The following is a 60,948-nucleotide window of genomic DNA, read 5'->3' as shown; positions in this document are numbered from 1 at the left end:
TGTCTCAATCTTAGAAGGATCCACCATCACTCCATCCTTAGAAACCACGTGCCCCAAGAAGGACACTGCATCTAGCCAAAACTCACACTTAGAGAACTTGGCATAAAGCTTTTTCTCCCTCAACCTTTCCAATACCATTCTAAAATGCTCTTCATGTTCCTACTTGCTCTTTGAGTATACCAATATATCATCAATAAATACGATCACGAAGAGGTCCAAATATGGCTTAAAAATCCCGTTCATCATGCTCATGAACGCAGCAGGGGCATTCGTAAGACCAAAAGACATCACTACAAATTCGTAATGCCCATACCTCGTTCGAAAAGCAGTCTTTGGCACATCCGTTGCCCGTATTTTCAATTGATGATAACCGGATCTCAAGTCAATCTTAGAGAAGACACAAGCACCTTGTAACTGATCGAACAAGTCATCAATGCGGGGAAAAGGATACTTGTTCTTTATGGTTACCTTGTTTAGTTGTCTGTAGTCTATACACATTCGGAAACTCCCATCCTTCTTCTTTACAAACAAAACCGGAGCACCCCAAGGAGATGCACTTGGTCTAATAAAGCCTTTGTTTAACAACTCTTGAAGTTGGGCTTTTAACTCTCTTAACTCCGCGGGAGCCATTCTATAAGGGGGTATCGAAATGGGGCGAGTACCCGGTTCAAGGTCAATACAAAAATCAATATCCCTATCTGGTGGCATACCAGGAAGATCTGCAGGGAACACATCCAGAAACTCACGGACCACCGAAACCGACTTAATCGAAGGTACTTGGGTAGTGTCATCCTTGAGATGTGCCAAGAAAGCTAAACACCCTTTACTAACCATTTTCTTAGCACGAAGAAGGGAGATGATACGCACCGGATTGGAAGTGTAGTCACCCTCCCAAACTAACGGATCTGTCCCAGGCTTGGCTAACGTCACCGTTTTAGCATTACAATCCAAAATCGCAAATTGCGGAGAAAGCCAAGTCATACCCAGAATTACATCAAAATCATCCATTTCTAAGATAACCAAATCTACATAAGTGTTGCTCCCCACAAAGTTCACCAAACAAGACCTATACACCTTTTCAACTACCACAGATTCACCCACCGGAGTAGAAACACGAATAGGCATATCAAGTAATTCACAATGTAAATTTAGACCATTAGCAAATGAGGAAGATACATAAGAAAATGTGGATCCAGGATCAAACAATACAGAAGCCATGCAATCACAAACCAGAAGATTACCTGTGATGACAGCATCAGATGCCTCCGCTTCAGACCGCCCAGGGAAAGCGTAACAATGGGCCCTATCGTTCGTCTGTCCGTTGCCCCTACCATGTTGTGATGTAGTGGCTCCAGTTTGCCCATCACCTCGGCCATTTTGGTGACCACCATTACCTCGACCACCACGTCCTCCAGAATGACGGCCTCTACCATGACCACCTCTACCTCTAGCCATTGGGGGTCTATAACTCTGTTTTGGACAATTTCTCCTAATATGCCCAGTCTCCCCACACCCATAACACTCTCTGGAGTCAAGCATAGGTCTCTCGGAGAAGTGTTGACCGGTCTGAGGTGGACCCCCAACTACAGTCTGTAGTGAAGACTGAAAGGGTCGAACTGAGTAACCTCCGGAACCTTGTCCTCTAGAGTAAGAACCATTAAAATCGCCTCCCTTTCGAAACCTTTTTGATGTCGATGTCGTGGTGAAGTCATCTGGCTTCACTCCTTCCACCTCTATCACGAAGTCAACCACCTCTTGGAAGGATTTTGCCGTAGCCGCTACCTGTAAGGCTGAAATCCGCAACTCTGACCTCAACCCCTTCACAAAACAGCGAATCCGCTCTTGTGGACTGAAACATAGTTGGGTGGCATACCGGGATAATGCACGAAACTTAGCCTCATATGCATTGACCGACATCCTACCTTGCTCTAGGCTCAAGAACTCATCCCTTTTCCTATCCCTCAAAGTTCGGGGGATATACTTCTCCATAAACAAGCTAGAGAATGAGGCCCAAGTCATAGGTGGTGCCTCTGTTGGTTGACACTCAATATGTGACCGCCACTACATTTTGGCGTTCCCTTGAAACTGATAAGTCACAAACTCCACACCAAACCGTTCTACTATACCCATCTTGTGTAGTAGCTCGTGACAGTCAACCAGAAAATCATAAGCATCCTCCGATTCAGCACCCTTGAAGACCAGAGGTTTCAATTTCAAGAACTTACTGAAAAGTTCATGCTGATTATTTGTCATTATAGGCCCAGAAGTCAGACGTGGAAATGTGCCTATGTCCAATGAGACATCCATACGAGGAGCCATAGTGGCTGCATGTTGTACTTCTGAAATCGGAGGTGTTGGCGCAGAAAACACTGGAGGTGCCTGACCTTGATCAGACAACCCACTGAGATAGGCGAGAACCTGATTGATCATCTCTGGGGTAGGTTGGGGTGGCAATCCCTCATTCTGCACTTGTTCATTCTCCCCATCATCCCCTTCTCTTACTACTTCTTCAGTCGGTGGAGGAGTCACCGCCCTAGTATCAGATGGGTTAGGTGCTCGTCCTCTTCCTCTAGAGGACGTCCTCCCACGACCCCTACCACGGCCTCTTGCCGTTGCTCTTCCTCGAGCCACAGCCCCAGTGGCTGGCTCAGACGCACCCTGTCCTGCTGGTGCTGGTGTTGGTGTTGGCGTAGTCGTTGCTCTAGTTCTAACCATCTGCGAAAGAGAGTGACGATGGTCAGATACCAATTTGTATCACCTAGATACCAATTGGATTCAAGTAGTAGCACGAAAGAAAGAAAAAAAGAATGGAATTTTCCTTAAGTCTTATAGTCTCTCAAAGAAAACTAAAGGCGTCCCCCTACCGTTCCTTAAGACTCTACTAGACTCGTTCTTGTGTGATGAGACCAACGAACCTAATGCTCTAATACCAAGTTTGTCACGACCCAAACCGGGTTGCGACTGGCACCCACACTTACCCTCCTATGTGAGCGAACCAACCAATCTAACCTTAACATTTCAATATAATATCAACAGAAAGTAATGCGGAAGACTTAAACTCATTAAATAAAGACCAATTCATTAACTTCTAAAATTCAACATCTATTATTCCCCAAAATCTGGAAGTCATCATCACAAGAACATCTACGATCAAACGACTAAACTAAGAGTATTCTAAAAGCTAAAAATACATAAGAGAGCTAGTCCATGCCGGAAGTTCAAGGCATCAAGACTTGAAGAAGAAGATCCAATCCAAGCTAGAAGCATTAGCTCACCCTGAATTTCCGATGTAGTAAGACTGGCTTGAATTACTGTTGAGTTGAAGACGATGGCACGTTTGCTGCACTCCACAAATAAACAAGAAGAGAACATAGAAGTAGGGGTCAGTACAAAACACGGGTACTGAGTAGATATCATCGGCCAACTCAAAATAGAAATCAATATATACCAAGTAATATCATAAAATCAACTATGATACTCAACATGTAGCAACAACAAAATACTATATCATTAACAATTACCGTCAAGTTCACACATGAGGACTCAAGCCTCGATACCATACTCATTTGGGAATCATGTTCATTAGATTGAGTATATTAACATCTTTCAAGATTCATTATCTTTATTTCTCTTGTGTCGGTACGTGACACTCCGCTCCCTCAATATTCATTAATCCTCTTGTGTCGGTACGTGACACTCCGATCCCCTAAATCTATGTGTCGGTTCGTGACACCCGATCCCCTAAATCTATGTGTCGGTTCATGACACCCGATCCCCTAAATCTACGTGTCGGTTCGTGACACCTGATCCCCTAATACTACGTGTCGGTTCGTGACACCCGATCCCCTAATACTACGTGTCGGTTCGTGACACCCGATCCCCTAATACTACGTGTCGGTTCGTGACACCCGATCCCCTAATACTACGTGTCGGTTCGTGACACCCGATCCCCTAATTCTACGTGTCGGTTCGTGACACCCGATCCCCTAATACTACGTGTCGGTTCGTGACACCCGATCCCCTAATCTCCTTCCATCAATTCATCAAGCCTTCTCCCTTACCAAGGCATCATCATTAAAAAGAGATTAGGTTTTTATCAAGATTTGGGATTCAATAACTTCATCATGCTTAATATAATCACATTTATATAATCACGTTCATGCATGCATACAATTAAGCACATAGCAGGGTTTACAATACTACCAATACATATCATTCTCTATTAAGAGTTTACTATGAAAGCATGAAAACCATAACCTACCTCCACCGAAGAATTGCGATCAACAAGCTATCTTCTCAAAATCCTTGCTATCCTCTTCGTTTCTCTCTCTCTCTACTTGTTCTCTTTCTTTTTCTGTTTTCTCTTTGTTCTTTCTATTTTTCTTATTCAAACCCTCTTTCTTTTACCCTAATTAACATATAATCAAGTGTAAAAGATGGCAATAATAACCCACTAATTAACTTAAGGTTACCTCTTTTAACCCCCAAGTAATTAGACTTATTAACATTAACCCACTAATCTTATAATTAAAGCAGGAATAGTCAAAAACGTCCCTTAAAAGGTATAAAGAAATCCGACCCGGACTGGGATTGCGCAACCTGTGACGGGCCGTCGTGCCTGCGACGGTCCGTCCTGCAGGTCGTCGCAAAGTTCAGAGACCCAAATTTCCACCAAGGGTCTGTGACGGTCCGTCACACCTGTGACGGTCCGTCCTGCCATTTCGTTACGAAGTTCAGAGAGTCGATTTTCAGTACCCAATTTTCAGTTTTTCTAAGTGTTTTGAAACAAGACCCTGCGACGGTCCGTCTTGCCCATGACGGTCCGTCGTGGGGTCCGTCGCCTCAGCCTGTTTTTCCAGAAATAAAATCTGCTGCTCAAAACGACTAAACAGGTCATTACACACCACCTCCTCCACGTACCCCTCCTCCTCTCCGAAAAAAATCACCCACTCAACCCCCTCGAAAGAAATTGATATTGTTTTATTTTTTTAAAAAAAAATTACCCCATCCTATTTAATCCTCCACTCCTAATTTTTATTTTTAAATATTTTTTTCATTTTGTATTAAATATGCACGTATTTTAGAAAAAAATTTCTACTAGTGTACCAAATATAACATAAATAAGTAAAAAATTAAAAAAAGTCTTCTGACGGCAAAAGTATTTTCAATATGTATATCTAAACACTGGAAAAGAAATTTGGAAGCAGAGGATTAAGGGAGATGGGTAGAATTTTTTTTTTTAAGGAAAAAATATCTAAATTAATTTTGGGGAGGGGGAGGAGATGAAATAAAAAATAAAATACTTTTATAAAAGAAATTTAAACAAAATAAAAAACTTGGGGTAAAAAAAAAATTTTACATTTTATTTTATAAATAAAAAATATATTTTTTTAATAATAGTTTCCTATTCTTTAATTTTAACTAATAGTAATAATTTATTTATTTTTTCTCAGTATTTTATCCATGTGGAATGTGATGTCAAAATTTTTTATAATAAAAGAGAGAGTGTATTACAAATACCATGATAAAGTGGTATAAAAGAAAGATATCTGTTTATCAAATTAAAAAGTGATAGTTTAAATTTGAAATTCAAACTCTTAATTAATGTTAATCAGCAAAACATGATTTTGAACCTAAGAAGCATTCAAACTGGTTTTTCGAACCCCCATAGAATTGTAAAGGAGGGCTACTGGAGGCTAATCATGATTCAAGCTTTACGGTATCCCTCCTCCCTCCCAATGTATTCGCATATCTTTTGTCAATAAATTATTTGTTTCAGTAAAAAAAAAAGATATGAATTCAAATATATAGATAAATATTTTTTTAAAATGTCCAATATCTGTTTTATATTTTCGCTATGAAAATTGAACATTTTCATAAGACTCGGGATAGATTTGTCACGACCCAAAACCGGGCCGCAACTGGCACCCACACTTACCCTCCTGTGTGAGCGAACCAACCAATCTAAACCTTAACATTTCAATATAATATCAACAGAAAGTAATGCGGAAGACTTAAACTCATTAATAAAATCAATAACTATTATTATCCCCAAAATCCGGAAGTCATCATCACAAGAACATCTATGATCAAATTACTAATCTAAGAGTATTCTAAGAAGCTAAAACAAATAAAAGCTAGTCCATGCCGGAAGTTCAAGGAATCAAGACATAAAGAAGAAGATCCAGTCCAAGCTAGAAGCTTTAGCTCACCCTGAAATCCGGAGTAATGAAGACTGGCTAGAGTTGCGGTTGAGTTGAAGACGATGGCACGTTTGCTGCACTCCACAAATAATAAAGAAGAAAACAATAAAAGTAGGGGTCAGTACAAAACACGGGTACTGAGTAGATATCATCGGCCAACTCAAAATAGAAAACAGTATATATTAAGAAATATCATAAAATCAACTAATATCCTTAGCATGCAGCATTTACAGTTACCATAACCCTTGGTTACAACACCAAGCACATCAATGAGGACTCACGCCTCCTCATCATACTCGTTTGGGAATTAGGTTCATTAGATTTGAATATATTATCATCTTTCAAGATTCATTATCTTTATTCCCCTTGTGTCGATACATGACACTCCGCTCCTCATATACTATCCTGGTGTCGGAACGTGACACTCCGATCCTCATTCTATCCTGGTGTCGGAATGTGACACCCGATCCATATTCTATCCTGGTACCAGAACGTGGCACCCGATCCATATACTATCCTGGTGTCGGAACGTGACACTCCGATACTCATATACTATCCTGGTACCGGAACGTGGCACCCGATCCATATTCTATCCTGGTGTCGGAATGTGACACTCCGATCCTCATATACTATCCTGGTACCGGAACGTGGCACCCGATCCATATTCTATACTGGTATCGGAACGTGGCACCCGATCCCCTAATCTCACTACTTTCGTTCATCAAGCCTTCTTTTATACCAAGGAATCATCATTAACAAAGTAGATTAGGGTTATCTTTTAAGATTTAGGATTCAATAGCTTCATCATGCTTATTTTATCACAATCATATAATCACATTCATGCAAACATACAATTAAGCATATAAAAGGGTTTACAATACTACCCATACATATCATTCACTATTAAGAGTTTACTACGAATAGCATAAAAATAACCATAACCTACCTCCACCGAAGATTAGTAATCAAGCAAGAAAATTCCCAAAGCTTTGTATTTTTCCTCTTCGTTCGTCTCTCTCTATCGATTCTCCTTCTCTCTCTTTCTGTTCTTTTCTTTTTCTTATTCAAACCCTCTTTCTTTTACCCTAATTAGCATATAATTAAGAATAAAAGATGGCAATAATAGTCCACTAATTAACTTAAGGTTACCTCTTTTAACCCCTAAGTAATTAGACTTATTAACATTAACCCACTAACTTTATAATTAAAGTAGGAATAGTCAAAAACGTCCCTTAAAACGTATCAAGAAATCCGACCCAGACTGGGATTAGCAGTCTGTGACGGCCCGTCGCGCCTGCGACGGTCCGTCCTGCTGCTCCGTCACAGACTTCAGAGACTCAATTTCTCTGAAGGGTCTGTGACGGTCCGTCCTGCCATTCCGTTACGAAGTTCAGAGAGTCAATTTTCAGTACCCAATTTCAGATTTTCTAAGTGTTTTGAAACGAGACCCCCTCGACGGTCCGTCGTGCCCATGACGGTCTGTCGTGGGGTTCGTCGTTTCTGTCAGTTTTTCCAGAATTGAATTCTGCTTCTCAAAACGACTAAACAGGTCATTACAAGATTTTGGAGTCTTTGTGTGAGCCGTATGCGGTGAGAGTCGCACGTACGATAACGAGGGGGTTCACGCCTATACGTGTAGTGTGGTGATGGAAAAGAAAAAATATCTTTTACATACCCGCCAAGTTTATCAACTTTTTGAAAAATGATAAAAAGAAAGATGCCCCTATTGTCACTCCAAAAGACGCTCCCTAATGAACTGGACACTCAGTGGGTTTCTACCAACAAAGGAAAAAGTAATAAGATGAAACGTATAACTTGTACAAATCTTTCCATTTTCCAAGTCGATCCGATCCATTCGTTCGTAGATCTATTTACTCGATCGCAGACATTTCTGGAACACCTCTAACAGAGGGGCAAATAGTCAATTGAAAGGCCAAGCCGACACAATAGGCATTGCGATGCGAAGAGCTTCACTTGGGGAAATAGAAGGAACATGTATCACACGTGTAAAATATGAGAAAGTACCACATGAATATTCTACCATAACGGGCACTCAAGAATCGGTACATGAAAATTTAATGAATTTGAAAGAGATTATATTGAGAAGTAATTTATATGGAACTTCTGAGGCGTCTCTCTCTCTCTCTCTCTCTCTCTCTATATATATATATATATATATATATACACACACACATATATATATATATATATATATATATTGATTCATTATAATAGTCATTACTATAGAAGATAGAGAAAAGCGATTGACCAATCAAAAAACGATGATTCAAAATTTTCCTATGTATTTATCAAAGTATAAGTGTTTAAGCTCGATGTTACACTATATATAGGAAAATTTTGAATCATCGTTTTTTGATTGGTCAATCGCTTTTCTCTATCTTTTATAGTAATGACTATTATAATGAATCAAGGTCCGAGTGAATTCAGTAATCAACTTCTAATCACCCTTTTGGTTTCAAGGAGAGCTAACGCTTTAAGATGAAGACAGATATTTATTTACTTAAAAAAATGAATTTGAATAATAACTAAACCAAGATGATTAATATACACAAGTAGCTTGCACAAGCTAGTAATTGATATTTCTAAATGTATTTGATTTAACATGCTCTACTCATATGTTATCTTTATTATATATAAAATACGGTTGTAACTATAATGGTACTATACGAATTCATAATCATTAAATTTGCCAAAAAAGCAGATGAAATAGGAAAATTAATTAAAGATTTAAAGGTAAAGAAATGAACAAAACGTGACAAGAGACCATTATATTCATAGAATTATTATTATCTTTTGGCTTAAGTCATATGCAACCCCTTAAAGTTGTCTGCATAATTCATTTAAGCACCTCAACTAAGGTTTGTACCTATTAAACACTTTAATTATTCAAAACTGTGTCTATTGAGCACAAAATACTGACGTGGCTAAATAAGTGTATCTCACAGCCTTGTAGCGCGTAGATATATTCCTAATTTTTTAAAAAATAAACTTTACTCTTTTTTTATCCTAATCAGCATTAATTAATACAACTCAAAATATTTTTTAATTTAAAATAATGTTTTTAACCAAAAAGAAAGCAACCCCACCCATTCCCACCCATGTAGGCTGTACCAATTGTCTTCTTCTTCACCCCATTTATGCACTCTGTTTTTTTTCTTTCATTTTTATTTTTCACTCTTCATAAAGTGAAATTGAATTTATTAAAAGAACTTGCAACAAGAAACAAATGGACATCAAAACTATAAAAGCAATATTTGTTCATCTTTTTTTTCGGTCACTTCGATCAACAAATATTACCAACCATTACTTAAAATGATATCAGAAAATTTGATATAATTCATTTGAATCATATTGATTTCTCTTTATTGATTTTGAAATAATTTATCAAAATAATTTATCTACGTAGATTTTTTTCCATAAAGAATCTTAATAATCACTCCATTAATATATTATACTTCATAATTTATTTCACTATTTGCATTAGACTTGATTTCTAAAAGATTAATCTTTTCAAAGGAATAGAAAATGAGAAGTAATTGTTGATGATGAAGAAGAAGATAAGGCAAATGATTAGGTTGACGAACTTGGAGGAGCGGGTGGGGGAGATTTTCTTTTTTCTTCTTTTTGTTGTTGCCGGAAGAATCGAATTTGTTGGAATCAGGATGGCTGGTGAAGGGAAGAAGAAGAAAGGTGGGTGGGTTTGTGTGGGAATGGGGGTTTTCTTTTTTCTCCTTTTTGCTAATTAATCTTTAGGATTATTAATGCTTGGAGTTTTTATTTTTATTTTTAAAAAAATAATCAAATATTCATTAGATTGGGCCCATGTGCCACATACTGCAATTTTATTGGTTTCTTTTTAAAAATAGCGTGCGTGAGTTACATACACAATATTTTAAAAGCTTATTATTATTTTGTATTTAATAGGTACGTATTCGTTAATATAAGAGTGTCTAATAGGTAGTAGCCTTAGTTGAAGTGTTTAAGTGAATTATGAGGACAACTTTAGGGGGCCGCAGATGACTTAAGTGTTATCTTTTGTTGAATGCCTTGAATTGGGCCATTAATTATTTGTCAATTATGTATTTTGGGCCCAAGCCTGTTAGGGCGTAGCTTAGCAGTATATATAAACGCTATGGCAAACCCTATTCTGTAATTCTGTTTTTGCCTCTCCATAATAAAACTGCTCCCTCTCTTCCCCGTGGACGTAGCCAATTTATTGGTGAACCACGTAAATCTGTTGTCTTGTTTTTCACGTTTATATTTTCTCGTATTATCTCAAATTCCGCACAACAAATTGGTATCAGAGCCTCTCGGTTAATCGGTGTTTTTTGGATAATTCGAGATGTCTGCTTTGAACGTGAAAATCGACAAATTCACATGGAGGAACAATTTCAGTTTATGGCAGATCAAGATGCGGGCTTTGTTGAAACAGCAAGGTTTTTGGGCGCCGTTGTCGAAAGACAAGAACGCCGTCGTTACTCCTGAGATGGCGATTCTGGAGGAAAAGGCGCACTCGACGATCATGCTGTGTCTCGCGGATGACGTCATCACGGAGGTCTCGGATGAAGAGACTGCTGCTGGTGTGTGGTTGAAGCTGGAGAGTTTGTACATGACAAAATCTCTAACCAACAAGCTGCTTCTGAAACAACGTCTATTCGGTTTACGAATGGCTGAAGGTACACAACTCAGGGAACATTTAGAGCAATTGAATACTTTGTTACTAGAATTGCGTAATATCGATGTGAAGATCGAGGATGAAGATGCTGCCTGATTCTGTTAGTATCTCTCCCAATGTCGTTTGAGAATTTTGTTCAATCGTTCATTGTTGGGAAAGATACTGTGTCGCTGGAAGAAGTCAGATCGGCCCTTCATAGCAGGGAATTACGGCATAAGGCTAACGGCACAAGTACAGAGATACAACCTTCCAGTCTGTTCACCAGCAACGAAAAGGGAAGGAAAAACGGCGGAAAGAAAAAGAAGTCGATGTCGAAGGGTGCAAAGCTGGATGATATTTGTAATTACTGCAAGGAGAAGGGACATTGGAAATTTGATTGTCCGAAGAAGAAGAAGCAATCGGAAAAACAATCAGTTTCTGCTGCTGTTGCTGAAGAAGACATCAATTCTGAAGAAGACATTGCCCTAGTTGCGGATGACCACACTCATCATTCAGATGTGTGGGTTCTCGATTCTGGGGCATCCTATCACATCTGTCCTAGGAGAGAGTGGTTCATGACTTATGAGCAGGTAGATGGAGGCAGCATCTCGATGGCCAACAGTTCTGTCTGCAAGGTGGTTGGGACAGGCTCAAATCAAGATAAGGACATATGACGGTAACTTCTGCACATTGAACGAGGTCAGGCACGTTCCATTGATGACAAAAAATATGATATCTCTCAGTCTTTTGGATAGCAAGGGATTTACCTGGTCGGGAAAAGATGGAGTCTTGCGGGTCTGGAAGGGTTCAAATCTGATTCTGAAAGGTGTCATGCGTGGTATTTTGTATTTTCTACAAGGTTCCACGGTTACAGGTTCAACCCATGTTGCATCGTCAGAAGTTCACCAGAAGGATATGACTAAGTTATGGCACATGAGACTTGGTCATATGGGTGAAAGAGGAATGCAAATTCTGTCAAAGGAGGATCTTCTTGCTGGTCATAAGGTTAAGAGCCTAGAGTTTTGTAAACATTGTGTCTTTGGAAAACTACATCGCAACAAGTTTCCAAAGGCCATTCACAGAACAAAAGGCACACTTAATTATATCCATTCTGATTGCTGGGGTCCATGCCGTGTTGAGTCTTTGGGAGGCTGTAGATTCTTTGTGTCCATTATTGATGACTACTCAAGGATGACTTGGGTGTACATGATGAAGCATAAAAGTGAAGCTTTCCAGAAGTTCAAGGAGTGGAAAATTTTGATGGAAAATCAAACAGGGAAGAAGATCAAGAGCTTGCGAACTGATAATGGGCTGGAATTCTGCTGGTCTGAATTTTATCAATTCTGTAAGGATGAAGGGATTGCTCGACATCGTACAGTCAGAAATACACCACAGCAGAACGGTGTAGCTGAGCGGATGAATCAAACACTTCTGGAGAGAGCAAGGTGCATGCTCTCTAATGCTGGGCTAGATAGAAGATTCTGGGCAGAAGCGGTTAGTACAGGTTGCTACTTGATTAACCGCGGACCACACACAGGCATACAGTGCAAGACACCTATGGAGATGTGGTCAGGAAAAGCTGCTGATTATTCAAATCTGAAAGCTTTTGGTTGTACGGCTTTCTATCATGTCAGTGAAGGTATGTTAGAACCAAGAGCTAAAAAGGGAGTATTTGTGGGCTACGGAGATGGAGTGAAAGGTTTCAGAATCTGGTCTCCAACAGAAAAGAGGGTTATTATGAGCAGGAACGTTGTCTTTGATGTAAGTTCTCTGCTTAGAACCATTGTGAAGCCTACAACTACGTCAGAAACTGGGAGTCTTGATAAACAGGTGGAGTTTCAAGTCATTCAGAACGAGAGCGATTTGAAAGAACCTGAAGAGGAGGATCAAGAGCCACAGACAGAAACTGATATTCCAGAATCTATGCCATTAGATATCCATCGGAGTATAGCTCAAGATCGGCCAAGGAGGGTTGGAGTTCGGCCTCCTACGAGGTATGGTTTTGAGGACATGGTGGGTTATGCACTGCAGGTTGCTGAAGAGGTAGATACATCTGAGCCGTCTACTTACAAAGAAGCCATTTTAAGTCCTGATTCTGAAAAATGGTTTGCTGCTATGGGAGATGAGATGGAGTCCCTACACAAGAATCACACATGGGATCTGGTCATACAGCCTTCGGGGAGAAAGATTATTACTTGCAAATGGGTTTTCAAGAAGAAGGAAGGGATATCACCGGCAGAAGGAGTCAAGTATAAAGCCAGGGTTGTTGCCAGAGGTTTCAACCAAAGAGAGGGAGTGGACTACAATGAGATCTTCTCACCAGTGGTCAGACATACTTCCATCCGAGTGTTACTAGCGATAGTTACACATCAGAATCTGGAGCTTGAACAACTTGATATGAAGACAGCGTTTCTACATGGAGAGTTGGAGGAAGAGATATACATGACTCAGCCGGATGGTTTCCAAGTTCTAGGGAAGGAAAATCACGTCTGCAAGTTGAAGAAGTCCTTATATGGACTTAAGCAGTCTACAAGGCAGTGGTACAAAAGGTTTGACAGCTACATGGTGAAGTTGGGCTATACTCGGAGCTCATATGATTGTTGTGTCTACTACAATAGGCTCAAGGATGATTCATTCATCTATCTGGTGCTTTATGTAGATGATATGCTGATAGCTGCAAAGAAGAAGTATGACATTCAGAAGCTGAAGGGTTTACTTAGTGCTGAGTTTGAGATGAAGGATCTGGGAGCCGCTCGGAAGATTCTAGGGATGGAGATCATTAGAGACAGAGAGAGAAGGAAACTTTTCTTGTCACAGAGAAGCTACATTCAGAAGGTCTTGGCGAGGTTTGGCATGTCTTCATCTAAGCCTATTGATACCCCCAGTGCTGCCAATATCCATCTCACTGCCATGTTCTCTCCACAGTCAGAAGAAGAGAAGGAGTATATGTCACGAGTCCCTTATGCCAGTGCCGTAGGAAGTTTGATGTATGCTATGGTCTGTACAAGGCCAGATTTAGCACATGCAGTCAGTGTAGTGAGCAGATTCATGGGACAACCAGGGAGAGAACATTGGCAGGCTGTGAAGAGAATTTTCCGGTACCTTAGAGGTACATCTGACGTTGGTCTCATTTACGGAGGTGATACTCAGTGCTTGGTTACTGGCTATTCTGATTCTGACTATGCTGGAGATGTTGACACAAGAAGATTGATGACTGGCTATGTGTTTACCCTTGGAGGATCTGTCGTCAGTTGGAAGGCAACTTTGCAACCTACAGTGACTTTGTCTACTATAGAAGCGGAGTACATGGCCTTGACAGAGGCTGCAAAAGAAGGGATTTGGCTGAAAGGGCTGGTTAGTGATCTTGGTCTGCATCATGATCAGGCTACGGTGTATTGTGACAGTTTGAGCGCAATTTGTCTAGCCAAGGATCAAGTCCACCATGAGAGAACCAAGCATATTGACGTGAGGTATCATTTTCTAAGAAGTGAGAAGAGAATCAAGGTGAAGAAAGTAGGAACTGCTGATAATCCTACTGATATGTTCACAAAGCCGGTTCCATAGAGCAAGTTTCAACACTGTTTGGACTTGCTCAACATCAGAAGTTGTTAATTGCCCTGCGGGGAAATTCTGAGGAAGAGGGGGAGGCCTGGCACTATCATAGTGCGTCTGAAGAATTTATTTGGAGAATTAAAGTCAAGGTGGAGATTTGTTGAATGCCTTGAATTGGGCCCTTAATTATCTGTCAATTATGTATTTTGGGCCCAAGCCTGTTAGGGCGTAGCTTAGCACTATATATAGACGCTATGGCAAACCCTATTCTGTAATTCTGTTTTTGCCTCTCCATAATAAAACTGCTCCCTCTCTTTCCCGTGGACGTAGCCAATTTATTGGTGAACCACGTAAATCTGTTGTCTTGTTTTTCGCGTTTATATTTTCTCGTATTATCTCGAATTCCGCACAACATCTTTTTATATATTGAGTGAACACATGCATGAACAATTTATATTCTTGACTTTTCAACGTAAATCCCAAAAAAAAAGTGACTCCCCCCATCGTTGGTCCCTTAATTATTACAATAAGGAATATAAACTTCGCATTATTAGCTCAATTATATATGACAGCATGGTCGATAATTTATATCACTATATACGTCACCACTTACTTAATAAAAAAAATTTAATCAAAAAAGAAAATGCCTCATATATTATATAAATTGAGATCAATGAAGTATTAAGATCTGTTTGAACATGCAGTATAAAATTATAATTAAAAATTTAATTCTAATCAATATTATGGAACTCAAAGGGTTAAGATCACAAAGCTCAAGTATGCAATGCTGTAGAAAAATAGATGGGCTACAATAAAGAACTAGAAGACTATTTATAGTGAAACTCTCGATAGCACCATCAACATATCGATCCTATGAAGATTTACATTTATTCACATATGTATTTATTGTGTAACGATTCAGAACTATCGTAAATTATTTGAAAATTGTTAAATCTTATTTTATTGAGTCTCATTTGATCTATCCTATCTTCTGCATGTTAGTTTTTTCTTTGTCCACACACGTAATTCGTTTCTTACCACGTAAAAACTGTATTTCTATTTGCAAATGGTTATTATTATAGTATTTTTATTTTGATAAGATATTAATTATAGTATCAATATAATTAGTTGTGTTTAATTATATTATGTACCTGATCTCACTGAATATAGTTGAAATAAAATATAATATGTAGAAAAGTAGATTCAATAGTTAACAGAATTGACATGCAAAATTTAATCATATTTATTATATATATTAGTTGTCCTGGCTGCTAAGGCCGTAGCAGGTATTAGTGATACAACTTGCACCTCGCAAAAATAGATATCCCCTTCACATACTGCTAAGGGCGTAGCAGTGTTTGACGATATACAAAGTTTTAACAAAAATAAAAAGTAACTTCACATACGTTATAAATTTAAGCTTAGAATAATATAAGTATAAATGAAGAAGATAAGACAAGTTATAAAATTTAAGCTCAGAATAATATCAGTACAAAGGAAGAAGATAAGACAAGTAGATGTAGGAAAAAACTTTTTTCTTATTCAAGTGTATATTTCAAATGGTGAGTGATATCTCTATTTATAATATTGAGATATCACTTCCAAAGGTCACCAAATTAATAAATATATGTTTATTAACAATGGATCATATCACCTTGGAAATATACATACATGAATTAGAGCTGGCAAGGGGACGGGGAAGGGGGCTGGGGGAAGGACGGGACGGGGAGAGGGGATTTGACACGGGACCGGGACTGGGGGGGACAAAAATAGGTCCCATCCCGTCCCACTATATATACGGGATGGGATGGGATTTGGGGGGACGAGACCAGTGGCGGATCTAGAAATTTAAGGTTGTGGATGCTCTAAAGTGAAAATATAAAAAATATGTGTTAGCAATGAGATTCGAACCTTGGTACAACAACACTAAAAAAATCTTAATTACCCATCTAGGAGCCATTGGGCCAACTAAATCATTTACTCATTGGGTGCTCTATGTTAATTTTATACAAATACCTCAATTTCTACATAGATATATATATATATATATATATTCCGTAACGAAATTAATGGGTGCTCGAGCACCCGACTGACACCATGTGGGTTCGCCTATGGACGGGACGACATGGGACGAGGATTTTCTTTTAAAATACTTATATATTTTTATTGAAATTACACATTTTTAGCTAATAAATTTTAAATTTAATTTTTTGATTTTCAAATATCAAAATAAATTTTCAAATTTAAAGTTTCAATTTTCAAATTTTAAGATTCATGTTTCAAATTTCAAGTTTCAACTTTAAAGTTTTAAATTTCAAATTTGAGAAGTTTAAATTTGTAATTTAAATATTTTAAAGTAATGTAAATTGTAAAGTTTAAATTAAGTATTTTAAAATTAGTTTAGTACTTTAGTATATACTTAATTGTATATATTAAAATTAAAATGCAAAACAATAATTGTATATAAAAAATTTGAACAAAAGTTAAAACGTTCAAATTTATTCAATAGAACTTAGAAGTTACAATTAACAAATATTAGTGGAATAACTAATCTATGCAACCACCTTCTAGAAAAAGTTCTATTTCAATAAGTTCTCATACGCAAAACTAATATTTGTTACAGATATTAGATGAGTCACTAATTTTACGCAGCCACCTTCTAGGAAGGATTCTGTTTCAATTAGTTCTTGAATGTAATCTAAAAATATCTGTTTTCTCCTTTAAAATTTAATGCTAATTGTCGCATCATATCGATGTTGATATCCGTCGGTGTTGGCAAACTTGTTAGAAATTCTTGTGCCTCTAATTCATCATCACTGCATTCAATTTGTGTTTGGGAAAAGGGTCTAATATACCTCTCAACTTTGTCATTTAGAGCTGATATACCCCTTGTTATGAAAGTGGTTCATATATACCCCTACTTGTAAACAAATGGCTCATATATACCATTTTCCTCTAACGGAAATGAAAAAAAATAATTTTAATCTAAATTTTTATTATTTTTTTCTAAAAAATATAATCTCATACGAGTAAATTTAATCCTCGTCAAACATATTTTTGTTGACCTTTTATTGTTTCAATGACTAATTTATAATCATTATTTTGATAATCAAATTTATTTATGTTTCACTAATATTCTTGTAAAACTTATTGTAGATGACCAAATTTTTTCTTTGAATATGAAATTAAATTACAATACACACAAAAAAATAGTTTAAATTTTTTTTCTTTAAACTAAGGAATGAAAGAAAAAACAAAATAAGAATAAGAAACTCAAATAATTATAATAAAAGAAGTCAAAAAATAATTTATGTATGAAAAAAATTAAAATATACCTTAAACTTTGATAGAATGAATTATATATACCACTAAATAATTTTTTTTAAAAAAATTAGAAAATAATAAATATAAATTTAAAACTAATTTCTTAACTTCCGTTAAATGAAGGGTATATGTGAGTCATTTTGTAACGGCAGGGGTATATGTAAGCCGTTTGTATAACGTTAAGGGCATATATGAGACACTTTTATAACGAGGGGTATCTCAGCTCCAAATGACAAAGTTGAGGGGTATATCAGACCTTTTTCCCTTTTTGTTTTTATCCAACTTGCTTGTTTTTTACTTAACTTTGGCAAATTGTTATTCCTCCTTTCGGTATTGGACCAGTCTCTAAATAAAACTGTTGTTTCCAAACTGTCTTCCGCCAATGAATGTCTATGATCACCAGTTTGAAGCCTTGCCGCACTAAAGCAGCCTCCGATGCAACTGATGAAGCTTGAATAGCTAGAACATCACGAACCATTTTGCTCAAAGTTGAAAATGCATCGGTTCGCCTACTCCACCATCCTAATAAATCTTCATTGCCATCTTTGATTTCCAATACTTCTAAAAATTGATTAAGATATTCTTCAAAATCATCACGGTTAATAGAATTAATACCAAGAAAACCTCGCATATAACATGAAATTGGAAGTGACAAATCAATCTCAACATTAGAAGTTTGACCAACTTCTCCTTGAAAATTTTCAATAGTTCTATATTTTTCATACAACAGTTTTGCTTCTACTTTTATGCTAGACTTACACGTTTGACAATTTAGAATTTCTTCCGGTAAAATTTCTAAAGTTTCATAAAAGTGTCAACAAGGCCTTGCACACCTTGTAATTTATAAGCACGATTAAGTAAAGTTGCCGTTAAAAAAACTTGAGGAATAGGAAAAATATTTTTAAAATTTTTCAATCATACCTTCAATTGCAACTCTAAATTTATCTATTTTTTTATATTTACAAAATTGAATTGAAAGAGCACAAATATTTATTAATACGGATGAAATAGTAGGATAACAAATTCCAAAAAATATGGTAGTAGCATCATAAAAAAGTCTTAAGAATTGTAATAGTTCTTTAGTTTCTTCCCAATCTTCATCACAAATTCTATCTAATGGGTCAATATTATGAGCATTAAAAATCATTTATATGGGTCTTCTATATTTATAAGCAATCGAAAACATTTCGTAAAGAGAATTCCACCTTGTTTTAATATGTTTTGAAATTTTTCTAGGTAATTCACATAGTAAACAATGCTCATTAAATTCCCTAATTCTAGCAGCATTGTTTGTATGAAAAATCTAGGTAACAGCATATTCAACTTTTACTCTACCACAATCAAATAATGAAATATTATCTTGTACAACTAAATTTAATATATGAACAACACATCTAACATGAAAAACATTATTGTCAATTGGACAAAATCTAACTTTTAACATTTTAGCAGCGTTTGTATTATTAGATGTATTATCTAATGTGACAGACATTATTTTATCTATAATCATGTAATAATCTAAAACACTTAAAATATTTGAAGCTAAATATGCACCAGTTTTTTTCTCTATACATAGTTTATAACTTATAATTTTTTTTTGCAAATTCCAATTATGATTAATCCAATGTGCAGTAATAGTTAAATAATCATTTCCATTAACACTACGACCCATGTTAACACTACGACCCATGTCCGAAGTTATAGACACTATACTATCTAATATGCTAAATAGACAACGAAGAAATTGACAATGTTTACCTTGATATTCAAAAACATCAGATTTAACGGTATTTCTTGAAAAGCCTCTATAATCCGGATTATAAGTTTGTTGAATATATTCAACAAAATTGGGATTTGAAGGAAAACTATAAGGCAAACCACAAACAGAAATCATTTTAGCTAAATTTTACCGATCTAATTCCTTATTATATTTACGTTGTATTATTGGACCAGCGGGGTTAAAAAGATCTAATGTTCCTTGAACTATGTTAGAAGCCCCTATCGATATAATATCTAATTCATTAATTGAAATTTCCTTTTTTCTATTGGCTAATGCTTTAGCTTCTTTATATTGAATCGGCACACAAGATAACAAATGTCTATTTAATCCCCCCGTTCCACCTTGACCCCCACCTTGTTTATGTTTAAAAGGTTGCTTACACTTATCACAAATAGCAATACTATTTTCTTTATCAAAAGTCATAAATTGCCACACAATAGAAGTTTTAGGTCGTTGATACTTCACATTCTCCCTTGTGGGAGGTATAAGGGGTGGATGTCCAAAATTTTGCTCTGGTAAATTGATAGTCTCATTTGGAACTTCTGTCACCGGACTAGTAGGTGTTTCTTCTAACTCCTCTTCTCCCAAATCAGTTTTTACTTCTTCACCTGAATTTTCATCAACATTAGGATAAATATTACCATAACGTCGTTCTAAGCTTTCGTTATCGAGTGGAACATTTGAATCAATATTATAAGGAGTATCATCAACATAACTAGAATCATTTACATTAAATCTAACTCTACTCGTTGATTTAGATGAAGTACCACCACTTTTACTATTCTTTTTTTCTTTACTATTTTTTTTTACCAAAATTAAATAATTTAAAAAGTCTACTTTTTTCGTTATCTTGTGCTTTCTCTTTTCCTTTACCGCTATTTTTTTGCTAGAACTCATACTTAATTTTATATATATATATATATATATATATATATATATATATATATATATATATATATATATATATATATATATATATAAAGTGTAATATAAAAATAATAATAACACAAAAGTAAAGACGAAAAATAAAATATAAATATTATGAAACGAATGTACCAAACGTCTGCGTTAATAGCAGATGTTAAACTGATTGTTGAAGCTTGTGGTTTGTTGTAACTTGTAATTTGTAACTCCAACCAATACTTGATAACAAATATGAGATAATATAATTATATTTATTGATATAATATGAAAATTTTGAATTGAAAATTGAAATATATGGATTCTAATAATATGAGAATTAAAATGGAATAGAAATTAAGATTGACACTTGAGAGTTGAGAGGATATAAAAAATAGATGAGAGAAATGAGAATAGATGATTTTGTAAGAAATAGTAGGGGATAGATGCATTTATAGTATTAAAAATGGGTTAAAGTGTATATTATAACTTGAGGGTTTAAAATAAAGTTTTAAAAGTAGGGGGGTGGTAGGGAGTTGTAGGGGGTGTTTCGGAACACAAAACGAGACAAAAATCCATTGGGGAGGGCCCACTAGCCGTTTCCCCAACGGATCTAAATGGTCAATTTTTTTAATTTTTTTTTAAAAAAAGAGGGGATCCCGCGAACCGGCCGGTTGAACCGGGCCGGGACGAACAGAACGTAGGGGTTAACTGGCCCGTGACCGGTCCCCTCATCCCCCACCCCTTAAACCTCTTAAATCCTAGGAGATGGGCCAGGTTTGAAACGGGGGGTCGGGACGCGGGCAGGGCGGGCCATCCCGGTCCCCCTGCCACCCCTACCATGAATACAAGTAATTCATGAATATCCAACGGACAATCCACTTAATTAGTTTAATGGATTTATAATACTCCCCCTTGAATGTACATAGATAATATGCCTCGTTAATACCCTACTAGAAAAAATTCAGTGGAAAAAAATTTAGTGAAGAAAAAAGAGTACATATATCTTTTGATACGCATTATTTGTTGCCTCATTAAAAACCTTGACAGGAAAACACAGTTAGACAAAACCTCGGTCAAGGAAAAAAGAGTGCAACGCGTATTATACTCCCTCTGATTAAAACATCACTTAAATTCTTGCGATGATGTCTCCAAGCTTCGTACATTGTGGTCGATATATTCTTTTTCAAAGAAAAATCACACATTTCCTGAATATGGTGAGTCATTTATCTCAATCAGACGCACTCTCAACTTGATTCATGGAGGGCTTTTATTTCTGCATAACAACATTTGCTTCATTGATCCCTAGGATATTATTGTGTCTCCACATACAAACAAATAACGTGTTTGAGACCATGATTTATGCAGATCAGATAAATATTCTGCATCTGTGTAACCAATTAGTTCTGACTTGAATTCTTTGAAATAGAATGAACCCATGTCTATGGTCCTTCAAAGATATACAAGTATATACATAACACCATTTTAATGTTCTTTTGTTGGGAAGAAATCAAATCTTGTCAGTAAATTTACTGTAAAATAGATATCCGGTCAAATATTGTTAGCAAGATGCATTAGTACCTGATTGAACTAAGATATGAAGTTTCATCACCAAGAAGCTCTTCATCCTTCTCTTGAGATCAAAATGAATCATCATTTATTTCAAGCGATCTCATAATCACTGGGGTACTCAATTAATGTGATTTATCCATATAAAATTGCATCAAAATTTTTCTGTGTATGTTGATTGATGGACAAATATTTCATTTATCAAATTATCAATCTATAGAAACGACAAAATTCTGTCTTACCAAGACCTTTTTACCTTTTCAAGCACTCAACAACTTTTGAAAGATCTTTAAGAGTGCTAATGACATTCAAGTCATCAACATACACAACTATAATAACAAATTCAGATCTCGATTTTTTTTTATAAAAATGCAAGGACAATTAGGGTCATTCCTTTTGTATCATTTTCTTCCTCGATTATTTCAATCCATATAAGGATTCTTGAAGCTTTATTGAAAAAGTTTTTTTCAAACTCTTATAATGCATCAGACGCCTCGATTGCTTCAAGGATTTTCATATAACCTTCATTGTTTAGCTAGACATGAAAATTATTCATTATATGCATTCAAGTTTTTCATATGTTGCCAGATCAAAATAAACTTCATTGCATCCACCATATGAGAAAACATCTCTAATACTGTTAGGATTTTGCGACAAACCTTTATACCCCAAAATAAAAACCGTATTTGATATCTTATGGTTATACTATCACATAATAATTTATTTGTACCCAACCGATATTATACCTTAATTTATGAACTATCAGTCCAAAATGTCACTTTTCTAAGTGAAATAAAGTATACTTGAATTATGCATTTTACTTGGCCAATCATTTATATGTCCCACTCTATGACAGATTTGAATTCAAGATCCTCGTCACCATTTATATCATTGAGATCTACCACATATTAAAGATACCATTGACGGTTATTTGATATTGATTCCAATATGACATAACTTATCGAGATCTTTTCATTTTTCATAATTTTTCAGGTATCTGAACCTTTTTCGAGGTTTTATGAAGTGTTATGTCAATGTGCTCTTTTATAGCACTTGCCTCATTATCATGATCATATTGATCATCTTCTTCTTCAAGGAATTTTATATTAGGAACCGATTGGTCTATTATGCTTTCGACGTATCATAGACTTTGTCTTTCAAGGACTTCACATTAGAGCATTTGCAGCTGAATTATATCATAGGGTCAGTGCATTCATCTGGCAATGACAACTGATTTGCAACATTATGAAAATGAATTATCCCTTGAACTTTAAGTTCACATATTTATTTAACGAGGATCTAGATAATTTATAATTAACCTCACACATAATTTTCAGTTGTCACAATCATCTCTCCCTCTAATGTTAGAAAATCTAGCATTCATCCCAACCTCATTTAGGAATTCATCCTTGTGCATGGTGAAAGAGTTAGAATCATAACCGCACATTTAACATTTTAGATGAAAATTATTTGGTTCCTAACCCTGAACTAATTTTAATGGGAAAATCTTGTTGGCTTGATTTATACATGTGTTGCTACATGTAAAATAAAATTATTTATTTGGGAGTTTTGTTCTCATGATTTAGCTATAATTGGAGGCATACAATTTCTGCTAAATCAACCAGCATTATCAATATAATTTCATAGTTTGAAACTGCGCTCTTAATTTAACAATTCGAGCAAACAACCTTACAAGCACCAATTTGTAAGTTGACACCAAAGCACATGTGATCATCGCATAGATGCATCCATCATATAGTTGCAAATGATCCACATGGCAGGTGAATGCGCGCATATTCACCTTTTTATAAGTTCAAAAAACTTCAAGGGATTAAAATTCCAACCTAAGCTGGTACAATAATCATTTTATCAAGAGAACAAGCAACACAAGAGAATTCTTTGAAGAATTTTTTATTTCTTCATCATATAATCCACATGAATTTTTAATTATATTTGTTTTACATTTTAACCAGAATGGTCAACTGGTCATGCCAACTGATCTTTATTTCAGTACAGTTATAATTTATTTTTGTATGTGATTCCATCAGCATGCCCACGTTTGTGTGCAACAAACAAGAAGAAAAAATGGATAATATTTTATATAAATATTTATAATCCGCTTCGATTGTAGTAATCTGAAGATAATAAATCTTTTCATAATTTATAGTGTCAATATTTCTTTTCAATTCATCTGAAACTTAAAAAGTTTCTTTAGAGACTTACTACAACTCCAATATTATTCCTCTCGTAATAATACAACTCATTAGATCTTGCAATTAATTTTGTGTGTTATCACATACTCCATGACACCATCCATATGGTGAACATCTCCCCAAGGAGAAACCATATCATTATTGTCATGATTAAAATTATTACGAGCAAGACATGTTTCTTGCTTTATTTTTGTTGTATCATAGGTACACAACCAATGACAAATTTGTATTATCACACAATAATATTATTTTGATCATGACACAATTTTTATAGGCAAGAGTTTTTATTTCTTTTGCCCTTTTGGTAGTTCACAAATAAACATACCATAATATTTATGACGTATAAACGTACACGACCATTGATCATTTCCGCCAAATAAAAATTTATTTACTTCTCTCAAATCTCTCGTCGAGATGAGTTGTAATATATATCATTTTTTTTCTCAAGCCTCCCATAAAGGTGAGTTTTGACATATATCCAATCGATAATGATTTTATGACATATTGACTCATTCTCTTATAAAATGGTTGAACATTTACGGTATTCATCACAAGTTACATTCTCTTCAAGGAATGGACTAATCATTTATATGTACTTCATAATTTTGTATTATAAGCACATTATCATGGCTTTAAAATTCATCATATTTCCATGACACACCTTAACATCACTTTGAAAGATCAAGTGTACCATCACTTTATCTTCTTATCTTTTGATGGAGGATTTATAAACTTGTCAAATTATTGGGTTGATAACATTCGCAAGTCCAATGATCTTTCATATCATTTTGATGATAAAAATTGCCTTCACATTTTGAAAGAATATTTAGAGAACCCATAGTGTTCTTCCTTTTATAATTACCAAAATGATGTCTATTATAATTTTGTTTATCCATGCCCTTGTTAATACATTCAATCACTTGTCATCTTTAAGACTTATTATTCACTGCAATCACATTTGTATAATAAAATGAAGCAGGTGGACGGATTTCAAAATTATCATGTTGCTACCACATTCTTTTCAAAGAATGGAGCAAATTCAACGGGACGAATTTCATGACTTTCAATCAAAGCCTTAGTCATTATTTTATCATCATTACGGTGCATTGAGACTTAAATTCAATATTTTATCATACAAGAAACATTAGACCATAATTTTATGAGATTACAACTCAATTTCTTATCATCATGATGCATCAAAACTCAATTTGATGTCTTACCCTCTTGGCGCGATAGAACTTGAATCTACCGTCTTATTCTCATATTTTTCTTTATGGTGCATTCGAACTTTAACCCGATGTCTTACACTTTTGATGTGATGAAACTTGAATCCGTCGTTTTATCCTTAACCAACGGTATAATAGATCGAAATACAATTAACACACCCTCTAAATCATTAAAAATAGTCAAAATAAAATTATAAATCATGCTGCTAAACTTTATACCTTCTTTTTGAGTGCCAACAGTAGCTAAGTGGGTTTGTTTTATCAACTTTTATTGCAGCTTGGAATTTCATATTTATAAGCTACACTTGGATTTCAAAGTGCTATTTCATGTGTAGCTTTCTGCTTTCAAATTCTGGAGATTGTTAGAGTGGTCTGCTCCATCAATTAGGAGCCAGAGGCATGCCTACTCGATGATACATGAACCACTACTTTTATAGCAATTTTCTCTTTTCACTCATCATAATCAATTAATGGAATTGGGTGTACACTAAAACTCGGCTAGAGTTTCGTACTAATAACGTATTAAAAAGTTTAAGCTCAGAATAATATAAGTATAAAGGAAGAAGATAAAAGAAGTACATGTAGGAGAAAACTTTCTTCTTATTTAAGTGTATACTTCAAATGAGTGATATCTCTCTTTATAGTATTAAGATATCACTCCGAAAGATCACCAAATTAATAGATACATGTTTATCCACAATGGATCATATCACCTTGGAAATTACATACATGAATACAAATAATTCATGAATATCCAATGGACAATCCACTTAATTAGTTCAATGGATTTATAACAACATATAATATAAAATAACTATATAGCAATAAATCATCTTATTTAAATAAAATAAAATTATCAGTAATTAAATATAAAAAGATGATCTCTCTATTTTATTTTATATGACATTATTTTGTTTGATAATTTTCTTCTGAAATTTATGATCGAAAACAATCCTTAGATATGTCACGATCCAAATCGGGCCGCGACTGGCACCCACACTTACCCTCCTATGTGAGCGAACCAACCAATCTAAACCTTAACATTTCAATATAATATCAACAGAAAGTAATGCGGAAGACTTAAACTCATTAATAAAATCAACAACTATTTTTATCCTCAAAATCTGGAAGTCATCACCACAAGAACATCTATGATCAAATTACTAAACTAAGAGTATTCTAAAAAGCTAAAACAAGTAAAAGCTAGTCCATGCCGGAACTTCAAGGCATCAAGACATGAAGAGGAAGACCCAGTCCAAGCTAGAAGCATTAGCTCACCCTGAAATCCGGTGTAATTGAAGACTGGCTAGAATTACGGTTGAGTTGAAGACGACGGCACGTTTGCTGCACTCCACAATTAACAAAGAAGAAAACATAAAAGTAGGGGGTCAGTACAAACACAAGTACTGAGTAGGTATCATCGACCAACTCCAAATAGAAAACAATATATATCAAGTAATATCATAAATCAACTACAATACTCAACATGTAGCAACAACAAGTACTATATCATTAAAAATTACCGTCAAGTTCACACATGAGGACTCAAGCCTCAATACCATACTCATTTGGGAATCATGTTCATTAGATTGAGTATATTAACATTTTTCAAGATTCATTATCTTTATTTCTCTTGTGTCGGTACGTGACACTCCGCTCCCCTTAATCTACGTGTCGGTTCGTGACACTCCAATCCCCTTAATCTACGTGTCGATTCGTGACACCCGATTCCCTTAATCTACGTGTCGGTTCGTGACACCCGATCCCCTAAATCTACGTGTCGGTTCGTGACACTCGATCCCCTAATTCTACGTGTCGGCTCGTGACACCCGATCCCCTAATTCTACGTGTCGGTTCGTGACACCCGATCCCTTAATTCTATGTGTCGGTTCGTGACACCCGATCCCTTAATACTATGTGTCGGTTCGTGACACCCGATCCCCTAATACTACGTGTCGGTTCGTGACACTCGATCCCCTAATCTCCTTCTATCAATTCGTCAAGCCTTCTTTCTTACTAAGGAATCATCAATCCCATTATTTTAGTTCATCACGCCTTCTTTTATACCAAGGCCTCATTATTAACAAAGAGATTAGGATTTTGCAAGATTTGAGATTCAATAACTTCATCATGCTTATATAATCACAATTATATAAATACATTCATGCAAGCATACAATTGAGCACATAGCAGGGTTTACAATATTATCAATACATATCATTCGCTATTAAGAGTTTACTACGAATATCGTAAGAGAAACCATAACCTACCTCCACCGAAGATTAGTGATTAAGCAAGCAACTTTCCCAAAGCTTTGTGTTTTTCCCCTTCTCGAGCGTCTCTCTCTATCGATTCCCTTCTCTCTCTTTCTTTTTGTTCTTTCTATTTTTCTTATTCAAACCCTCTTTCTTTTACCCTAATTAAAATGTAATTAAGTGTAAAAGATGACAATAATAACCCATAATTTAACTCAAGGTTACCTCTTTTCTCCCCCAAGAAATTGAGTTATTAATATAAACCCACGAAATATGTAATTATAGCAGGAATAGTCCAAAACGCCCCTTTAAAACTTAACCAGAAATCCGACTCCGACTGGGATTACGCAACCTGTGACGGGCCGTCGTGCCTGCGACGGTCCGTCCTGCTGCTCCGTCACAGAGTTCAGAGACTGAAATTCTCTGAAGAGTCTGTGACGGTCCATCACGCCTGTGACGGTCCGTCCTGCACTTTCGTCACGAAGTTCAGAGAGTCGATTTCAGTACCCAAATTTCAGAATTTCTAAGTGTTTTGAAACGAGACCCCTCGACAGTCCATCGTGCCTATGACAATCCGTCGTGGGTTCCGTCGTCTCAGCCTGTTTTTCCAGAAATAAAATCTGCTGCTCAAAACGACTAAACAGGTCGTTACAAGATATTTGTGTAGTTGTATATAATTTTATTATGAATAAAAAAGAGAATTTTTAAAGTTAAAATTTCTAATTATAGCAAAGTAGCATTATTATTAATACGGAAAAGGGTCTAAAATACCCTCAAAGTATTGAAAATGGTACAAAATTACCCTCCATCCACCTATTGGCTCCAAAATACCCTTCCCACCCACCTATTGGGTCCAAAATACCCTTGTCATCCACCTTTTGGTTCAAAATTGACCACTTATTTAACGGTTTTATATTTAAACTATTTAAATATTTTTTTAAATACGTGGAGCTCAACTATTTGTTATAATTTAACTTATTAGTATAATTTATAACTCAATCTACTACCCATCCATTACTAATTAAACCCTTCAAATTAATAAATCACTCAGATTATTAATGCAACAATAGAAAAGACTGCCAATTGAGTGTTTTTTAAAATTTGAGACGAAAATATCTATAGAAGTTAATTATCATACATTCAAGTGTCTAAATAAAAATTACCAATAAACTTAAAAGTCTAACTATGTTCATCATAATTATTCTTACGTCCCAATTATGTGATGTTACTTCATAGGTAACTTTTTTTCAAAATAATAAATTAAAAGTTTTAAAACAAATCATAAATATTAATAAAATTATATTTTAAAAAAGTGCATGAATTAATTCGAGGTGTATTACTTCTTTACCTTTAATCATAAATTTCTAATTCAATCTTGAAAGAGAATCAAATTGAAAGTGTCCTCCTAAATAAGCGGCTTAACATAAATTTAATTGGGGCTTCGATTCGGACTCGAATAATTTTGGATATCATTTTCATTAATCTATAATTTCATCATGTTTTAGTAGTGTTTATGACGATTTTAATATTATAGTTGAATTATTAATTGGGTGGAGTTTAGTTAGTAATGGGTGGGTAGTGGGTTGGTTTATAAATAATACAAATAAATTAAATTATAACCAATAGTTGAACATCAAGTATTTTAAAAATATTAAAATAGTTTAAATTTAAAATCATTAAATAAGTGGTCAATTTTGAACTCAAAGGTGGATGACAAGGGTATTTTGGAGCCAATAGGTGGATGAAAAGGGCATTTCGGAGCCAATAGGTGGATGAAGGGTAATTTTGTACCATTTTCAATACTTCAAGGGTATTTTAGACCCTTTTCCGTTATTAATATGCATAAAAGAAGGGAAACTTATATAAATCTCACTAATTTAGGAGCTAATTACTTAGATACGTACTTTAGCTTACAATATTATGTTTCTTACCACATTTCAGTGCGTCTAAATATGTTTTCATATGTCCAGATATATGTATCTCAGAATACATGAGGTCGAAATTAGTTGTAATTTGTTATAGATACATTGTATCCAAGTGAATATGCATGTTTTGGGATATCGATACATAACAAATCTCGCTCTCCTCCCTTACGTCTCTTCCATCTCACTCACATGTGTCTAGTATTCATATACATGTGAATCACACCAAATACACACAAATACATATATCTAGTTTGATCTGCATATATATAAGATACTCGATGATATTAATCTTGACCTTAATACGGAGCTGAAACTATTAACTAGGATGAATTAGCTAAGTATGGATATGATGCCATATATAGATCAATTTCTTATCACCCTTCAATTTGAATTAGCAAAAACAATGTCTCATTGCATAATATGGATTCCAAACATTCATGATTAGGATGTTAATGAGTCAAATGCCTTATCCCTCGGTCTATTAGTGAACCATCTCTCCAGAAATTGTGAAAGATATTCTACTAGAAATATTCTTGTTATTGCTTCGACTGTGTCACGATCCAATCCATGGGAATATGCGGGCACCTACCCTAACACCTAAGTAGGAGAACCCTCAATTTCCCAAACATTTTTAAAAATGTGGAAAAATTAAGGAAACTGATGAATAAAAGAAATTCATGTAATGTGTATAAAATAAGGGTTTTAAACGACTCAAAGTTAACTTGTAAAGTAATTAACTTCCTCAAGGATCTGGTCTAAACAGGTACAAGAGCTACTAAGATTACAAGGCATACATAATTAACAATTAACACATAACACAACTCCCACCATACTAAAAGCAAATAGAAGTTGTAAGAGATCATTATCTTCATCTTCACCTATGAAACATCACAGATCCTACAACCAGACTATGTCCAAAAAGACATAACAAAAGTAGTATCATTACAAACCACACGTACTGATAGACATCATTCGTCAACTCGATACCCACCACATAATACAATAAAAAGAAACATGCAATAAGACTATTCGTTCCTCCATTTCTATATCTTCATACTTACTTCTCCCACATCACCACTCACCCCCATGAACTCCCTAGTTTGTTCTATAACCTTCAATGCTAATTCCCTTAGAGGGTAATACTTAACTATTTAACATTCACAATATAACACCCCCTCCCCCCAATTCACAATTTTAAGAATGCAAATGACTTCTCTAAGTAACATCTAGTAACACCTGGACCCTCGGTCTTTGTATACGTTATTACATCATGATTTGAGCTTGATCATTTACCGTTCATACATTAACGAGATATACCCATTACCTTATGACACATCCAACCCACATATATACATAAAATGCATTATACCAGTTATCAACTCAAGAAAAACATAAGTTATCAACTCAAGAGAAACATACAATCCAACATTATCAATAACAAACAGATAAGAAATATCAGTTACAAGTGGTCCTCTCACAAAATTCACGCCCAAACTGTTAGTGTGTTGGTATGTTACACTCAATCCAATGCATGTAAATATATCGGTACATAACACCCCATCCAATGTATGTAAGTGTCTCGGTATGTGATATCTAATCCAATACATATAAATGTGTCGGTACATGACTCCTAATTCAATGTATGTAAGTATGTCGGTACATGACACCCGATCCAATGTACGTAAGTGTATCAGTACGTGACACCTGATTCAATGTATGTATGTGTGTCGGTATGTGACACCTGATCCAATCATTACAATCACAATCACAATCACACCCATAATTAATACACTCATAATCATAAAATTAAGTATTAGGTTCATGGCATGTAATTGTACATTCTTAGTCGTTTTATTGGGTTTGGTCAATACTGTTTCCTTCACCTACATACATGCGTTACAATGAAGCAATTACCAACATCCTAGTTCTAGAAATCTCTTTCCCATTCTTTCCCAAGCCTAAAGAAGAATTATGAGGGTTTCTGGGGTGATCTTTGCCTCTTTTTGGTGTTTTGGGAAAAGGGAGAAAATAGATTTTGCGTCCTTTAAGTTTTGATCCCGACTATCTCGCCCTGGTCCTCCCTAGCCCGCTAGAGCGTCGCCGCCTTGGCGGCAACATCCTGCTATTATGAGATAGTGGGGACCAGTTTTCCCAATGTTTTGTCTTTCCATAATGATGATGGTTCGGATCGTTACAGACTCATATTCTCCAAAAAGTGAATCCCGCTCTAATAGCTCTGAATAAATTAAAAATGTGCATAGTGATACGAACTGAGACTTCTTATTCCACAACAATAGAAGTACTTTTTCACTCTTTCATATATTAGCTTGGGGATTTCATCATTTGAAAAAAGAAAATATTTCATACTAACGGGGTCGGGTCTATAACCATGGGTTCCAATGCACGAGATCTTGTACTACTTACCAATGGGGTCCTATCAATTAGTATTACACAAAAGATATCAATTATAGATACTAATATAATTATATCCGCTCTGCATAAACAAACTTGATATTTGCGATCCGAGGGAAGATCGGTTCATGATCACGAGATACTTTTCTATCAAATATGAAGGGGAATAACAAAAGTGTACTTCTAAGTTCTAGTGATAACATACATAATAATTTAAAAGTATAAGTAATAATAATGTTGTATATACGATGGTGAAATATGTCTAATTATATAGTTCCCCCTCCCCACCACACTCACAAAAATGTCAGGAAATGGAAAAAAATATATTATTTAAAAAGATACTCCTCTTGTCTCGGTTGACAAGAAATATTTTGACTGGCCATCGCGTTTGAAAAATCATTGAATTTATAGTTTAAAATGAATTATAAAAAATTATGATATTATATAATTTTATTAAATAAATAAATAAAATTAAAAATAAATATACTTAGTACTAAATATATATATATATATATATATATATATATATATATATATATATATATATAAAATTTACTTCCTATAATAGTAGGACAAGAAGAAAAATATTTCAGGAGCAGGTGAGTTTTTTAATTTTCAATTCCAATAGCAGCCATTAAAGCTACAAATAATTGGAGAAACAAAGAAAAGAACAAACACGACATTTCATTTTTTCTTACGTGTAAGAAGCAATTATTCAACCGCTTCAAATTTATTTGCTATATTTTGATTCCATATAGTTTAAGAAGAAAAAATACACTTTTGAAATCATAATGTTTGTTTAGTCATTAAAAATTTAAGCTTGTAATTATAAACATATATATCATTATATATGTGTGACTATGAAAACTTCTAATTAAAGAAATTTGATTAAAACATTGTTTCTTTTTTAATGAACTAATATGAAATAATGTCAAAACAAAGTTAAATGGAGGTAATAGTGTGCATTTACTATGATAGAAGTCATTTTTTACAAAATAATTAATCTGAAAAATATTTTTAATGTCTTGGTTTATAGGGTGGAATTTGTTTTTCTTGTTGAAAAGACATTGAATAAAGATTGATAATAATAATTAAAATAGGATAAAAGGTACTAACTAAAAGCTTTCATTATATACAGAGTCTGAGGAAGGATCGAATAACATATGTTTTTTTTTTATTTTCTATATTCTTACCCCACATTTCTAAATTAAAAATAGGATAATGTCTTGATTTGATAAAACTTTGGAGTATTCATTAGATCATAATTTTTTTTCAAATAAGGATATCTTATCTATGAATAGAAAAGGGAAGGTAGGTCCATGTAATTATGAAATATGAATCTTTCTTACTGAAAGATTACAGCAAGAGCCAAACTGTTTAACTAATTATTCAATCAAACAAATATAAAATTATTAAGTATAGTACTATAAGCACATGTTTTGTTAGTTTTGTCAAATCCTACGGCCTATAAATTTCCTTTTGGAGTTGATGTGTGAATAACACAAACACAAAAGAAAAAAAAACTAGTATTATCTCTTTTGAAGATAAAAAACAAAATGTCTACATTTGTGTATTTGTGTCCTCTAATATTTATGTGTATCTTAGTGTCTAGCAATGCTCAATTACAACAAAACTTCTATGCCAAGAGTTGTCCAAAAGCAGAGAAGATCATTTTAGAGTATGTCCATAAACACATTCCAAATGCACCATCTCTTGCTGCTGCCTTAATCAGAATGCATTTCCACGATTGCTTTGTTAGGGTAATTATAATTACTTTATCCATTTCAACTTTCTTATCTTATTTTTTCTAAATTTTGTTTCAAAATGATTTTCCTTTTTATATCTAGTATTCTCTCTGCTTCAGTTTTTTTTTAGTCTGTTTAAAAAATAATGTTTTTTGTTTTTCTTTTTTGACAACTTTTAATTTTAACTTTGCACATTACATATTTATGATGATAAGTTTAAAGGATATTTAAATACATTCTACATATCATTAGTTTAAATTCACTAGATTTAAGTTAAAATTAAACAAATAAATTAAAATATGGAAAGTAACTTTTTTAACTTCAACATCTCATATAACATGTTTAAGATTATAAGATTCAATAACACTACAATGTATTTTGCATTTCTTTAATTAAAGATTATAAGATGTAAAAGTATTTTTTTTTTTAAAAAAAAAAGAATCTTGTCTAGTAAAACTAAGATGCAAAAAATGAAGTACTATATATGTGTTGTATTAATTGTTTCACTAATTGCATTATTGATGTAGTTCTTATTTTTTTTTGTGTGGTGATTGAAGGGATGCGACGCATCTGTGCTCTTGAATTTTACTTCAAGTTCTGGAAGTCAAACTGAAAAAGTTGGTATCCCAAATCTAACACTTAGAGGATTCTCATTTATTGATGATATCAAGAAAATAATTGAAGCTGAATGTCCTGGGATTGTGTCATGTGCTGATATTATCTCATTGGTTGCTAGAGACTCTATTATGGTCATAGTAAGTTAACAACTTGAACTATCTAATTTTCAATTTATCAAATCGTATTATATATTTTTTTTTATATAATCTTATGCATGACATATACATATAGGGAGGTCCTTTTTGGAATGTACCAACCGGAAGAAGAGATGGAACAATCTCTATTGCTTCAGAAACTTTATCAGACATACCATCACCATTTAGTAACTTTTCTACTCTCCAAAATGATTTTGCTAAGAAGGGTCTTGACCTCAAAGACTTGGTCCTATTATCTGGTAAGTCAAAATTATTACTTCCTTCGTTTCATTAGATGTGACACATTTGACTAAGTTTGAAATTTAAGAATTAAAGGAATACTACTCTTACAATGTTTCAGGTGCTCACACTATTGGAGTCTCTCTTTGCACGTCATTTTCAAACCGTCTATACAATTTTACTGGAACTTTTGGTACTCAAGATCCATCTCTAGACAGCGAATATGCAGCTAACTTGAAGGCTAATAAATGTAAAACAATCAACGATAACACAACAATAGTTGAGATGGATCCAGGGAGTTTCAAGACATTTGATCTTAGCTATTACAAGCTTTTACTCAAAAGAAGAGGACTCTTCCAATCTGATGCAGCCCTAACAACAAGTACAACAACAAAGAGATACATTGATCAACTTGTCGCGGGATCACTTAAAGAGTTCTATGTTAAATTTGCTCAATCGATGGAGAAAATGGGAAGGATTGAAGTTAAAACAGGCTCAACTGGTGAAATTAGGAAGCATTGTGCAGTAGTGAATAGTTAAGAATTTGGTTTTTGCTTTGTTGGTTACATGATTTTGAATTGGTATTTGTATAAGCCCCGCGTGAAGATGGTTTGGGGCAAAATGTATCGTCATGTTCCCTCTGCATTATTTTCCTGCTCCTTTTGTAATAATCTCGTTCTATCTAATGACTTAATCACTGTTTAAATAAAAGTTGAATATATGTTGTTCCTATTTGGATCTACTTAAAAGTTGGTCTAACTTATTTTAAGTATTTTGAGCTAAGTGTTTGACAAGGTTAAAAATAACTTAAAATAAATTTAAAATGACTTTAAAAAAGTTTAAACCGCCAACATGTTGGGTTGTGGTGGAGATCTTGGGTTTGAGTCTCCTTGGGTACAGAGTCACTTTTGTTAGGGAGTGCTTTAACCCCCAATGTGAGACTTCCAGGCGCGAATTCGGATATAGTCAGATTCCAATATGGAAACGGACACCCGATGAGAAATCAAAAAAAAAAAAAAAAAACCAAAACTAGGTCTCCCATACTTTTTATATTTTGTCTTATTAACTATTTTTAAAAAAACAATCCAAACGGGCTCGCAGTCCTTTATGAGCTTATGAGAAGTCCTTTATGATTCTTAATTCAGAATGCAATCAAAAACCTTCTCACAAAACGACTAAGTGCATTGTTTAAAGGGAGATTTTTATCAACAATCTTAATATATATTTTCCTTTTTATATTAGTGTTAGAGTTGCCTCAAAAAAAATTTCTCGCTGATTTTGCCTACTCATGCCATCATGTTTTACCGTGTCTTGAGATTTCCGCAATTTCAGAAAAATTGAGCAGATCATGGGATAATGGTGCAGTACATGGGTACCAATTTTCACCGGAAGTGGAGCCTACCTTTTTGGGGAATTTTCTATTTCTTTGTACCAGATAGTGGAGCCTATGTTTGTGAGCAATTTTTTTTTTGGCAGATAAACCAAAGAACTTAGCTGTCTTTTTTCTTTTCCTTATTTTGAGTTCCGAAGAACTTGGAATTGTACTCTACTCTCAATATAGAGATTTTTCTCATCGTTATCTGTGTTTTTTCCCCACTTGGATCTTTCACGTTACATTGTGTGCCATTAATTGTGCTTCCAAATTCTTTTCTCGATTATTCACATCTATCTTGTTTTTAATATATTTATTTCCTTACAAGTGATATCCGAAAAAGGTTCAAACATGTCTACTATAACCAAGTTTGATATCTAAAAATTTGATGGAAAATATAGCTTAAGTATTTGGAAGATCCAGATGAAGGTTGTTCTCACACAATGGTTTGAAGAAGGCTTTAGTAAAAAAGTCGAAGAAGCCCGATTCTATGAACGACACAATGGGAGGAGTTGGATGAAAAGACACTTTCTTCAATTCAACTTAGTCTTCCCAAAGAGGTCTTGCGGGAGGTTATTCGAGAGACTACTGTTGCAAGTCTTTAGTTGAAACTTGAGTCTCTCTATATGACCAAAAGTATTGTCAATAAACTCCGTCTCAAAGAGCGTTCTGTCTATCTGACCAAAAGTCTCGTCAATAAACTCCGTCTCAAAGAGCGTTTATACACATTTCGTATGCCTGAAGGTTCGTCTATTCATTCTCATCTTGATGCATACAATTCAATTACAATAGATTTGAAAATTTTAGAAGTTAAAATTGAGAATGAGGACAAGAATTTAATGTTAATTGTCTCTCTGCCATCTACTATCAGCACTTCAATGAAACTTTTTCCTACAAAGATATTAAATTAAATTTGTTGTCAGAAGAAAAAATTGATCTTGATATTCATTCTAAGGATAAAGGTGAGAGCTTGTTCGTTAGAGGTAGATCACAAGATAAAGAGGGTGCATAAAAAAAATTTAGATCTACATCCAAAGGGCATATATTAGCAAGACATGTGAGATGTGACTACTGCAAGAAATCAGGGAATGATATTTCTAATTGCTATAAAAAAAAGAGAGGAAAGAAAATAAAAAAAAGATGCAGAAAGTTTCTAAAGCCGGAGTTGTGGAAAGTGATTCTGAAGGTGATATTTTGTTGGCTATCTCTATTGATAAAAGAAATTCGTCTAAATGAGCTTTTGATATTGGATGTATACATCATATGTGTCCTCATAAGGACTGGTTTGTAATATATAATAACATTGAATGTGGCATTGTCTTAATGGGAAATGATGCCCAATACAAAGTTATTGGAATTGGTACTATACAAATTAAAACTCATGATGGTGTTATCAGGACCTTGACCAACGTTCGTAATATTCTTAACCTGAAATGCGACTTGATTTCTCTAGGTACTCTTGAATCTCTTGGATGTAAATACTCAGTTGAAGGTGGAGTTTTCAAGGTTTCAAAAGGTGTTCTGGTCTTGATTAAAGTAATAAGATGTGGGAGTCTCTATTATTTGCAGCGTTCAATTGTGACAGGGTCTGTAGTAGTTTCCACTTTATTGTCTGATGATGATCTCAATGGCATATTTTTATGGATCATATGAGTGATGAATGTATGATTCTTCTTAGCAAATGAGGTTTTCTCGGTAATCAAGATATAGGAAAATTGGATTTTTGTGAACATTGTATATTCGGAAAACAAAAAAGAGTGAGTTTTTCAGCAGCTACACATCGCACACTTAGTATTCTTAATTATATTCATTCAAATTTATGGGGGCCTTCAAAGGTTCTATCTCTTGGAGAAAACGCTACATGATGACCATTACTGATGATTTTTCTAGCAAAATTTGGGTTTATTTCTTGATACATAAGAATAATTTTTTTCTTAAGTTCAAGAACTTCAAGGCTCTTGTTGATAACCAAACTAGAAGGAAAATTAAAAAACTCCGCACTGATAATGGTTTGGAGTTTTGCAAGTCAAATTTCAATAAGTTCTTCACAAGTCATGGTATTGAATTTCAACGAGTTCTTCACAAGTTATGATATTGCTAGACACAAGACTCTTGTTGGGAAGAATGTTATTGGGTGCAAAAGGTATACAATATTAAAGATAAAGCAAATGAAAGTGTAAAAAGGTTCAAGGCTAAATTGATTGTGAAAAGATACACTCTACATGCTATATAGTAAAAGTGACCACAATTAGGATCCCGATTTCCTTGGTCATTAAGAAAGGTTGGGATTCGTATCAACTATATGTAAGCAATGCCTTCCTCCGTTATGATTTATATGAGAAGGTATATATGAAATTACCAGAAGGACTTGTACTGGACAGTAACAACATGGTCTGTAGACTAAGGAAGTCATTATATGACTTAAAAGCAAGCCAGCAGACAATGATATGATAAATTAGCCAACATTCTTTGCTCAAAAGGATACACCTACTTAATTGATGACTACTCTTTATTTTATAAAAAATCACAAGGGGTGCTCTCACTACTAAAAAAGCAGTAAAAAGAGACTTACAAAAGAGATCTCATGAGGTTTCTTTTCGGAAAAAAGAAACCAAAAAACAGACCTCAGCGGTAGGTCACTATAATGTAGGTGATTTTTAGTAGAGACCTCATGAAATCGCCGATTAGAGACCTCACGAGGTCACCAATAAATTGTCCGAATTTTTTAAAAAAGAGACCTCATGAGGTTGTAATTTCATAATTTACTTTTTTTTTAATTTTTAATAAAGGTAATTTCATGAGGTCACTATTATATTATTTATTTTTATTTTATATTTAAAAAAAGAGACCTCGTGATGTCTTTTTACTGCAAAAATAAAATGTTGAATAGATACCTCATGAGGTCTCTTTCATGATGCAAAAAGAGACTGCACGGGGTCTCTTTACTGTATTGGTAAAAAATAAAATGCTGAATAGAGACCACGTTCATAAAAAATTTGACTTCATCAGGTAATAGAGACCTCATTCATGAAAAAATTGACTTCATCAGGTCTCTTTACTGCATTTGTAAAATACAAAATGTTGAATAGAGACCTCATAAGCTCTCTTTTTTGTGAAATTTTTGGAAAATAAAAAATGCAGAAAAGAGACCTCATGAGGTCTCTTACATGAAATTTCTGGAAAATAAGATGCAAAAAGGAGACCTAATGAGGTCTCTTTTCCTGAAAAAAGACTAGCAGCTAATTGTTATTTCTGCAGCATTCATCACCTATCATATTGATTGAGTACCTCTCTAATTAGCTAAATCAAGCTCAAAGAGCTTAAAACAATGAACTGATGCAGTACATTTACTAAATATTTCCTTATCAACTCAATTGCAACTCACCTTCAACGTAATTCAAAATTAAACAAAAATCACAATCATAAGTTTAATATAATATATTTTCATGTTATCATGCATTCACAAAACAAATAACTCCCATAACAAAATTATAAAATAAAGAACTTAGATTATCTACTCACAACTCTAAACTTCACTAATGTGGTTGTGGGTCTGCCACATGATCATCATCTTCTTCATCACTACTAGACTCATCTGTCATATTTCTTTGTTGATCATACACTGGATATCGAGTAGGTTGAGATTGAAAGGGCCTAGGAGGAAAAGTGACATCATTGGAAAAGGGGGAATCCCTCCTGATGCAAGTAATGCATCGAATTGAGCCTTAAGACCCGCAAACTCTAAGTCCCTTCGCCTTTCCCTAGCCCGCGTTTTCCTAGCCCGCGAGTCTTCGACTTGGCTAGATAACTCAACAATTTTTTGCTCCATAGTCAAATTTTTCTTCATCAATTCATTGTCATCAGAACTATTTAGTTCTTCAAACTCAGAAGAAAATTCACGAAAGGTTTGTTGCGGCATTTCATAGGCATACACATATCTACTCGGTCCACCAGAATACTCCATTTCCCAAACCTCTTTGAGTACCCCATAATAATCAACTCCATCTTGATTTCCATTATTACCTTTCACCCAAACTCTACTATTGTTAGTTTTTTTAATATTTGAAGCATTCTTCAGTATTTAATTTAAAATCATTGACAAGATACTTGTCCATTGAATAAATCTTGATGGGTCCCCAAGAAAGGTCCTTCAAAAATTAATCAAATTAACCATTTTTTGTGTCATAAACCTATAAATATTTGAAAAGTAGAAAATTAGTATCAATTAAATATAGACTTATTTAATAACAATAGCATTATGAAAATATAATAAGGCTTACGTAATCTTGAAACCACTTTGAAAAATGCTCACACACTTTTTCATTGTCAAATAAATGCACGAAGTAGTTGTCAAAGTAGATGGATATTAAGTCAGTCATTTTGCCTTGTAATTACATATTTTACTGCAAAAATAATAATTTACTCAAGAAATGGTTTAACTTGTGGGCAATTCAACAAGACATGTGTCGAGGCAGACCTAAACTCCATGGCATTAAGAATTCCTCCTTGCACGTTTTTTTGAACCTTTGCCTGGTTGATTAAAGATTGATAATAGCTTCCCAGTCTCACCATCATCGTCATGGCAATTGGGTCTATTTTGCAAGCATGGAACACTACTTTTGAAGTAATAAGAACCAAAATTAGTTATCTTCCTAGCAAGATGGAATTCAACCATTGATCCTTTAAGTCTATGTTTTTGCTTCATGACCTGTTTAGACTTGCCAATAGTACTACATTATATTATATTATGATTGATTTTAACAAAATATTGATGTAAGAATATTAAGAGTTAAACACTTACCTCTCAAATAGTTACATCCATCTATATTGAACTGGACCTCCAAGACGTGCTTCATGCACCAAATGTATAGAAAGATGCTTCATCACATCAAAAAATCCAGGTGGAAGAATCTTCTCCAACTTATTTGTAATTATACGAATATTCTGATTCATCTGAACTAGGTTTTCTTCCCTTAACGTATTAGAACACAAGTCCTTGAAGAACAAACTAATTTCCGTCATTGGTTTCCGAATTCTATCGGGCAAACCACTAAACGCAACAGGGAGTAATGTTTCCATGAAGACATGACAATCATGACTTTTCATACCATGTGATATTCCATGCTCCATATCGACACGTTTTCCCAAATTTGAAGCATGTCCATCAGGCATCTTAAGTTGCTCGACCCATTCACATATTTTATGCTTTTGATCCAGTGTAAATGAATAACTAGCCTTAGGCTTAAAGAACTTGTTGTTTTGTTTCTCTTGCAATCATATCTTTTTTCGCCTACAGTATTCTGGTAAGTCCATTCTAGCTTTAGCATTATCATTTGTCTTGACATTGACATCCATTAATGTGTTGAATAAATTATTAAAGTAATTTTTTTGATATGCATGACATCATCAAGATTATGTGGAAGAAGATTATCCTTTCAATATGGTAACTCCCAGAATATGCTTTGTTATGTCCAATTATGTGCAACACCATACCCATCAAATTTGTATGGTTTTTCTTCTGTAACCTTTTGAAAGTGTTGAACCCTCTCTCAAACTTGTTCTCCAGTCAAGATTGGAGGTGGACAACTTTGTTCAACAATATTCTTTCTGAATAAATTTTTTCATACTCCTAAATTCATGATCCATTGGCAAGAACTGTCGATGACAATCAAACCAACAATTTTTACGACCATGCTTCAAAGTGAATGAATTAGTATTTTCCATACAGTAAGGACAAGCCAACTTTCCCGCTGTCATCCACCCTAACAACATTCCATACGCAGGAAAATCATTAATAGTTCACATTAAGACAGCCCACAATTTGAAATTTTGCTTAAGAGACACATCAAATGTTTCAACCCCATGAATCCACAACTATTTCAACTCATCAATTAAAGGTTACAGGTATACATCAATCAAAACTTTTGAATTTCGTAGGCCAGGAATGGCACAGTTGAGAAATATATATGGACTAGTCATACACATCTCAGGTGGAAGATTATATGGTGTTACAAATACTGGCCAACAAGAATATGGTGCAGCAGAAACAGAATGTGTCATGAATCCATCTGAACATAAACCCAATCTAATGTTCCTTGGTTCGGCCGCAAACTGTGGATATGTTCTATCAAAATGCTTTCAGGCCTCTCCATCAGAAGACTGACACATAACACCAGGTGGTCTTCTATTTTCATGGTGCCATCTCATGTGAGGAGTAGAGCTATTAGATGCAGACAACCTCTTTAACCTTGGTATAAGAGATAAGTAATGCATTGCCTTAATATGAACTTTCTTCCCGCTAGGAGTCCCTTATAACGAGATTTTTCACAAAACTTACACGATTCTAGATCAATATCATCCTTATAGTATAACATGCAACCATTTTCACAACAATGAAATCTCAGCGATGGCATTCCTAATTTTGATAACAACCTCTTTGCCTTATAGAAATTATCAGGTATCTCTAGATTTGGGTCAACTAAATCATGCATAAGCTCAATCATATAGTCCATTGCCCCTTGAGGAACATTCCAATCTGATTTTATACTTAATAATCTAACAGCATTAGACAATTGTGAGTATGGACACCCCTCATATAAAGGCCGACTAGCAGCTTCCAATTGTTCAAAGAAAATTTTACATTCAGCATTAGGAGCTTTTTCACCTTGATTACGAGATTCAAAATTAGAATGCACCCCAAGCGCATCCCGAACCATGTCATGCATTCTATAATTTTCACTACTACTTTCACCAGGAACATAACGTTAAAATACATCAAAACTATTATTAATATCTCCATGACTAGTCCACATTGTGTATTCTTTTTTAAACCCATTTCGATCTCCATTATGGCTTGAGAGATCGTTTGCTGAGTTGATAGTGAAAGGCTCTTTGCCTATACTTGTCTTTTGTGACAGTGAGGCAAAATACTCATTGTTAAAAAATTAGTATTTCGTGAAAGAACTAAACATGTAGAGATAAACTGCCATTTCATTAAAACCAAGTTTCAACAAGGAATCTTCAACAAGGAATCAACAAGGAATGATCGCACTCCATCACATTACCACAAATTCCAAATGTCTTCACCAAGGCCTTGGCTAAAGTCAATAATGCTACACTTCTAAGCAAGTTGTCTATGTCTAGTTCACCTCTAAATATATTTATTTTAGGTCATACATTTTAAAACCCATACTTTCATTCTTAAACTTCTAATATAAAAAAGGATAATATAAGAAAAGTGTTTATATTTATCAAATTGAGACGTAAAAAATATCATGAATAAAAACAGACAATGTTGCATTACAATTTATAATTCAACCACAATCATTATTATTAATATTATTATTATTATTATATCGAATAGGAGTACATATAAATAATCAAAATATAAGAATATTAATTTCATAGACCAAATAACTAAACCATAAGGAAAATATAATAATAATCAAGAAGGCAAATTAAAAAAGGAAAACATAGAGAAAGATATGAAGAGATAATTTGCCCTAGTTAAATTAATTTATGAAGGAACAATGCTTCCTAATTTCACCAGCTTTGCCAGTTAAAACGCTAATCCTTCCCATTTTCTCCATTGATTCAGCAAAATCTTTGAAAAAGGTCGATCCATGAGACATAGCTTGTAATTTGACATAAGCTTTAGTCTCATTATCATCAAGTAGGGCGGCATCAGATTGAAAAAGCCCTCTCCTTTTTGCCACAAGACTATAATAACTTCCATCAAATGTCTTGAAACTTCCTGGATCCATCTCAACTATGGTTTTCACGTCATTATTTGACGTGCATTTACTCTTCAAACGGGCAACGTAGTTAGCATCCATAGTTGGATCAGTGTCCCCTTTGCCTGTGAAGTTGTATATTCTACTTGTGAAGGATGAACAATGAGAATTTCCAATGGTATGCCCTCCTGAACAACATGCAATTGGTTAATTTATGAACTTTTTTAGTATGTTATATAATAACGAAATTGTTTTCTTAGATACTTCATCTGTTTCACAAAGAATGACCTAGTTTGACTTGAAATAGAGTTTAAGTAAATAAAGAAGACTATTGAATCTTGTGGTCCTAAATTAAAGTTATGTCAAATGTACAAAATTGTCCTTTAATCTTGTGACCTTAAACATGTCACATGAAAAGCTAAAGTGAAAATGTTACCGAAAAAAGAAAAAGATCATTCTTTTTTTAAACAAACTAATAAAGAAAGGAGATCATTCTTTTTTAAACGGTAGAACATAGTAATAAACAAATTATAAGAGAATAAACAAATAAGTTAAAATTAAGAGTTAACTAGAATGAATTATGATCCAACTTTTAATTTACTATACAATCTATTAAAATTTCAGTTCTATCCGTTCAATTAACAGTACCCTAATATATATTACCTGATAGAACAACTAGGTCTTTTGCATTGAGACCAACAGAGGAAAATTGAGCTTTAAGAGTAGTAATATTGGCAAAAGGAGGTGGTAAATTGAAAAGGGCTTCCAACATGATTGATACTTTTCCATCTCTTCTTCCCAAAGGAACATTCCAATATGGTCCTTTAATCTATAAAATTAGAAAACCTTAATTAATGTAAAAATTAACAATAACTTTTTTCTTCTTAATTATTAACATAATTAATTAGTCTTTAATTAATAATTACCAATGATATTGCATCCCTTGCAACTAAAGCAAGAATATCAGCACAAGAAACAACGTCAGGACACTTTTGTTCTAATTCAGATTTGGCAGCTTCAATTACTTGGAATCCTCTAAGAGATTGATTTGGAAATGCATCTATTTCTGCTGGATTGTTCTTTGTTGAGTTTAGCAGTACAGATCCATCACATCCCTGTACAAATAATTTTTATAAAAAGGAATAATGATATGAGTTTATGTCACAAGTATGAAAAAGTTGAAGTTATTATTAAAAAGTTAATGGGTGCGCGAGCACAAACACATGGTATGTTTACACTATAGGTTACATCTCTATGATAAGTAATTAACATGTAACAAATAACATGGTAATTCAAAATAACATTGGTGAGACAAAAAAAAAACAATAATAATGTTTTCATATAAAAAAAAATTATTAGGAAGTTTTCTACTATGTCAACAATCTGTTTCACACCAAGTATTTTTCCAGTGAGCTGGTTAGGTGGACAATTATGTTATGTAACACAAATTTTTTACTGATTTGCTATGGGAAAGACCGGTTGTTTCTAGTAGTGGTTATACTTACTCATAATAGGATATGGAGATGGAGATGAAAACAAAACAAAACAAATTAAATTACGTACCCTAACAAAGCAATCATGAAAGTGCATCCTAAGAAGAGGAGCAGCTAGAGTTGGTGCTCTAGAGATGTAATGTGAAGTTGTTTTTTGCACAATAGCCTCTGCTCCTGGACATGTTTTCTGATAATAGCCAAGTTTCAAGCCTTGTGCATTACAAAGAGGAATTATTGCAAGAACTAACAAGAAAATTAGCCTTGGGAAAGCCATTAATTGTTGAAAATTGAGTACACACAAATTGTAGTATTTTCTTTTCTTGATTTGATGGTATTGTTGTGTGACACGTATTGGTTATTTATAATACTAATTAGATATGAAGTTCTACCATGCATGATTTGAACTTTTTCCATGCAAGAGCTGGCTTTAAACAAGTTGGCTAGTGATAAGATTAAATACTTTATGATATGATTATAATGGAGTACTAATAGAGTTGACTTTTCAATAAAATTATTGCATGTCATTACCATATTCATATGAATATATATACATTTCCTTGTCATTTGTCAAGCAAAGGGATTTTTGTAGTTGTGTAGGTAAATGGATCAATCTAATGACTGGTTGACCTTTACTAGCATGTTACTAGCATAAAAGGAATCTTCGTATAATTTCTCAATACTTACCCTACCTTCTTTAATAAATTCAATCACTTCCTCTCCAATTTATACAATACACATCCTTTTTCAATTTGCGCAAAAGAAATGATGCATTTTTATATTTAGTAATACTTTATTTTAAAAGGAGTGATATAATTTAACTTGACACAGAGTTTAAGAAAATAAAGAAGATTTTTAAATTTTGTGATCTTAAATTAAAGTCATATCAAATATACCAAATTGTGCGTTAACCTTGTGGTCTTACACATGTCACATGGAAATTATTTACCAAAAAAGGAAATAGGTCATTTTTGTAAAACAGACTAAAAAAGAAATTGAATAGGTCATTCTTTTTTAAATAGAGAGTAATAAATTAACTTTTAAAAGTCCATTTTATCCTTAATAAGATGATTTATTGTTAGATTTATAATTACATAAATATCTACAACTTATTTTGAACAATATATTTCAAAAGTCTCTTCTCTAAATTTTTTTTATATGTCTACTCAAATTAAATATAGTTGTATTAATTTATCATGCATGTTGATAGGTTGTTCTCTACTCGGAGGAATCTTACTTGTTGATATATATATATACATATAAAACTTATCTGTCCATGTTCCACGAATTAGTTAGTTTTATGGATAAGATGGGAGCTTTTGAAACTGAGATATGGGGCACAAATATTTTTTTTGGATCGTCGTTAATTTAATTTTATAGAAGTTAAAAAAAAATTATCCCTTTGGAAAAATTTTCTATTGAAGTTGAAATTATTGGGCAAAGTGCACAAATTACCGTATACTATTGAAGTTGAAAATTTTGGATATGACTTTAGATATTCTTGTCTGAAGTATGATCTTATGAAGACTAAACATCGATCATTTTAATTATACCTGAAGTTTGATATAACTTATCAAAAATCTATTATTTCAAATATTCCTCGAATAAAATTATGAACTTTGACAACGTTTCATATATTTAATGAAAGTTTTGAAGTATTTGAATAAGAGATGATGGAATATATATATTTGGCAAGGTCTAATTTCAGATATTTTTACTAAAGATATGGCCTTGGCAGGGTTCAATTTCAAACATTTTCGTATGAGATCAGTGCATTATTTTGTTATTTCAAGCATTTTTGTATGGCGTTCAAGTAAATAAATTTTCATCTAACTAATAATTTATTTGTTGGATTTTTATCATTAAACGCATTATTCGACACTCAAATTTATCTTAAATAAGCTCAAATTTGAAACATAGGTTTCATTATTACATAAAGTACAAACTCTAATAATCAATTCGTCAAAACAATAACAAATCTAACAATTCATTCTGCATCCAGGGTAATTTTTCATTATTTTCATGCTATTCCAACAATACCCATCTTTTTTCAAGTTTTTCACTTAGGAGTGTACAAGAAAAACCGACAAACTACATCAAATCGATAATATGAGTCAAATTCAAAAAAAATCGATTGGTGATTTAATTAACTTGGTTTATTATTTTAAAAAAAATCAATTATAGTTGATTTGGTTTGATTTTAACTATAAAAAAAAGTCAAACTAATTCAAACAAAAACAATATCACATGTATAGTATTTTTAAAATATTGTATACAAAAAAGTTTTTAATGTGATTTAATTTATAAATATTTTGTTGGCAATATATAACATGATAATTTATTATGAATTTTTCATAATTCGTATATAAATAACTAACTAATTTTAAATTAATACAATCAAGAATTAAATTATACAAATTATAAATTTATACAATTAGGGATCAAATTATACAAATTCTAAATTTATGCAATTAGAAACTGAATAGCAAAAATTTGCAATACTAAAATTGCAAATTAAAAATATTCAAAATTTGATTATATTACGTAATCTATTCTAGATGTTTGTGGCGTAATTTTCCCATTTAAATTTCCGCCCAAAAACGCACACTCCAATTTGACAAGAAATACATTTAAAAAAAAACATAGCAAGTGCATTGCTCAAATTGGTCACACGCCACGTACGGCTGACCCAAAGTAATAAATGTAACTATGAGTTAATGTTAATCGAAATGGTCTAACGAATTTGTTTTGTATGAATGTGTATTCCACATTCTTTCTATTTGAAATTTTTACCAACTAAACTTTTAAATTATCATAATATAATATTTTAACTATTTTTTTTAACTTGACATTCCATATGACATAAATAGTCAAAAAAAACATGTGATACAAATATATCAGGATGTGAAACGTTGTAACAAGGGGCTAGTAATTGAATTTTTTTATTTTAAGCGAGGTACAACCGATAATAGTTGTATGAGGATCCATTCGCATTAACTATGGGTCTAATTTGTCCTTTATATTTGCTAAAGAAATCGAATACAAATTTTAATTGAAAAATTAAAAAGAAAATATGAAGTCCACACTACATCTCATTAAATATATTAATAAAATATTAAGTAAATGTGAATTAGGGACCACGCTACATCTCTTTCATGTTTTTTTTTTCATTTTCTATCTTCTTATTAGTATCTATTTTGAAACCCATTTTATTTTTGCTTACCATAAAAAAAAATTATTTTTCTTATATATCTTATTAATAAAAATTACATATTTTTTATATTATTTTTCACTAAATAAATGTATAAGATATTAATATTCAAACTTAATATTTAAAAACCTAACTAATATAAGACTAATTTAATAAAATAAACCTCTTATAAAATGCAAGTAAATTTATATACAAATTAAATGGTGAAACACATATTATTAAATTATATATTATTGGCACAGAAAATATGATTGTTACGATTATTATTATTATTATTATTATTATTATTATTATTATTATTTTGAAAATTTTCTATGAAAATCCTTTTTTTTCATTTATTATACTTTAAAATAAATCATCTTTATATCTCGTATATATTTTTCAACTTCTAGTTTTAGGATACATTCCAACATAAAATATATTAACTTTTTCGTAATAATATTTTAATTTATTTTTAAAATCAAAGTTTGATCATTAAAATTTGAAATGTAACTTTTTATTATATTTGAAGTTATATTAAAAACATGAACATCTAATAATCTATTTTGAAATTCATTGTTCACTTTTAAAATTGTATCTAAGTACATTAAAAAAGGAACAACATTTTAAATCTTCGTTACAAAATATATAACCAACACAACTCCATAATTAATGTCAAACTCCATAAATTGCAACTAAAAGTATACCTTTAGAATTTATAATAATAATAATAATAATAATAATAATAATAATAATAATAGTAATACTCATATTTTCTATGCCAATATTATATAATTTAATAGTATGTGTTCCATTATTTATTTTATATATAAATTCACTTGCCTTTTTATTAGAGGCTTATTTTATTTAATTAGTCTTGTTATTTATGTTTTAAAATATGAAGTTTGAATATTAATAATTTATGCATTTATTTAGTGATAAAATAATTATTTAAAATAAGATATATTTTTTATTTGATAAAATATATAAGAGAAAAGAAAATGTTATTTCTATAATAAGCAAAGTGAAAATAGGATAGTAATAAAATTGGTTTCAAAAGAGATAAAATAATGGTTGAGGAAAAGTTAAATTACATTGTAGGCCCATATATCACATTAAAATTAATTAAAAAAATACCCTCATACAAGTATGAATTGGTATACCTCAATTATAGTAAAAAATTTCCCTAGCGGTCATATTAGGGCTTTTTATCAGTCATAAAATAGAAATAAACCTGAGTACAAAATCCTAAGAAATGTACAAAATAAAATACTCATATTAGACTCATTATAATTTAAATAATAAAACCTTTTTTGCATAAGTATTTTGAGCATCACTCTCCTTAAAAGAAAGTATATCTTTTCACAATAGCTTTTTCCTTATAAAACGAATAAGATTTTCAACAGCAGTATCACGTAAAAGTAATAGAAGTGAAACCTTTCTTCTATTTGTGAGCCTTGTCCAATGATAGCTTAATAGAATTGATGGACGAAAGTCAGTCCTTGAGTAATTTCTCAAGCATATTAGATAAAAACAGTATTAACGTGCATGACATGTACATCTCGTGCATTGTTTGTGCATTTTGTTCATTTTACGTGTATCACTTGTCACTTAGTACATAATAATTTTTTTAAAAAAAATCACATATATATTATTATATATTTATGTGAAGTATATATACAAGAAAAATAAAAAAGAAATAGTGCAACACACAACTAATTGGCCAAGAATATTCACAATGTGTAACATTTCAGCCTTATTGATTAGAATCTCTAACAGTTCAATGTCCAACTAATTCAACCATAATACAATTACTTAGAAACAAAACATGCATATTCATCCGTATTGACTTTCATACTATCCTTCAATTTTGGCAATGGTGGATCAAAACTGTTCCCACTTAAATCCAACAAACTCGATAATTAGAGCTCGTTATGTTTGTTTGAACTTGACTATGCAAACTATTTCGTTTTAAGTGAGCTTCAAGCAGTGAATCCTTGTTTGCAAGTGAAGGGCTAAGAATATCCATAAATTGATGAATTAATAACTTAGTACTGTCTATTTTGGACAAAGATAAGTCATTATTATTGATGAATTAAGATGAAACTGGACAAATGATGCCATGTACGAACGTGCCCAATATTTGTTTAGATATCATTTTTTTAAAATAAAAATAACACACCACACACATTTAAGATGATAAATATCAAGTTATAAACATACTTTTTGATAATAAACTACTTAAAGCATATTATTTTCGAATTATAGCATATCAATAAAAAATATATTAAAAAAAATTTCTCATTAATTATTTAAATAATAATTAATTTATTTAAATAATTTTATTTATTATTCAGTTACCTTTTTTAAACCAAACTATTTAACTAAATTAATTTTTTAAGTTACCTTTTTCAAACCAAACTATTTTATTACATTTTTTTTAAGTTACCTTTTTAAACAAAACTCTGTAATTATTATTAATTAAATTAAACATTATATAGTTACCTTTTAAAAAATAATTACAAAATAATAGGGATTTAATTACACCATAATAACTACACACCACTATCTAAACCAATACCAGTTTTTTTAAAAACCGCCACACGCAATATTTAAAAAAAAAATTCATCTTGCCCAAATCTTCACCAAATCTCTAATAAATTCGTACATGCCTAAAATAATCATAATATTCACCCACATTGCCTCACGCCTAACATTCTTCTTCACCAAAATATCTTGTTTTGGTAAAAAATCTTCAACATTTCACTCACAAATCTGTATAACGCCTAACATTTTTCTTCACCAAAATCTATTATTTTGGTCAAAAATCTTCCACATTTGCACTCACAAATCTGTATAATATCGAAGAGAGGTAATGAAACCTCGCGTAAAAGTAGAAGATTGAACGATAAAGTAAGATCTGAGGAATTTCATGCTCCATCTTTCAATATTTTGTCACAAACACAAACTCAAACGTCAACTGCGAAAGAGAAATCTACATCAGAAAAATCAAAATGAAAAAAAAAGAGGCAAAGGAAATTGAGAAGAAGAGAAAAAGAAAAGAAAAGCAAACCGTAGGTGAATCTGGGAAAGAGGCAAAAGAAAGAGAAAAGAAGAGAAAAGGAAAACAAATTCAATACTCATCAGATTCTGAGTCTAATTTTGTTGATGAGTTGATAAATTTAAAATCAAAAAAATTAAGAGGCACTGAAATCGATAGTTCACAGTTACAAGAAACAAATAAACCAATTTTTTTAAAGGTTAGTAAAGGATTTTTTTTTTGAAATTTAAATAAAATTTATCTGTTTAATTTTTTGAATTTCGATTTTAATTGTGAATAGTATAGTACATGATTTAAGTTGTGTTATTTGTGTATGAAATAATTAATATATTTTTTTATTGTAGAAGTATTTGAAATATTGTATTGAGTTTGTATGATATTTTTGACTATTACTATTCATAATAAAACTAAATAGTTTATGGATTTATTTTGTATATTTAGTGTTGAATGAATTGTGTATGAAATAATGTATTAAGTTTGTATGAATTTGTATGAAATGCTATATTTGTTTTATTACATTATCAATGTATGAATTGTGTATGAATTAATGTATTAAGTTTGTATGCTATGAGTATGAAATGCTATATTTGTTTTCATTATATTATCAATGTATGAATAATGTATGAATTGTGTATGAATTAATGTGTTAAGTTTGTATGCTAAGTGTATGAAATGCTATATTTATTTTTATTACATTATCAATGTATGAATAATGTATCAATATGGTTTGATTTGTTGCATTTAGTGATAAATAAATTGTGTATGAAATAATGTATTAAGTTTGTATGAATTTGTATGAAATGCTATATTTGTTTTATTACATTATCAATGTATGAATAATGTATGAATAATGTATGAATTAATGTATTAAGTTTGTATGCTATTTTTATGAAATTTTATATTTGTTTTTATCACATTATCAATGTATGAATATAGTATGATAAACATATTAATTTAATTATAACAATTTTTTAGGAGAAGAAGACACAAACACATTTGTCTTCATGCATTAACATGAATGTATTTGCGGATCTGTTGACCTTTCTAGGTCAAGATAAGTTTCAACAATTCTTACAAGAAACGCCTTTTGGATTTTTTTTTATAATTTGCATAACATTAAAATCCAATGTCAATTGTTGAGACACATATTTCTTCTTGGGAATGAAAATGTTAGGGATGACATGTTTGTTATAAATGTAAATGGTAAAGAGTTACATTTTGGGTTAAAAGAGTTTGTTGCTATAACCGGTCTGAAATGTGAACCTATTTCTAATTTTGTATCTGACCCATCTGTTCCAAACAGACTCATTGCTGAAAATTTCGAGGATTTTAATAAAGTATCCAAGTCAGATTTTTATCATAAGTTTAAATTAAAAATTTTTTGGAAAGAAGATGACCGTTTAAAAATCGAGATCTTGTATTTTATTTCTTCTTTTCTGACTGCATCAAACCCTTCAAAAACAACAATTTCAAAATTGTATTTTGATTTGGTCGAGTCTGGACAGTATGCCACATTCCCTTGGACAAATGAGTGTTTTAATTTAACACTCAAAGCATGTAGTCAAAAATTTTAAAAAAATCCATCATCATTCAAATTCAGCCAGTTCCACATAGCATTGCAGATATGGTTGTATGAGTGTTGTCATCCATTTGACAATACAATTGCTATACGTGCTTCAAATCGCACATCGTGAATCCTCAACTGGAAGACACCTAATGACGTCATTTATTTGATGATTTGAAGAAAATAATTTTCAGAACACATGCTAATCAGGTATTTTTCAGAGAATGTTATTAGATTCATTATAAATCAATATACATTCTAATTTTCTTATTTGCTGCAGTATAAATTCAGAAATATGATTTTTTCTAAAGAAGAGTTAAATCTCATGGACGAAACCATTTTAAATCAGTCCAGCAGCCACCATGATTCGGAAGTTCACAGATCGTCGAAAAATAGTGCCGTTGATAGTGAACATAAAGTTGAAGCATTGAAAGCTGATATTACAGAGGTACAAGTACAAATTTCAAATTAAAATAATTTTTTTAAAATTACAATATACATATCAAAAACTTATTTTTTTAAATTAACAGGTTAAGGCAGAGTTGAAAGAACTCAAATTCACTGTAAGTTCCAATATATTTTTAAAGAAATAATATAATTACCTTATAATTTATTTTAATTTTTAATTTTTTTATACAACGATAAGGTTGACAAGCACATGGCTGATATCAAGAGTTTTGTGTGTGTGTGTGTGTGTGTGTGTATTAAACATATATGCAAGTTTTTTTAATTTGCAATCTATTTTAATTGTGTGTGTGTGTGTGTGTGTGTTCAGAATACATTAATATCTGCAAAAATTTCATATTATTTGAAAATTATTCTCAGGACAACGCCAATCAACATGCTGCACAATCTGATCCAACAACTATGCCTACAGTTTCAATTGGACAACACGTCCAAATGTCAAACACAGCTGATACGATATATTCATTTTTATCACATATATGTAAATTTAAAAAAATATTTTTATATAACTATTTATTTTTTATGTACATGAACCTCAAAAGTCAACTGATGGTTGTTTCAACGTTGACGTACCTACAACGTCAACATCAAAACTACCAACATTGGACGATTATCTTGATTTTACTATGACACAAATCATCGCACTTGATCCAATTCTTAATGCTACCACGACTCCAAATGTGCAAACAAGACATAAGAATCTAGGAAAATACGATTCTTCTCCTTATATCAAAATGTCGGAAGGAGAAAGCAGTTCAAATAGAGTACCTATACTCTTTCAAATCAAACATCCATTCCAAAATCACAATGGGTTTGAGGTTCCAGATGACATGATTGAGGAGTTCAATAAATGGTTTTTAAAGATGTGTCAAGCAGGCGTGGCAGGTATAAACGTTGATGAACAAAATTATTTTATTTAATTTCACAAATCAACAATTCATATAATACTTATTTAAATATATACAGGAAAACATCATATTCCAAGGTTAAAAATATATTTCATCCTCAAATGGACTTTGGCGTTGTCAAAATTGAAGAAAAAATTTATTTCCACATAATGAGTCAACCGGACAGACCTTGAGGACGGGGTACGACATTTTTTGACTTAGTTGTTCTGATTTTTATTTGCAGCGATATACATATGATTATTGTTTTGTATGAATTATGTGTGAATTGTGTATGGAACATCTGGATATGTTTGTAATGTATACTTTGTGTATGAGGTATCAACTGTATAATTTTTTTTGAAACAACATATTAATACAATAATGTTTATCTCTGAAAGAAGGCAAAATACTCTCAGACATTCACTTCTTACAGTAATCTTGATTGTTGGTTTATGGCGTGGATTGATAACATTGAGAAACAGTGGAGACAGTCAGAATGTGACATGAGATGCATTTCACCGGACCATGATGTTGGACAATGCATTAGAGGATTTAAGTTGCTTGCTAACATTCCTTGGGATAGGGTTGATGAAGTAATCCCAGTCAACATCAACGACAAATTCCATTGGTTCATTGTTGTATTCCGGATCAAACGTAGATGTCTATATGTCTATGATTCGATGATGGGAGGATCTGTTCACTCCAAAAAAGTTAAAGAAGCCGTTGATAAACTTGCAACCATGATTCCATTATTTTTGACGAGCACTGAATTTTATGTCAAAAAGCTTGATTTGTATGTGAATGATCTCCCTGATTATTAACAGAAGTCTCATTCTGAACCTCTCAGTATCAAGCATGTGACAGATGTTCCTCAACAAGAAGAAAGTTCCAAGTATGTATACTTGTTATATTATATTTTCTTCATCTTAAGTTACATTGCTTTATAATCATTATAAATTTTTTCTAATTTCAATTTTTTTTACAGTGATTGTGGTCTATACACATCTCTCTTTGCAGAATACATGAGCAATGGTGTTTTTGATATATCTCATATTGATATCGATTCAAAATATCATCGTCAAAGATATGGTACATTACTTTGGCATTATGCAAAATCAAAGAATGATGAAGGCGCAATAAGTGAAAGTGAAGTTACGGGAACAGTTGCTAGCAAGAAGGGTGGACCTCGAACTCATAAAGAACAAGTTATGGATACCACCAATTATCCTACTCCAAAATTTCATAACAGGAAATAGAAATCTTCATGGCACATTGTACATTTTTTTGAATGACATGTTTTTTTAACTTATGAACTATTTATGTAATTTCCCAGTGTTTTATTATTAATACTAATTATTTTATATAAATTATCAATGAATATTACTAATTATTAAATGTGTCTCACTTTGTATAAATTTTGAACGTAACATGCAAATATAGGAACACTGTATGAATCATGTATGAACATTATATGAATTATGAATATCATATTATAATTTGATATGTAGAACATAGACAAATGTTATATATATATACTATATTTTTATGAAATTTATATAAATGAAAGTCTGTTTCACCATATATTTATAATTTTTAAATGTGTATGATCTTTGTATAAATTGAACTTTTCAATATGTAATGTTAAATTTTTATATGCATGATGTATGAAAATTATATGAAATAGTACTGACATATGATTCAATATGAGAATATGAATAAATATATAATTATATCTTAGTAAATGTGTATGACTTTTTACTTATTCAATACACATTAAATTTTATTTGTATGAATACTGTATGAATATTCATATGACTTACGAATGATATTTTATACTTTCATATAAAAAATAGAAACAAATGTTACTGATATTGCTGGTATGAATACTGTATGAAAATTGTATGAATTATATCATATTATACTTTGATATGTAAAACATAAACAAACATTATTTTATATGCAAATATTACTTGTATAAATGTATAAATTTTGTATATAGTCCTCATTCAATATGCAATAACTGTATGCATACTATATGAAGATTATATAACTTATTAATGGTATATTATACTTTCATATACAAAACAGTAACAAATGTTATATATATGAACAGTTGTATGTACAATGTATGAACATTGTATGAAAAATAATATGATTCAATAAAAATAAAATAAAACATATATCTAATAATTTAAATACTCAAAAACACAGATGTAACAGTAGTAAATCATTGTTTTTGGACAGGAAAATTTGAACATGTCTTCCTATTGTGTCCAACTTGATGGCATCTACTGCATGTGCTTTTTGTCCTCTTGAATTTCACATCAGCGAACCTCTTCCAGCGTTCAAATTTGGGTCTTCCCGCTGATCTGTTTGGACCGCGTGACATCATTTTAGGCTCTGGAATAACTTGGTATATCCCAGTACTCTCGCATGGGATAGGCTCGACAGGAATGACATAAGCATATCTGAAATTCTTGAGGCTATAAAAAGAAGAACAGAAATCTGCTTCTTTAACTTCCTGTATCGGAGAACTGCAATTGCATGACCACACGGTATCTCATAATGTTGAAATCTCCCGCAACTACACATCCTTATGTTCAAGTTTACTATGTATTTCTTTGCTCCTTCAGCTACAACATGCAGATCAACATTTGAAGGTATCACCTATTTAAAAGTAATTTTTTTTTATACATGCCACTAAATATTGGGAAGTAAAAATACAGTATAGTGAAATACATACCCTCATATTGCACGACAACGCAATACTTTTCTATAGATAAATATCATATTTTTTTGTCAGATCAGATGTTGTCTTATCAGCCTCCTCATTATGCTTGTGAATCTACCTCTGAATTGTTACCCTCATAAATTCAAGAAGTGAAATTACCTATAACCTCCTTGATAACCTGTTAACATTATTCAATGACTCCGCGATGTTTGAAGTCATGGTCCATATGCGCTTACAATTCGAGTAAGCTCTTGACCATTTGTTATAACCAATATCAAATAAGTATGGTTGTATGCACGTATCTATCTGATCTATTCTTCCCATAATTGTCTCAAACTGTTGTTTTGTATAAGCTTATGCCAATGTAAAGAACAAAATCTTCAATTTTTCAGTATTTCTATTAAAATTCTTCAACACATTGACTGAAAGATGCCATATGCATGCATAATGTTCTGATTCAGGATATACATTAGCAGTCCCTTTCCATATGCTTTCATTTTGATCCGACATAAAACACATGTTTTGTCTAACTCCATATGCTTCCTTAAACTGCTCAATGAACCAAGTCCATGTAGCATCATTTTCGAAATCTACTATCGCATACGCCAACGGAAGTATATGACCTGCTCAAGTTTTTTTAAAAAATATCACACAAATCAGAAATACAATTTATAAATTATTTCATTATATTATATAATCAGAAAATTAAATAGGATAAAAATTTACCTCCCGGATCCATTGTGCTAGCAGTTAACATTGTACCACCATATGAACATTTTAATCCCGCCCAATCAACAACTACAATTGGCCTACAATATTTCCAATCTCTAATACAAGCTTCTAACACAAAAAATGCGTATAGAAATGTATCACCTTTTTTCCTTTTAATTTTCAAAACGATCCTGCATGTATGTTTGCTCCAAAATGTAAAAATAAACTGAAAATAACAGTCCAATTCATACAAAAAGATATAAATATTTTATACATAAAGAATACACAAAAACAGAACAGTCCAATTCAATGGGTAATCTTCAAATTCATTCTTATTTCGAAATTGCCAGGTAATTTTGCATAGGACTCTGCTGGATCTCCGCGCACCAACTTTACTGTTTTTTCTTTAACTCTCTATGCCTGTATGTACGTCAACGAAACGCGATGCAATTTCAACATATCATCAGCTATATTTTTTGAAGTATATACCGTAGATGGATCAATATACTTCTCCATTATCAAGATAGCTACAACATCAGCTATCCCCTGACGCCTGACATAAACTCTTTCTCTAACAGAACAAGTGTGCTGAACAATATACTTCCTAACTTTGAATAAATTTGATTTATTCAAACTAGATGCCCTCATCATCCAAGAACAAGTTTTAGAAATACAATTCAGGTGATAACTGTTTCAAAATTAAGAAAATATACATTACAATTATATATACAATGAAACAAATAAAATAAAAAAAATAACTTAAATTTTTTTTATACACTTACTTAGATGCATTACAACGCTCAACACGAAAACTAAATTTTTCAACAAGTCCAACATGCCTCATAACCTCCTTAAGTGTTTCTTTATTAGTATAAATCTGATTATCAACTACAAATAGGTTGGAATGGTCACATATTATATTATTATCTATTCCACTATTATCATTGACAACTCCGTCTAAATTCATTCCGATCAAACGGATAGAATTGTTGGAGTACAAATCAATGTTAGTCTGTGATAATCTAACATCAAAATTTATTCTATCAGTAATTATAACTCCATGACCTTTGTTATACAGCTCACGATCTTTCAAAGTGATGCATAATGCATATTTTATAAAGAAATCCAAATTCACCTTCATCTGATCTAGAAAAACCTTTACCCCAACATCATTATGAATTTTAATAGGTGAAGACATTTCGCTAACAATATATTTTATCTCAATAGAATTTATATTTTATTCTATATTAAGTTGAGTTATTATAGCATTAACTAAACCAATATAAAGAGTAAAAATATCATATATGATGCCCTCCATCTCAAAGTCGACGTATTTTTCTGTTTCACAACATTAAAATTACATTTAGTGCACCACATTATAAAATTAGTCACACAAAATTCATACAAATTCATACGCACTTACTATATAATTCACTGATAAATACAACAAAAAAAATGCAATTTCATACACAATTAATCCAATGTTCATACAAAATTCATATAAATGTAACATATTGTAACGACCTGTTTAGTCGTTTTGAGCAGCAGATTTTATTTCTGGAAAAACAGGCTGAGGCGACGGACCCCACGATGGACGTCATGGGCACGACGGATCGTCGCAGGGTCTCGTTTCAAAACACTAAGAAAATCTGAAATTGGGTACTGAAAATCGACTCTCTGAACTTCGTAACGGAATGGCAGGACGGACCGTCACAGGCGTGACGGACCGTCACAGACCCTTGGTGGAAATTTGGGTCTCTGAACTTTGCGACGACCTGCAGGACGGACCGTCGCAGGCACGACGGCCCGTCACAGGTTGCGCAATCCCAGTCCGGGTCGGATTTCTTTATACATTTTAAGGGACGTTTTTTACTATTCCTGCTTTAATTATAAGATTAGTGGATTAATGTTAATAAGTCTAATTACTTGGGGGTTAAAAGAGGTAACCTTAAGTTAATTAGTGGGTTATTATTGCCATCTTTTACACTTGATTATATGTTAATTAGGGTAAAAGAAAGAGGGTTTGAATAAAGAAAATAGAAAGAACAAGAGAAAGAGAGAGAAGGGAATCGATAGAGAGAGAGACGATCGAGAAGGGGAAAAACACAAAGCTTTGGGAAAATTTGCTTGCTTGATCACGAATCTTCGGTGGAGGTAGGTTATGGTTTTCATGCTTTCACAGTAAACTCTTAATAGAGAATGATATGTATTGATAGTATTGTAAACCCTGCTATGTGCTTAATTGTATGCATGCATGAACGTGATTATATAATTGTGATTATATTAAGCATGATGAAGTTATTGAATCCCAAATGTTGATAAAAACCTAATCTCTTTTTAATGATGATGCCTTGGTAAGGGAGAAGGCTTGATGAACTAAAGTAATGAGATTGATGATGCCTTGGTAAGAAAGAAGGCTTGATGAATTGACAGAAGGAGATTAGGGGATCAGGTGTCATGAACCGACACGTAGATTTAGGGAATCGGGTGTCACGAACCGACACGTAGAATTAGGGGATCGGGTGTCACGAACCGACACATAGATTTAGAGGATCGGGTGTCACGAACCGACACGTAGATTTAGGGGATCGGGTGTCACGAACCGACACGTAGAATTAGGGGATCGGGTGTCACGAACCGACACATAGATTTAAGGGATCGGGTGTCACGAACCGACACGTAAAATTAGGGGATCGGGTATCACGAACCGACACGTAGATTTAGGGAATCGGGTGTCACGAACCGACACGTAGAATTAGGGGATCGGGTGTCACGAACCGACACGTAGAATTAGGGGATCGGGTGTCACGAACCGACACGTAGATTTAGGGTATCGGAGTGTCACGTACCGACACAAGAGGATTAATGAATATGAGGGATCGGAGTGTCACGAACCGACACGTAGATTTAGGGGATCGGAGTGTCACGTACCGACATAAGAGGATTAATGAATATGAGGGATCGGAGTTTCAC

At 32.9% G+C, this 60,948-nt stretch overlaps 2 protein-coding genes across 3 annotated transcripts; one reads left to right on the top strand and one right to left on the bottom strand.

The window, feature by feature from the left end:
• The first annotated feature begins 2,663 nt into the window (after positions 1-2,663).
• Positions 2,664-35,520, top strand: LOC101244958 (peroxidase 3-like). Of its 2 annotated transcripts, XM_069298095.1 has the most exons (5): positions 2,664-2,681; positions 33,481-33,794; positions 34,337-34,534; positions 34,629-34,791; positions 34,893-35,520. In XM_069298095.1, the coding sequence occupies exons 2-5, from the start codon at positions 33,591-33,593 to the stop codon at positions 35,309-35,311; spliced, it is 984 nt and encodes a 327-aa protein (XP_069154196.1). In that variant the 5' UTR covers positions 2,664-2,681; positions 33,481-33,590; the 3' UTR covers positions 35,312-35,520. The 2 variants fall into 2 exon arrangements, with proteins under 2 accessions (XP_069154196.1, XP_004240142.2); XM_004240094.5 differs by lacking the exon at positions 2,664-2,681 and having other exon boundaries at positions 33,193-33,794.
• Positions 35,521-43,448: 7,928 nt separating this feature from the next.
• On the bottom strand, positions 43,449-45,793 carry LOC101245257 (peroxidase 27-like). The gene is made up of 4 exons (XM_004240095.5): positions 45,440-45,793; positions 44,803-44,991; positions 44,540-44,705; positions 43,449-44,064 (listed from the first exon to the last, which is right to left on the bottom strand). The coding sequence occupies exons 1-4, from the start codon at positions 45,641-45,643 to the stop codon at positions 43,655-43,657; spliced, it is 969 nt and encodes a 322-aa protein (XP_004240143.2). The 5' UTR covers positions 45,644-45,793; the 3' UTR covers positions 43,449-43,654.
• Positions 45,794-60,948: the final 15,155 nt, after the last annotated feature.

This window comes from Solanum lycopersicum, chromosome 5, assembly GCF_036512215.1.
Source record: "Solanum lycopersicum chromosome 5, SLM_r2.1".
Classification (NCBI taxonomy): domain Eukaryota; kingdom Viridiplantae; phylum Streptophyta; class Magnoliopsida; order Solanales; family Solanaceae; genus Solanum; species Solanum lycopersicum.
This window is presented reverse-complemented; position numbering and strand designations above follow the sequence as displayed.

Excerpts from the sequence above, each read along its gene's own strand:
- LOC101244958 (XM_069298095.1), top strand. The coding sequence starts at position 33,591 with ATGTCTACATTTGTGTATTTGTGTCCTCTAATATTTATGTGTATCTTA. Across the intron at positions 33,795-34,336 it reads TCCACGATTGCTTTGTTAGG|GGATGCGACGCATCTGTGCT; the intron begins GTAATTATAATT and ends TGGTGATTGAAG. Across the intron at positions 34,792-34,892 it reads AGACTTGGTCCTATTATCTG|GTGCTCACACTATTGGAGTC; the intron begins GTAAGTCAAAAT and ends ACAATGTTTCAG.
- LOC101245257 (XM_004240095.5), bottom strand. The coding sequence starts at position 45,643 with ATGGCTTTCCCAAGGCTAATTTTCTTGTTAGTTCTTGCAATAATTCCT. Across the intron at positions 44,992-45,439 it reads TTCATGATTGCTTTGTTAGG|GGATGTGATGGATCTGTACT; the intron begins GTACGTAATTTA and ends TTATTTGTACAG. Across the intron at positions 44,706-44,802 it reads CAAGGGATGCAATATCATTG|ATTAAAGGACCATATTGGAA; the intron begins GTAATTATTAAT and ends CTAATTTTATAG.